The sequence below is a fragment of the Nyctereutes procyonoides genome, unplaced genomic scaffold (assembly GCF_905146905.1).
Source record: "Nyctereutes procyonoides isolate TBG_1078 unplaced genomic scaffold, NYPRO_anot_genome, whole genome shotgun sequence".
Taxonomy (NCBI): domain Eukaryota; kingdom Metazoa; phylum Chordata; class Mammalia; order Carnivora; family Canidae; genus Nyctereutes; species Nyctereutes procyonoides.
This window is the reverse complement of record NW_026575034.1, coordinates 16,657,750-16,729,838: the sequence shown is the minus strand read 5'-3', so window position 1 is coordinate 16,729,838 and position 72,089 is coordinate 16,657,750. Positions and strand designations below refer to the sequence as shown.

General features: G+C 41.2%; 2 protein-coding genes and 1 long non-coding RNA gene across 8 annotated transcripts; 1 reads left to right on the top strand and 2 right to left on the bottom strand.

The window, feature by feature from the left end:
* Positions 1-3,919: 3,919 nt before the first annotated feature.
* Positions 3,920-9,120, bottom strand: ZBED5 (zinc finger BED-type containing 5). 5 transcript variants are annotated; one of them, XM_055318009.1, is made up of 3 exons: positions 8,987-9,120; positions 7,243-7,357; positions 3,920-6,208 (listed from the first exon to the last, which is right to left on the bottom strand). In XM_055318009.1, the coding sequence occupies exon 3, from the start codon at positions 6,065-6,067 to the stop codon at positions 3,992-3,994; it is 2,076 nt and encodes a 691-aa protein (XP_055173984.1). In that variant the 5' UTR covers positions 6,068-6,208; positions 7,243-7,357; positions 8,987-9,120; the 3' UTR covers positions 3,920-3,991. The 5 variants fall into 5 exon arrangements, with proteins under 5 accessions (XP_055173984.1, XP_055173983.1, XP_055173982.1 ...); XM_055318008.1 differs by lacking the exon at positions 8,987-9,120 and adding an exon at positions 8,567-8,688; XM_055318007.1 differs by lacking the exon at positions 8,987-9,120 and adding an exon at positions 8,655-8,756 and having other exon boundaries at positions 3,920-7,357.
* Positions 9,121-37,113: 27,993 nt separating this feature from the next.
* LOC129505009 (ribose-phosphate pyrophosphokinase 2-like) lies at positions 37,114-38,071 on the bottom strand. Its single transcript, XM_055317937.1, is given in 2 exon segments — positions 37,114-37,831; positions 37,833-38,071. Coding segments are annotated over 2 exon segments (954 nt in total). The 5' UTR covers positions 38,069-38,071.
* Positions 38,072-43,570: 5,499 nt separating this feature from the next.
* Positions 43,571-58,317, top strand: LOC129504948 (uncharacterized). Of its 2 annotated transcripts, none has more exons than XR_008663448.1 (4): positions 43,571-43,614; positions 45,051-45,201; positions 53,788-53,887; positions 57,812-58,317. It is a non-coding gene; the product is annotated as an uncharacterized LOC129504948 (long non-coding RNA). The 2 variants fall into 2 exon arrangements; XR_008663449.1 differs by lacking the exon at positions 57,812-58,317 and adding an exon at positions 55,339-55,562.
* The last annotated feature ends 13,772 nt before the right edge of the window (positions 58,318-72,089 follow it).

The window sequence follows — 72,089 nt, the reverse complement described above, 5'->3', positions numbered from 1 at the left end:
GGCTCAGTGGTTGAGCATCTACCTTCAGCTCAGGTCATGATACCAGGGTGCTGGGATTGAGTCCTAGGTCAGGCTTCCCACAAAATAAATAAAGCTTGGCTTCTAGGATAAAACCTCTCGTATTTCAAATAACTGAGTACATCTTTATCATCACCCTGATCTTTAGTTAGGTTTAAATTTGGATCTTACTTGACAAGAACTTTAGAGCTCATTTTAGTTTAAGTCAAGAAACTAAAGCCTATAGAAGATGAAAGGCAGTTAATTAGTTGCAGAACATGTCTCTTGACACCTGCTTCAGAACTCTTTCCATTGTACTAATTAAGTGCAGTTATACCAACTTTAAAAGATGAAAGCAAGTACTAAACATGAGTATGTTCCAGAGGTACCTAGATTTATACTGCTGATGGATTCTTCCAAGAGTTGTAGGTAAATTTTATTTTGGGGAGTAAAACTGCATTTTTAAGGCAACATGGGAGGTGACTTACAAAATGCCACTTCTGAAGTCTTTGCGAGGCAAAGAATAGTCATTGCTTTATATGTTTAAGGCAGGCTAAGAAATTAAAGCCAATTTTTATAATGTTACAATATAAGTTGTATTTCACCTTAATATTTTTTTATCTTTTAAGGTAGGGAATTCAATCCACTGAGCACTTTTTGTTATGATTAGAAACTAAGTTCTATGAGCCTAAGGAAGTCTTAGATACAAGAAATTACAATCAGTATATTTATGTGTGATACTAGGAAACAATCTTCATTAAGCAATCAAGGCAATTTCAATTAATTATTTTTTATTACTATTATTTTTAAAGTAAACTCTGCCCAATGTGGGTCTCGAACTCATGACCCTGAGATCAAGAGTCACATGCTCTACCAACTGAGCCAGCCAGGCACTGCAATTTCAATTACTTTAAATATCTAGAATCAAAGTGGAAATCTCCTTTTGGGTTAGATACATTAGGCGAGCTATGTTTCGTGCACAGAGAGAGAAGCTGTCATTTGAAGAGGTCATAGAGTATTTTTTTTAGCCCCCAAATCTCTTCCATTGAAAGAATGCTACCCAGTTCTTTAAGACTTGTTTCTTCTTTTATGTGAGAGGGTTTATGAGAGGCTTCCCTCTAGCTCCAGATATAACTTCTAGTATCTGGAGCCTTAGGGAGTACTGACAGAAGAGTAACCAAAGGGCTTTAGAGTATAAAGGAAAGGGAGTTTGACAGTGCTCAAGACTTTGTTTGCTTTGCTTTTATTCAGGAAAGGCAAAGTCTGAAGGGTAGGTAGGATTTAAACATAAAGGAAAAGAATCTTCTGTTTTGGGATTCACTCATGGTACCTACAGTAGGTTAGGGTAAGAGAGATGTTATGTCTGGAACTAGATTTGCATATCATTCAGCAGGTCCCAGGCCCTGGGACCTTCAGGAGCTAAAAGTCCACTGTCCCTAACCATACATGGTATCCACAGGTTAGTCCTCATAGGTTACAGAATAGGTGAGAAGTTAGCATCAAGAACCAAGTTGGGTAGTGTTGGCATTAAAGTGGGTCTATTATCAAACGGTAGGATCCAAGTCAACAGATTTGGGTTTAATGCAAAGATCTAGACTCAGAGAAGGTTACAGGTAAAGAACTGGAAAGAAAGAGAGGTCTTTTATCTCAAGAGGATGATATCCTGAACAGATAACTTAATCAAGGGCCCAGGTTCAGTAATCACATGAGTTTCATTAGACTTGAAGTATCAGCCAGACATGGACGTTATAGCATTGTACATGCCTCTCAAATTAGGGTAGATTTAATTCTAGGAAGTTGACAAAAAGTACCGCATATACGAGCGATTATGATGAATCTTTTTAGTGAATTAATTTTCCTTGGTGGCAATTTAATCTCTATTTTTAGATAGTTTTATATTAAAGCAGTCATATTTTGAAGTAGCCAGCTAATCTAGAAAAAAAATACAGAATTTGAAAGAAATGTTCAGATTTTAGTAGGGAGTTTTAGCTATACTCCCAAGTCACTGTTTGATGCTCTTAATGAAGATGTAAAAAGTAACGATCACAAAAAGTACCAACCATGGGAAAGACCTGTTCTTTGTTTTGTTTAAGTAAGCTCTACACCCAATGTGGGGCTTGAATTCATGAACCCTGAGATCAGGAGTTGCACGCTCTGCTGAGCCAGTCAGGCACTCCAAGGTTTTAAATTACATTCTGCTACGTATTTTTTTTTTTTAAGATTTTATTTATTCATGAGAGACACAGAAAGAGAGGCAGAAACATAGGCAGAGGGAGAAGCAGGCTTCATGCTGGGAGCCCAACGTGGGACTCGATCCCAGGTCTTCAGTATCACACCCTGGGCCAAAGGCGGCGCTAAACCGCTGAGCCACCCGGGCTGCCACATTGTGCTACTTAATGTGTGATCTTAGGCAAATTTAAAAGTTACTTGATCCCATAGGATTGCTGTAAAGATTGATAGCATACAAGAATCTAGTAAGATAAAATAGATGCTTAATAATGTGACAAAACCTGGGCCAGAAATGCTTAATCTTGCTGCCTTAGATTGGGTCAGATCCTATGGACTGGAGGGCTGCTAAGCCTCCAGAGAACAAAAACCTAGACTAGAAGTTAGTGTGGATGTAAAGTTTAAATGGGACTTTGGATATGGAAGATAACTAATATTTATTGTATATTTTTTCCTATCACCTACTGTTAGGAATTTTAGATAGGTACTCATCTGATCTTATTAATAACCCTCAAGGTATAATTTTACACATGAGAAAACTGAGGTATAGGAGGGCTCAAAATGCCCAACGGTAAATAGGTCATTAAGCAGTGGAGCAAGTCCCCCAACATAATCATGCTACTACATTCTGCCTTAGTGAGGGGAGGTCCTTCTACTCCCCAAAACGGGAACTAGATTTGAATATGTGAGATTAAATAAATAATGGCTACCTCTACAGGAGTAATACAAAATATTTGACACTGAACTGGTGACCTGTGAAATGATGTAACGTGGGAAGAGGGACAGGAAATTCTGACCTCTTTCAAAGAATTCTAAAGATAAATTGGTAAGAGTTTCAAGTCTAATCATCTTCAAGTATAGTAAAACCTTAGTCTACAGTATATGGCATGTACAATATTCTAGATAGGAACTGAGAAACAACAAAAATATCTGATAATATTTTTCATACTTCCCTTTCCCCTAATAGTTCAGCTTTGATCAAAGCTGTGACATTATTTAGGGACTTCTACTTAATGACCACACTGAATTCTAGGTAAAAGAATAATTGAGCCCAAACCATAAAGGGTAACTGACATTCTGTACACATGCAGATATACAAATATAAGCTACCATACCCCATTCCATTTCTCGTTGATTCACCAAAATATTTTTTACTGAGAATTTTATTTTAGAAGGCCTTTTGCTAGGCAATGGAGATACAGAGCTGAATAAGACCTCCTAAGAGCTCAGTCCAGTAACACTGGGAATCACAAGGCTACCAAGCAGTTCACACTTGAGACAGGCACAAAAAAAATAGGGCCAAAACAGAAAGGTATATAGAATCAAAATACCAACGATAAATTAGGTCAAACTATTGAAAAGCAAATAGGAGTTTGTTGGGAAGCAAGGGGAAGGAATATTTTTTGAGATCTGAAAGCATGAAAGTGTGACGTGTTTAGGGAATGGCAAGGTGTTCCATGTGATTGGAGAGCTGTGGGGTAGGCAGGACTAGAAAGATTCACAGATCCCAAGGAACTGAGATTTTATCTTGTAGACCAACACTTCCCACAGTTATGACCATGGAACTCTTTGAAATTATAATGTGAAGAAGAAATACCAATAATACATGCTTAAAACCGAAAACTTCTGATTCTTTTAGCTTTCTTATAAAATCTAAGTATAAAAAATATGAATCATTTTATTTAAAACCCCAAAATACTGGAGATGAAATCATCTTTTATTTTCATCTTATATTTGGTTATCAAGAGACATGCAAAACCCTCTAATTTCAATGAGAACAGTGTTTTTGTGTCTTTTTATCACATATCCGCTTAATATTAGGTGTAATATTACTAAGTCGAATCCGCATATGTGGTGCAGCATCAAGTCTTTTCCTGTATTTTGTTTTTGTTGCGGCATAATATGAAAATCCTGTTTCACACAGGTGCATCGTAGCAAAAGGAAGAAGTACACGAACTGCACGCCTTGCAATGCTTGGGTACTCTTGAATTAGGCTACTCCAAAAATCATTTAGTGAAAGTTCACTAAAATTTTGTTTCACTTGAGAATCAGATGTTAAATCAATCAGGCTCTCATAGTCCCGTGCTACTAATGAGGCAGGTTTAACAGTTACTGTAAACGGATTTCTAACCCAAGTGTTACTGTCATTTGTTACAGGAAAATATTTTAACAGAGTAGAGCGCAAACCCCTTAGGTGCTGCACAATGGCACTACAAATATCTTTATCAACTGTAGAATTGATTTCAGTCAAAAAGTCACTGAGTGTAGGAAAACAATCAAAGTTTTCTTCTTCTACAGATGAAGCCCAAAATTCCAATTTTCTTAACAATGATGACATTTTATCAAATACTGTGAAAACGGTTACATTTTTTCCTTGCATTGATAGATTAACCTCATTTAATTTAGTAAAAATATCTGCAAGATATGCAAGTCTTAGCAGCCAAGATGAATTTGTTAAACAGTCAGACAGTCGAAAAGCTGAATCCATGAAAACCAACAGCTCACGACGAAGCTCAAAAAGTCTTACAAGAACTTTACCTCGGGAAAGCCACCTCACCTCTGTATTCAGAAGAAGTGCTGTGTGCTGGGCACCCATTTCCTCACATAAAATTTTTAGTAGCCTGGACTGATGTGGCCGAGCTTTAATGTAATTGATGATTTGTACTGCCTGATCTAGCACATTTTTCAGAGATGTAGGCATTATTTTAACTGCTAGTGCATGTCTATATAATAGGCAGTGACTACTGGTGCTTTCGGGAGCCACATATTTTATCAAGGTGACCGCCTCAGCAATTTTCCCGTCCATTGCCCTAGAAGCATCACTACAAACATCAACACATTTTTCCCATTCAATTTCATGTTTCTGCATAAAACTGTTGATGCAGTTGAAAATTTCTTCACCAGTAGCATTACTTTGCAAAGACTCACATAAGAGTAGGTCTTCCTCAATAGATTTATTAAACCTGTAACGAACAAACACAAGCAGCACTGCAAGTCCTGAAACATCAGCTGATTCATCTAGTTGCAGTGAAAACCCATCGCAAATTTTCAGTCTACATACAAGCTCTTCTTCAATGTCAGCAGCAAGATCCTTAATCCGACGTGCAACAGTACTATTTGATAGTTGTACTGCATCTATTTTTTTGCTATACTGTTCGTCAAACATCCGCATCACAACGTCTTTTGCACAAGGCTTGATAAGTAATTCTCCAATAGTATGAGCCTCTCCACTCAGGGCTATATGGTAACTTACATTGTATGATGCCTCTGTAGCACTTTCATTATCTGTATTGACAATTTTAGGTGTTGGAGGTTTATTATTTTCAGGTGAATCAAGATGTTGCTTGAAAAAGCTTATGTCTTTGTCTTTATAGGCAGCATGTTTAGTTTCCAAATGTCTTCGAAGCTTACTAGGGGCCAAAGAACTATTTGATAAAATTTTCTTACATAACACACACTGAGCATGAGGCGCATCTCTATTCCCAAAGTAAGTAAATCCAAAAGACAGATAACTTTCATCATATTTTCTTCTTTTTGGTTTCTTACTAAATGTTGTGGAACTGGACATAAATTTGACCCTGGAAAGCTCACCTTCTGATTTTTTAGACACTGAAGGTTGCAACTGTTCATTCTCGCTTTGTAATATTCCAACCTTTTGATCGTTTGATTCAGACACAATTTGATAACAAAAAGATTCTACTTCCTGTTTAAGACTTCCTTGTTTCAGCAACAGATCCATAGGCAATGTGTTTGTGGTACAAAACATGGTTAATTTAGAATAAACATTGAGTATCACAGATGTATTGAAATTATATGACAGGATACACAGAAGATGAGCAATCATCAAAGAGATGATATAGAGCAACACATCAGTTAATTTGTAAATGCTGCCTATGCATCAATGCGTAGATGGAACATCACACGTTCGTGTATCAGGTGATCTCTCATGCGACTTCCTGGTGCTCTCAGGTATGGCACACTTTTTCTTAAAGGTAGATTATCACATAAAAATAAAGCTATAGAAATGAGTTTAGTAGTCTTAAACTTATATTTTAAAATAAACTATAAAGAAAACTGCTGTTAATATTGATCTTTTTCTCAGAATACTTATGAACTTAGAGAATACTAACAATCTACAAAACACAGTTTGGGAACTGTTAAGCTAAGAAATAATGAAGAGTTGATAAGTGTATTTTTAAGGAAGGGACCTTGAGGAATATGTCCCATGCCAGGGGTTGGCAAACTTTTTCTGTACAGAGCAAAACAGTAAATATTTTTGAGTTTATGGGCCATATGGACTCTCTTGCAACTATTCAACTCTGTAGTTGCAGCATGGTAGCAGGCATAGATACACATAAAAAAACAGACACGGTTGTTCCAGTAAATATTTACAAAAACAGGCAGAATAGGCCATATTTTACCAACCCCTTCTCATGGCATATAGTATCTTGGAATCTCTTTTAGCTTTCTGATGCTTACTGCAGTAGATAGATTCACTGTTGATATACTATACATCTGAAGCCTCCTACCAGGACTAGCGACTACTTTGATCAACTATATTAAAAACACAAAAACACAAAGTTTTGCAAAACACAGAATTCTGTATCCTAAATACTGTGCTGATATGAAAAATAAGCTGTAGACCAAAAGTTAGCTACTATTTCTCTTGGAATTAAAATAACATAAATACTTTTCCAAATTAAGACCCATTGAAAGTAATGTATATTTTACTAATTACTCTGCATTCCATTAACCAGGACCTAAAAGAAAACATAAACTCTTATTTTAATGGCTTCGTTCCTCATATAATTTTAAAAGCATAAATGGAAGGGTCATGCAAATGTTAAGACCTTTCAGGATTACCAACTTTGCAAGTTAAGGCGTACATATTTAGTGCCTACTCAGATAGATGTGCTTTTGATTTAAACTTTATGATTTGGCTACAGAGTAAGCTCTGAATTCTCACGTTATATCCTAAAGCAAAATGGCTTTCCTCCCAATAGCTTGATAGTAAGATACCTGAAATGAAGAGTACTCCCTTCTGCAATCACACTCTCCACCTTGGCAGCTTGAAATGAAGACTCTTCAAAAGAATAAAATTAGGGTATGGGGTGGAAAGGGAGTAACCAAAATCCTAGAATGAGAAAAATCAAAATTAGACACTGCAAAAGCAGAACTAACTACAAACCCCTAAGATGACCCTTCATTACATTTTAGACCTAGGCAGTGCAAGTGATTCTTCACCGCAATGCAGGTGGACTAAAACAGAAGATGCCCAGTAGTAAAAATGATCATATTTTTGTGCCATTTAATACCCTGGTTAGCCCACTGTTTTTCAAACATTCTACCAACCGTTGACTTGACAGAAACACCTGTAAAACTTTCAAAAACTAAACCTAACTTTTAAAAGCTACAGCCACATCTTAAGGTCTGTAAAACTAAGCATTAAAAGTAATCTAAAATAGAATTCTACAGGGCAGTGTTACGTGAGATACGCGTTCTTGCTATGACCATTTTTGTCCCCTCGGCCAATTTCCTAAGTTAGCTTCCTAATGCTTATTGAACGACGGTGGTTTACTAATGCTCGTAACTACTAGATCCCTCATAGAGATTATCTCATTTAATCCTCAAAACAAACGTGAGAGTCAGCGCCTATTAATAACTGCACTTTAGAGGTGAACTAATAGACGCAGGGGAGTTAAGCCATCCGCTAACCTAACACATCGTGTAAGTGAAGAACTAAGAACAGAACCCAAAAAGTTGGGGCTGCGGAGCCCACGCACCCAGCCGTTCCTTGTGTGTTCCTGAGTACCCTAAACTTCCCAAGCGCTCAAGGGCGGCACTGAGAGAGGCATTACAATGGGTGACGGATGCCAGAGAGGTAACGGGTCGCCAACAGGCAGCAGCAGACAGCCCCACCTACGCCGGCATTACTGGGGGCAACAGCGCCGTACATTTTCGTTTCCACAATCCCGATTTTAATTTAGCAACAGAGAACTTGGTGGAGCTGCTGGCTAGGATGGGGATCCCTCCTCTCCCTGGCTACCTGAGGACGACACAACCGGGCAGGAGGCTTTGTTTTCCTGACGGCAGGCCTCATCCCCACCTCCTCTGAGGTGCCTTCCCGAATCTCTCGAGGACAAAGACTCTGGACTCCCCGGAGAGTCAAGTTTCTATTCCATTACCCGAAAGGCTGGGGGATGGGAGGGGGCGGGGTGGGGGCGGGGTGGGGGCGGGGGTGTGGAGAGAAACCCTGCTCTTTTGTCTCTTCTGTGGGTTCAACTGCCAGGTAACACCATCCATTCACCCCCCACCTTCCGGCGGTGGCAGCCGTGAACAATACCCTGAGGGGCAGGAGGGCCGGGTTAAGGAGTGCAGTCCAGTCAGCAGGCCTGGGCAAAGGTGGGTGCGGCTGCCCTTCCAGCACCTACATGCTTCTTTAAACGGTCACTTCGACGTGCTGCGGGGCCGGCCATCCCTCCAGGTCGCAGGTGCGCGCTGCCGGCGGACCGCCGCATCCGGGGGGCTCGCCCACCCTCGCCTCCAGAACTCCTGTCTCGCGTCCCCGGGCAGTCTCCTCGGCACCCAACACTATCTCTCTACGTCACCTCCCTCAGGGACGGAGGCCGGTCTTCTCTGCGGCTGGGCTGCAGGGCAGCGCCGCGGTCCCCGGCTGAGCCTGCGGCCGCCATTTTACACAGCCCAAGGCAGCGGCCATTTCGGAGCGCACCGCTCGGCCGCCGAGGCGGCTCTGGGTCCTCACCTTCACCGAGGCCTGAACGGGGTCAAGAGCCAGTCGTCGCGGACTGGAAGGGGGAGCGGGGGGGAGGGGGATGAAAAGCAAAACAAAGGGAAAGGAGGATGCGGGGACAGGGTGATGCTCTCGGCTCAGGGACACCGCCTATGCCGCCTCCATAGAGATCCGGTTCGCGGCTGGCGCGGCCGCTCCTCTGAAGATAAATTTAGCCCCCCGGAGCAGCCGAACTCCGAGGCTCCGCGAGCGGCTCCGCTGCCGCCCAATCAGCTCCGGAGCTGCCCTCCGCCACCAATCCGCGCTGAGCAGTGGGGCGGGACTAAACGGGAGGCCCAAGCTCGGTTGAGGCGCGCGGCCGGCGGCGGCGGCGGCGGCGGCGGCCGCGGGGCTGCGTGCCGGGCGGCTCGGCGGGCGCTGGGCGTGCGGCGGTGGGCCCGGATGCCTGTTTAGGGTGCGGGTCACCGGCCCCGTGGGGCCGACTGGACCCCGGGAGCCTGCACGCTCACCGCCCTGGCTGGCGTTCTGCCCGCGCGGCGGGGATGCGTGTGGGTTCGCAGTTACCCCCCGAGGAGGCTGCTCGCGCGACCTCTTTGTTTCCCGAGCCGGACCCCGGGCTCGGGTTGCGCAACCGCCTCCTTCTCCCCTCGGTTTCCCTCCGACGTGTGGGGGGGGGTGGTGCGGGCAGGAGGAAAGGGGCCTTCTCCTTTCCACGCCCCTCCCGACGCGGCTGTGCGTGTGTCGAGGGCCCGGCCGAGAGCTCCGGGGGTGACCCCAGGTCGGTGAGGCGCCGCGCAGGAGGGTGCAGGGGCAGCGGCGTCTGCGCCGCGGCCGCGTGCTGCGTCCGGGCACCTCCCGCCAGGGCCCCCCTCGGTGCAGGCGCGGGCCCGCCCTCCGGACCACCCGGTTCGCCAGCTGCAGCGTCCGGGCGCTGTAGGCCCGGCCCGCCCCGTGCCCCTCCCGCCCCTCCCCTCTTAGGGAAAAAACCGCACGGCAGAGGTGGTGGGCTGCGTGCGATCCGTCGTGGAGACTGGAGTCGGGTTTTCCAAGCTGGCTCCTTGAGACATATACACGTCTAGGGGCAATTTGTGAAAGTACGAGTCGCATCAAACAGTAGGTCCCATTGTTTGCAGTCTGTTAGCCTTTCAAGGCCCCGTGGAAATAGCTAAATGAACATCAAGTCGTGTTTCCAGACGCTCCACCCAATGACAAAATCCCCAGCTTGTGGTCAAAAGCCAAGGGCGCCTTCTGTTTTTCTTAACTACGCTTCTTCCATATGTGAACAAATGTCTTAGGCATAGAGAGAAGTCTACCCCTTAACACAAGTTTCAGGAGGATGGCATAGATGATTTTCTTGGACTGACAATAGAAGACACCATTTGGTCCTAAATATTTTTAAGCCAATTCGACATCTTCAGATTTTTGCCCTATAGTAGGCCATCGGTGTGTCTTTTTTTTTTGTTTTTTAATTATTCCTGTGAAATCAAATAATCAAAATTTCAAGTCTCATTTGAACTTTAACCACGAAAGTGGGAATCATTTTTGGGAAGGGAGGGTGCAGGTCTACTTGAAGAGCAAAAGAATTTCCTTTTGTCATTGTAGGAGTTGTCTAGCTTGATAGCAACGTTGGAATAATATCCCATATCTTCATAGGTTTCATATTTTGGAGTGAACTTTTACATGTAAACTCTCAATCTTCACACATCTGGTTTGCATCTTTAAAAACTGAGAAAATCTGAAACGTTCAGTTGATGGGGAAAAATAGTGTTTAAGCAAATTCAAGTAATGTCCAGGACTTAACCTAGGTCTTAAACATCTGAAGAGTCTGATTATTAAGGACTTGAAACATAAGAACTTTTTCTGTAACTGTTTAGTCAATAAATTATGATGTAATGTTGGCCAGTGAGACAGATTAGAATACATATATATAGACAATGTAGTGCTCGGACCAATAATGATAATAGCTAGTATTTACTGAGTACGTAGTACAAGCCAGGGGCTATTCTACACACTTTTTAAGTTATTAACTCATTTACTCTTCACATACAACAATACTATCAGATGATTGTTCCTATTTTACAGATAAGGAAATTGAGCAGATTGATAATAACTTGCTCAAATTCCCAAAGCTAATTGGTGGCAGAGCTTAGGTTAAGTGCAGTTCTGGTTGTGGGAGCTATAGCCCCGTGGGACTAGATGGTGTGTGTCTGTGTGTGTGTGTGTGTGTGTGTGCACATGCACTTGCAAACTCATATTAGAAAACTATTGTGAATAAGACTATAGAAAAACATTGGGTAAGTAGATAGAGCCTTATCATTAAAAAGGGCTCAAGTAAAATCATCACTGGGAGCAAAGAGGAGAATTTCAACTGGCTATCCCAAATTTGCAGCCTCGGTTGCTGTCAAAGGTCTGAGATGGCAATTCTGTTCACTTTGGCTGCTTGTGTTAATTTGCTTTGCAGTTAGGTTTACCAGAAGCATGTGATGAGACAGGGAGCTCTAGAGCCAGTATTATAGGTCAGAGTGTCCCGCCACCTGCACTTTACACACCTCCATCCTTCAGTGTACGTGGGCTTGTACGCGGGCTGCCCTGGGCAGGAAAGACTGCAGCCGAGGCAGGCCCTGAGGGAGCTGACAGCTGGGGGGCCATCTGCTGATCTTGCACCTGCTCCTGAGCAGGGCAGAAAGTCCTTATTTGAAAAAGGGTCTGAATGACACATCTCCATGTCTGGCACTATGTGTAACCTTTAATAGAAAGGTGGTCAATTAGTACAGTTTTCATTATTTTTGTGAAAGTTGTCATTATTACGGTGTTGTGCATTTTGTCAACTTTTAAGATGTATGAAACACTTAAGAGAATTGTGTGACCACGTGTAGTTGATTGATTTATTGGTATTAAATTTGCAAGAGTTACATAAGTGCTTATAAAAATTTCACTGGTTAGCTATTAGGTATATTTCTAATTGTGGTTTAAAATAGCTAAGAAAATTTGACTACTTGGATATGAGAATTATGTTAAATATTTAGGAAGTATTTAGTCTGTTAAGCTTGTGAATTAATTAAATCATAGAGAAAAGTGAAAGTGTCCATATTTTTATGCTAATATGAGATTTATAAATAGACTAACATTTATAAATATATTAAGCCTTTAAGCTTAAGAAATAAATTTACAATTTTAATATATTTTGCCTATTAATAAACAAACCATGCCAATTATCAACGTTTATTGTAGCTTTTATTATTTTGTAGGGCTTTCTCTATTCCTTCTATGTTCAATGATTCTCAAAACATAACACCTACATAACTGACTTCCCACTTGAACTTCAATTCCAGATTTTCAAGTCTGTAGAATATATGCTAAGAGCTCAGATTAAGCATGTTTATTTTATTTTATTTTAAATTCTTTTTTTTTAAATTTTTTTTATTTATTTATGATAGTCACACACAGAGAGAGAGAGAGAGAGAGAGAGGCAGAGACACAGGCAGAGGGAGAAGCAGGCTCCATGCACCGGGAGCCCGATGTGGGATTCGATCCCGGGTCTCCAGGATCGCGCCTTGGGCCAAAGGCAGGCGCCAAACCGCTGCGCCACCCAAGGATCCCCGATTAAGCATGTTTAAAACATAACTAATTCTCACTAATACTTTCCCAACAACCTCATTTATTTTAAAGATTTTATTGTTCTTTTAATATTCGAAGCAAACTTGGAATCAATAGTAGTCACTCTTGAGTCACCCTCTTATTCCATAAATACAGGCATCAAATTGTTACTTTGAGTATTGCTTCATCCCCTTCCTTCCATCACTCTTGCCTGTTTTCTACACCAAGATCCAGAAACGTTCCTTCAGAATTATCACTATAGTCTTGCTGGCTTCCAATCTCTTTCTGTTTAATTGGTTGTGTATACCAATCTTCCATATTTTAGTATCTTCAGTGATTCACTAATTCTCTTCTATTATAGTATAGAATAGCATAGTTTAGAGCTGAAGAAAATCTTTAGAAAATAACACAGTGCAATAAAACCCCCTTTCCCTCAGTTTTGTAAAAGAGAAGAATGAATCCCACATCTATTACATGACTTTGATGTCATATTAATAATTGATGACAAAACTGAAATAAGACCTTCAGTTGTATAGGGCATGTTTTAGAATTCCTTTTTTACCTCCCACTGTACTGGATCTGAAACCGTTCATTTAGCAGATACACTGTAAATATTGTCAATTAAGCCATTTTTAATTCCCTGTTAAAAGTCCTCTTTCTGTTGCAAATAATAGAAAATCCAACTCATAAGCAAATAAGTTAATTTTTTGGCTCACATTACTAAAAAGTCCATTCATACAAGTGTGGATGGGTTCAATGCCCTGACAAACTATGTTGTCAGAGCTCTGTTGGATTCCTTGTCTTGATAGGACCTCTCTGAAAGGCAGGTGTAAGAGATCCTGGTATCCCAAAAGTTATGGTGAAAGAGACCGTCTTCCCTAATAACACTGGGAGAAATGTTCCCAGAAAAGTCTTTCATTCTGTTTGGGCTATGCCTGTGAACCAAACACTCTCAAGGGAAGGAGTACTCTAAGTGGTCAACTTGGGACACTTACCTCCTTGAGTTTTGAGAACATGAGTTTACTCTGATTCACCACCTGAATCTCAAGGAATGATTCAGAAGTAGTCCTTAGAAGGAAGAGATTCTGAAAAAGTAGATACCCACTAAATTTACTCTCTTTGCCTCTCATATCTTATCAGCTACCAAGAAGCCCTCCACTGTTATATCTCTTTGTCCAAACTATTCTCTCCAGTTCCACTGCCATCAATTTAGTTCAAGATCATATTATTGTTTGTTTGCTTTTTTACACTTTTATTTTTAAAATTTCATTTAAATTCAACTAATTAACATATAATGTATTATTGGTTTCAGAGGTAGAGGTCAGTGATGCATCAGTGTTATATAATACCCAGTGCTCATTACATCATGTGTCCCTCTTAATGCCCATCACCCAGTTACCCCATTCACCCACCCACCTCTCCTCCAGCAACCCTCAGTTTGTTTCCTGTGATTAAGAGTCTCTTACGGTATATATCTCTGATTTAATCTTGTTTTATTTTTTCCTCTCTTCCCCTATGATCCTCTGTTTTGTTTCTTAAATTTCACATATGAGTGAGATCATATGATAGTTGTCTTTCTCTGATTGACTTAACTTCGCTTAGCATAATGTCCTCTAGTTCCATCTATGTCATTGCACATGGCAAGATTTCATTTTCTGGTGGCTGAGTAGTATTCCACTGTGTGTGCGTGTGCATGCGTGTGTGTGTGTGTGTCTGTGTGTATACACACCACATCTTCTACATTAATAAAAAAAGAATAAAATATGATCCTCTCAATAGATGTAGAAAAGGCATTTGACAAAGTACGGCATCCTTTCTTGATTAAAACTCTCCACAGTGTAGGGATAGAGGGAACATACCCCATTACTATAAAACCATCTATGAAAAGCCCACAACAAATATATTCTTAATGGAGGAAAAACTGAGAACTTTTCCCCTAAGGTCAGGAACAATGCAGGGATGTCCACTATTACCACTGCTGTTTAACATAGTACTAGAAGTCCTACCCTTTGCAATCAGACAATCAAAAGAAAAAAAAAGGCATCCAAATCAGCAAAGAAGAAGTCAACCTCTCAATTTTTGCAGATGACATGATACTCTATATGGAAAAAGTCCACCCCAAATTGCTAGAACTCATATAGGAACGCAGCAAAGTGGTAGGATATAAAATCAATGTACAGAAATCAGTTGCAATCCTATACACAAACAACGAGATAGAAGAAAGAGAAATTAAGTAGTCAATCCCATTTACAATTGCACCCAAAACCATAAGATACCTAGGAATAAACCTAACCAAAGAGGCAAGGCATCTGTACTCAGAAAACTATAGAACACTCATGAAATAAATTGAGAAAGACACAAAAAAATGGAAAAACATTTCATGCTCATGGATTGGAAGAATAAATATTGTTAAAATGTCTATGCTACCTAGACCAATCTATATATTCAATGCAAGTCCTATCAAAATACTATCAACTTATTTCACAGAGTTGTAACAAATAATCCTAAAATTTGTATGGAACCAGAAAAGACCCAGAATAGTATTCAAGAATGTTGAGAAAGAAAGCCAAAACTGGTGGCAACACAATTCCAGATTTCCAGCGTTATGACAGGGACAATATAGTACCGGCCCAAAACCACACATAGATCAATGGAACAGAATAGAGAACGCAGAAATGGACTCTCAATTCTATAGTCAACTAATCTTTGACAAGACAGGAAAGAATATCCAGTGGAAAAAAAGAGTCTTTTCAACAAATGGTGTTGGGAAAGTTGGATAGCCACATGCAGAAGAATGAAACTGGACCAATTCCTCACATCATACACAAAAATAGATTCAAAATGGATTAAAGACCCAAATTTGAGACAGGAATCTCAAAATCCTAGAGGAGAACACAGGCAGCAACCTTTGGGATCTTGGCCACAGCAACTTCTTACTAGACACATCTCCAAAGGCAAGGGAGACAAAGGCAAAAATGAACTATTGGAACTTCATGAAGATAAAAAGCTTTTGCACAGCAAGGGAAACCATTGACAAAACCAAAAGACAACCTACAGAATGAGAGAAGATATTTGCAAATGACATGTCAGATAAAGGGCCAATATCCAAAATCTATAAAGAACTTATCAAACTGAGCATCCAAGGAACAATAATCCAATCAAGAAATGGACAGAAGAGATGAGCAGACATTTTTCCAAAGAAGACATACAAATGGCCAACGGACACATGAAACATCACTCAGCATTAGGGAAATACAAATCAAAACCACAATGAGATACCACTTCACACCAGTCACAATGACTAAAATTAACACGTCAGGAAATGACAGTTATTGTCAAGGATGCAGAGAAAGGGGAACCCTTTTACAAGGGAATGCAAACTCGTGCAGTAGGTTCCTTAAAAAATTGAAAATAGACCCTATTACCCAGCAATTGCTCTACTGGGTATTTACTCCAAAGATACAAATGTAGTGATCCAAAGGGGCACCTGCACTTCAATGTTTATAGCAGCAATGCTATAACAACAGCCACAACAGCCAAACTATGGAAAGAACCCAGATGTCCATTAATGGATGAATGGATCAGGATATTATTAATCTCCTAACCAATCTCCTGGCTATCATCAGTCTCTAAAAAATTTATCAAATTTATCTTGCACAGAGCTAAGCACTCTATTTACGCACATTAAGGTCATTCCCTTATTCAAAGCTATCCCTGTTGCTGGGGTGATAAACTCCTTGGCTTGGCATTCAAGGTTCTCACTAAACTGGTTTCAGTTTTTCAACTTTTAAGACATTTTACAGCAGCAGAGTGCTAGGTGGGAAGTGAGGCAAGTAAGGACTGGATTGCCTGGAGCTCCCTTTCTTTGGCCAGTGATCATGTAATATGTAGGTTAGTTGTTCTGGTTTAAAGGCCAACGTTTCAGATACTCGTTTTGTTGTTTTATTTTTAATTTTAATTTTTATTTCAAGCATAGAGTTTAAAGATTCAAATAGCACTAAAAGGATTATAAATGGTAACAACAGCAACAATTTCTTAGCCCCTTCTTAGATGCAGCCACTTGTGACATTTTATGCCATATCTTTTGGTAAATGCCTCCATATTTCTCAATGAATATGTATATAAATATTGCTATTTGCTCACACATGGCCCATCATCATTCTGACTCTGAATCCGCTTAACCTAAAATCACTGAAGCCCTCAGCCCATTGGCTTAATCTTTCAATGTCCCAAAATTCTGATAGTGGAATCTGGTCCCAAGTTATATTTTTTCCATTAAGTCATCTTCCACTATCCAGAATCTGGGTGGGCTGCCCTTAAGTCAAGCCCCTACTCTACACTGTTGCCAGGGATGGAACAAGATAGGTGAGTGCTCTAGGCTGGCTTTGATAATTTGGCATCTGATTGTAGCAGCCATCACAAATTGATGCGCTCAACTCAATTACAACTCCTTTCCAGCAAGTATTATTGCTTGGACTGGAAACCTAGAGACCATATTTTCCAGAAGTCCTTACAGGTTGGGCTGAAATCTAGTCTTCCTAGATCATGAAACCTAGTTTCTGTAAAACAGAGATACTTTAATGAGATATGCAAGTTATAAGTGAACATTCTGAGGTGGAGACTGTATTTCTCCCGCTTCTGTTATTTATACTGGCAGATGTTGGTTTTTCTGAGCCAGCTTTAGCAGAAGGGTATCCATTTTGCTGATTCAGATTATGTTGGAGTCTATAGCTATGGAGGTTGCTTCTGATTTCCCAACTCCATGAGTGTGTTAGAAGCATGCTGCCTGTGTTGGGGCAGTTCTATAATGGTGTTCTGGAAGTTCCTGAAAGCATAGCTTCAACTCTGTTCTCCTAGTCCTTCCATTGATTTTATAGATCTCTAATTCCTCCTGGAAAATCACTTTCTGTGTAAGTTAGCTATAGTGAAATCTGTTATTTACAATTGAATTCTAAGTGATGCACCTTTCAAAAGTATTCTTTAAATATTTGTTCAACCCTTATTTGATGGGGCAATGAAAAATTCATTTTCAATCAATTGAAATTAAAAACAGGTCCTTAAGCAGTGTCAATATTTTGAAGCAATTTGACAATATATTTAATGTTTTTTCATAGTTTCTATTCTCTTCTCACTTTTGCAATTTTTCTGAACCAGACACATTCTTTGAGGACATTTTAAAAGGGTTGGAATTTGTATTCTAAAATCTATCACTGATTCCTGGCCCACAGCATTATCCATGAACTATTTGGTTTCAGATTTAGCCTGCCTGATTAATATAATCGAATTATTTCTTCTTAAATGCAAGACACAAAAGCATATGACAGACTTAGCTAGACTCGGTGGAGGGGTGTGCTGTGAGGCATAGTGAGTATAGGTCCAAGAGTAAGATTGGTTTCATATCGCACCTCTACTGTCTACTACTTGTGCAGTCTTGGGCACATCTCAATTTCCTCATCTGAGAAATATGTTTAAAAACAATAACATATAAACAAATAATTGCTGGGTTTATTTTTTTATTATTTTTAATTTTTAATTTTTATTTATTTTATGATAGTCACACACAGAGAGAGAGAGAGGCAGAGACATAGGCAGAGGGAGAAGAAGGCTCCATGCACCGGGAGCCCGACGTGGGATTCAATTTGGGGTCTCCAGAATCTAATTGCTGGGTTTAAAGGAAATCATATGTGTAAAGCACTTGACAATATGCCTGGTATATAATAGACATTCAATAAATGTTAGATAATACTATTGTTTTTAGTTCCCTCTTTCTTGTACTATATTTCAAGCAGGGGCAAACTTCTCTTCTTCATTTTTTTTAAAGATTTTATTTTTTTATTCATGAGAGACACAGAGAAAGAGGCAGAGACATAGGCAGAGGGCAAAGCAGGCTCTCCGTGGGGAGCACCATGCGGTAACTCGATCCCAGGACCTCGGGATCATGCCCTGAGCCAAAGGCAGAGGCAACCACTGAACCACCCAGGCGTCCCAAGGGGATAATTTCTATTCCTCCACCTGTGTGAGAATTTGTGAAATCCTTTGTCGTTTCTATAGTTACTAATTATTCCAGTGATTTTTCAGTGCCCCTTATAGAATAATGATTTGGGCGACTGCCCAACCACCCACCTTTCAATCTGGCTCTGGCTGTGGTTGAGGGAGCATTGTGTGAGCAGCAGAAGCTGAAGGAGAAGGCAGCTCACTTAGAAAAGGAATAATGGCAGCAGCATCTCTAGTATAATACAATTTAATTTACTTTAAAAGGCTTAAGTCCTTTTGTCTCTTTCAGTTGTGACATACCGTACAAATAAACACTAAACACTCCTTTTGTAGACACTGCAGTGGAGACCTGTTGGCCTAGAAAGAACAAATTATTCAGTTCAAATCCTCCAAATTGAGAGGATTGGATATGGCAAATCAAGTGTCTTCTCACATTCTGGAATTGAGTGAGGCAGGAAACATACTTATATTGAGAATTCAGGTTTCCTACACTAATAATGGTTTACCTGGAACTTCATACCTTACAGAGCACCTTACAACCTTTCTCTCTTTTTTTATTTTTAAAATTTATTTATTATTTATTTATTTATTTATTTATTTATTTATTTATTTATTGGGGATCCCTGGGTGGCGCAGCAGTTTGGTGCCTGCCTTTGGCCTGGGGCGCGATCCTGGAGACCCGGGACCGAATCCCATGTCGGGCTCCCGGTGCATGGAGCCTGCTTCTCCCTCTGCCTATGTCTCTGCATCTCTCTCTCTCTCTGTAACTATCATAAATAAATAAATAAAAAAATCAAAGAGTGTATTTATTTATTTATTTATGAAAAAGCACAAGCAAGGACAGAAGGAGAGGGAGAAGCAGACTCCCCACTGAGTGGGGAGCCCAACACAGGGCTCCATCGCAGGACCCTGAGATCAAGACCTGAACTGAAGGCAGATGCTTAACTGACTGAGCCACCCCTTATAAAGCATACCATTATAAAGGCACCCCTTTATAATGTCTCTTATTTGAGCCTCAAAACAACCCGTATAGTTAAGGAGGAAGATATTCTTATTCCCATTTTACAAATGAGGAATCTGAAGTTTAGAGAAGTTAGTGGAGTTGTACAAGGTCATACGTAGGGTTATTGGCAGATGCAGTGCTTAGATCAGTCTTCCTGATTCAGATCAGTGTCTTTTATGCTTCCTTTTCTTTAGAAAGTTTTCAGAATTAAGATAATGCAGTTACTCCTGCTAAGTTATTGATCTTAGTCTAAATAATATGATCAGAGCTGTCATTTGAAAAAACACTATGTTCTTCCAGGGTTGTCCTCTTATAAAGGTGAAAACTAATCTTACTCTCCTACTTTCTTTGGAAGGTTGATGTTAAACTGTTAAAAGCCAACCCTTTAAAAAGAATGCCAGACATAGGCAATTTTTAAAGCCAAAGTGAAGGTTTGCAAGTCATTTAAACACTCAATTACTTGGGGAGACACTGAAATGCCAGGGGATGGGGTTATTTATGGTGCTGTGCTGAGAGCCAGTATATATATTTATTCGTACATGAGTGGAATTCTGGCTCTGGATCATTTCCTGACTTGTTTGAAAATCTAGGCAAGTCATTTCTTATGTCTGTATTTTGGAATTATAGCCTTGCTTCAAAGGTGTGCTCTGTGAATAAATGAACCTCTATTTGTAAATCTCATTTAAATTTCTCTGACAAAAGTCATATCAGTGTTGATAGTTGTGAAGGGTAAGGACACTGATAATAACAATGATGCTAATCAGTGTCTCGGGTTCATGCAGTACAATTCTCTGAGAAGCTTTGAGTGCTTCTCATGTTGCATGTATTTTCTAAAAAGCTGTAATTACAACATTTTACAAGAAATTATTATTATTTTAAGAGATTTTTAAGTAATCTCTACACTCAATGTGGGGTTTGAACTTTCAATCCCAAGATCAAGAGTTGCATGTTCCACTGACTAAGCCAGCCAGGCGCCCCCAAATTATTCTTATTATAATTTTTAAGTGCAGAATTAATTTAAAAAGATGCAAATATGATTTTATCTCCTTCTAGACCCTCCAATCCCCTCACTCACCAAAGATAATCACTGTCAAAAATTTGTTATACACAGATACATATGTATAATACTGATATGTAACTGATACAGATATTTTATAAATCACTCTGCAACATGTTTTGGCCTTATCAATATGCCTTGAAGACATTTTCATGTCAGCATATAAAACTCTATTTCTTTATTTTTAACATTGAAGAGTATTCTACTACTTTATTTGATTGTATCCTTATAGAATGTACCCTTATGGAAAGATTTATGCTGAAGGATTAGAAACAATGCGGCAATAGATTTCCTTGTTTATACATCTTTGCCCATCTACATGTTTACTTCTGTGGGTTAGATTCCTGATGTAGAATCATTAACTTAAACTTTAAGCCTTGAAAGGTATGTACCTATTACATTGTGCTCCCAAAAGCCTAAGTCATTTTTTACTTCTACAAATAGCACATGAGTGTACCTGTCTCCCACCTTGTGCCAACATTGTTTTGTATATTATCAATCTTTCTAAAATCTGCAGCTTGATAGATTAAAAACTGACTTTTTATTTGCTTTTACTTGTTTATTAATGAGGTTAAGCATCTTTTTATAAGTTTGTCAACCATATTTATTCTTCTGTGAATGGCTGTTCAGAAGCTTTCCTATTTTCCCTATTGGGTGGTTATCTCTTACTGATACGTAAAATCTATTAGAATACTATAATTATGAATTCCATATTAACACATGTTTTTTCCCAGCTTACTGTTTATCTTTTAAGACATTGTTAATTGTTTTTTGCTGAGGAGAAGTTTTCAATTTTTATGAAATCAGTTTTTTGTTGATGGCTTCTGGGACTTGTGTCTTAGTTAAGATGAGAATTCTTCCACCACATCAAATCAAGATTATAAAAATTTTTTCTATTATTTTTTAAAGCACCAAATGCTCTTTAATTCCTATGGAAGTTATTCTGAATAGCTGTGAGAAAGGGATTTACTCCAATATTTTTCCAAATGTTTAGCCGATTGTTTCAAGTCATACACTAGCTAGTTCATTTTCATCCCAATGATCTGAGATGCCATCTTTCAGAATGATCAAGCATTTACAATTCTTGATTCTCTTTCTAGATAAGTTATTTGCTTATTTCTGCATCAATATCATATTATTTTATTTTTATTATTTACACAACTTTATAGTCTATCTTGATATCTAGTATAGAAAGTTTCCCCTCACTATCCCCCCCCCAATTGTAGGGCTATATCTTGTGCATTTTTTTCAATAGTAACATTGGAATAAGCTTTTCAGATTCAATAAGCAATAATGTTAGGATTAGACTTAATTTATAGGTTAAATGTAGGAGAGTTAGCATTTTTATATCACTTAGTCTTCACATTCTGGAACACTTTGTATTTTTGCATTTTTTTAAGAACCATTATTTAGGTCTTCATTTAGGATTTTCAGTGGACAGTAGTCCCCTTTTATTTATAGTTTTGTTTTCCCTGGTATCAGTTATCGGTGCTCAACTGGGGTCCAGAAGCAGATGATCCATCTTCCGATGTATCATCAGAAGATCAGTAGCAGCCTATCACTAAGTCACAGTGCCCATATCCTTCACCTCACTTCATCTCACCATGTAAGCCTTTTATTATCTCACATCATCATACAAAGAAGGGTGAGTACCATACAGTAAGATATTTAGAAAGAGACACACGCAGAGAAATCACATTCACATTAACTTTTCTTATAGTATATTGGTATAATTGTTCTATTTTATTATTATTATTGTTGTGAATCTCTTACTGTGCCTAATTTATAAGTTAAATTTTATCATAGGTTTGTATGTAGAGGGAAAACTGTATATGTAGGGTTGGGTAATATGTATGGTTTCAGGCATCTACTCAGGGTCTTGGAATGTTTGTAGATTCCTTGGCTTCAAATGAAGTGTTTAGTTCCTTGTCAATAGAAAACAGGATTCTGATCATCTGTCATGTGCAGTAGAATCATGATTAATTAAAGGATCACCTGTGGTTGCTTGGGAAGAAGTACCTCTTGAAGTAGTTGCCTTCCAGATCAAGTAGATGTTGTACTTAACCATCATGATAGTAATGATGACAATAAGGAGTATGAGGTGGGATGATAGCTTATGACTACACTAGAATAATGACAGAAAAAACAAATTCAAGGCTTTAAATTTGCATTCAAGCAATCAGAGAACTTTTATGGCAATCCTAAAAGAGTCTATTTCTTATAAGACCAACTTTATTAAAAATGTGACCTGATGGTTTGCAGAGTTATAGAGGAAATTAAATTTACTGATCCACCAAATTGTTGATGTGACAATCAGAGCATTGGGAACAAGTGGGATTCTAAGACTTGGATTGAACCTGGTTGAAGTTAAATGCTCAAATCTCTCTGAGCAAGCACCTGCAGCTCCTCTTCTTATGACTGAGAACACTGCCCTTTCCTTCCTGGACTCTAAAATCACCTTATTTGAGGCAGTTGCCTTGCCAGGGGATGCTTATTTTCCTCAAGGCCCATCCTCATTATCCATTATTTTCTACTCGAGACCTAAACTAGAGTCAGATCTCAGAATGCTCAAGCAGAACAAATGAAGATTCTGACTTGGAAAGAAATTGCTTACGTACAAAATAAATGTAGGAGTTTGATAATTCATATTGGCAGAAACCCAAGAAATACATGTGAGAATAGATTCTAAGGACGTTAGGCCCAAAAGAACAGAATATAGTTTTGTATCAGGATTAATATATTGATATAGGTAAATTTACCAGATATTCTGGATTTAAAGTGGGTTAGGTATGGGTTAGATAAAGCTGGAAATGGCTTTAATAGCTTGCTTGGATGATTAGATTTTAGACTCAGTGATGGCACATGTTTCAATGAAGTCTGGTGACAGAACTTCCCTGCTGTGATATTGTGACTTATAATAAGCAATATATATTTGGTTTTCGCCCCTGTTTCTGGCACAGAGCTCCTAAAACTCTTGGAATTTTCTAGGTGATAAGAGCAATAAAGGTGTCTAGATATCTATAACAAACTCCTTTCAACCACCCCTGTAGCCAAGGGAAACAACTGTGTGATTAGAGATGTGATTAGAGAGTAGAGACTTTCAGTTTCTTCCCTGAATGGAGAGGGGCTGGAGAATGAGTTCCATCACCAATGGTCAATGATTTAATCAGTCATGCCTATGTAATAAAGCCTCCATAAAAAACACAAAAGGAGGGGCGCCTGGGTGACTCATTCAGTTGAGTGGCTCTAGATTTCAGCATAGGTCATGATCTCAGGGTCCTGGTATTGAGCCCCGCATTGGGCTCCATGCTCAGTGTAGAGTCTGTTTGAGGATTCTCTCTTCCTCTGCCTCTCCTGTTCACACGTGAGTGCTCTCTCTAACAAATAAATCTTAAAAAAAAAAAAAGAGAGAGAGAGAGAGAAAGAAAAAAGAAAAAGCAAATGGAAGGGGTTCAGAGAGCTTCCAGGTTGGCAAACACATCTATGTACTGTGAAGGTAATCCAAGGGTAATCCAAGGACAAGGACAGATGCTCCTGTGCTCGAGACCCTCTCAGACCCTGCCCTATGTGCCTCTTCCTCTGACTGTTCATCTGTATCCTTTATCATATTCTTTATTATACAATAAAGCAGTAAACATGTTTTCCTGAGTTCTGTAAGCTGTTCTAGTAATAATTGAATCCAAAGGGGAGGAATTCATGGGAACATATGGTTTCTAGTCAAGTTAGAAGTTGCTCAAAACTTGGGGACCCACTGCTTATGATTGTCATATGAAGAGGGGGGGACAGTTGTGTGGAACTGACCCCTTAACCTGTGGGATCTGATGTTATGTCCAGGTAGATAGTGTCAGAATTGAGTTAATTTATAGGACACCTAGTTAGTGTCACAGACTTGCTTGGTGTGGGAATAACCCTTCACTTCTGGCGTCACAAGTATTGTGAAGGTGGTAGTGGTATAAGAGTGAAGGAGACACACAAAAGTGAGTTTTCCCTACTTAGTTGGTATTATCTTTTTGTTGGTGTCCCAACAAGTCCCAGAGGAGACTTCTGCCCCTAAAGAAATGCATTAGTGAGGATATTAAGATCTGTGATATGCTCTATGGTATCTGACCTCTATAGATAGTGGAAGATGTTGGCATTGAGATGGACATAATATCACTCCCCATTCACCTTCGAATCATGTCCCTCTGCCTCTTTTTCTCTCATAAACACACGTGGAATCTTACTTTGCTGGAATTATAGGAAGTGAGAAGCATTTCCATTCCAGATCGCTACTATTCTTACCACTGGCTGCTGTATAATTGGCAAATCACTTTAGGGAAGTGGGAATTTCAAAGATTGCAGACTAGGGACAAGTGTTCTCAAACCCTAACTCCTAGTTACCAAAAGTGAAAATGAGAAATGGGAGAAGTTGTGCAAGAAACTAAGATAGTGTGTTATCAGTTAGGACCATTAGCCATTTTTCTAGTTCTCCTAGGATTTATAACTTTATCAATAATGTGCTTTTTAAAATTTCAAATTAAGTCACCAGAAATGGAGAAAATAGTTAATTTTGTTACTTATCAAAGAAACTACGTTGGATATTTGGAGTGGAGTAATTTCACTGAAAATTTGAGTAGAATGATTTATGTGTTTTGGGAATTATTGAAACATTATTAATTTACTGGAGTGCTTTATCACTGACTTAGTGATGATTTGTTTACTAGACTGAGAATAACAAGTCACTTCTAAAAGGAAAAGAAAATTTGCAGTAGATGAAGGACAATGTATCCTTTTTTTAATTTAATTTTATTTTTTTTAATAAATTAATCTTTATTGGTGTTCGATTTACCAACATACAGAATAACACCCAGGACAATGTATCTTATAGCAGATCCAATATATTTAAACTTTTTAAAAAAATTCAATACCAACCCTTTCCTGGTACACAATTTCAGGAAGCCTTGGTTAATGCACTTAACTCTTACTGAATAGATGACTAAATGCTTAACCAAAATCGTCTGTGAGAATCTGAGTGCTTGTCCTGAGGTTTTGTCCATGCCTTCAAATCCCACATATCAGGGCAGCCCGGTGGCTCAGCGGTTTTAGCACCTGCCTTTGGCCCAGGGCGTGATCCTAGAGTCCCCGGATCAAGTCCCACATCGGGCTTCCTGCATGGAGCCTGCTTCTCCCTCTGCCTATGTCTCTGCCTCTCTGTGTCTTTCATAAATAAATAAAATCTTAAAAAAAATCCTGCATATCATGGCTCCTCATCTTTACAGCCAGTCCTGACCTTATAATTTCTAAAGGAAGAAAGTGACTGGCACAGTGTACAAACTCCTAGTATGTTTGCTTAAGGATGGAGAGTCATAAACTGAAATCAGGTGATTTTTTTCCCCCTTTTCCTTGTAGGTTATTTATTTACCTCCTCCCACCACCACCTTTTTCTCAAATTTGTTTGGGGCCAGGCCAGCAGTTCCATGTTTGAGTAGATTGTATGGAAACCTTTCCATTTGCTTCCCCAAGCCTATTCTCAAACTGTGACTTTTCCAGAATCTACTGATGGATCACAGGGTGTCCATGTTCCTCAGGACTTTAGACTCATGAAAGATACGAGGAGATAAAGTTAAGGAACGTCACTGCTATGATGTGTTGTCCTCCCTTTCACTTTGGTGGCAGCTAGAACACTATCGACGTTCACTTTCCTACTCCTCCAACTTTTTTTTTTTTAACCCCAGCAGATAGAAACTGATGGTGGGGTGCCTGGCTGGCTCAGTCAGTAGAGCATGCAACTCTTGATCTTGGGATTGTGAGTTTAAGCCCCACACTGGGTGTAGAGAGCTTAAAAATAAGCTCTTAAAAAAAAATAAAAGAGAGAGAGAGAGAAGAAAGAAAGAAAGAAAGAAAGAAAGAAAGAAAGAAAGAAAGAAAGAAAGAAAGAGAAAGAAAGAAAGAAACTGATGGCAAACAGGAGAGAGAACATCACATTGATCCTCCAAAATTTTGGTGTCCAAACCACTTTACACCTTTAAAAATTACTGAGGATCCCAAAGAACGTTTATGTGTGAGGGTTATATCTATTGATAGTTCCTCTGTTAGAAATTAAAATTAGAGAAATTTAAAAAATATTTATTTTAAAATAAAACAATAAGCTCATTATATGTTTTTTGGTTCTTGGTTTTTAAAAAAGACTTTAAGTAATCTCTATACCCAACATGGGGCTTGAACTCACAAACTCAAGATCAGAAGTCATATGCTCTACTGAGTGAGCCAGCCAGGTGTCCCTAAGTGCATTATATGTTAATGTAATAACATTTTATGAAAAATTATTCTGTTTTTCAAAACAAAAAAACAAAGAGCAGAATTGTTTTACATTTTTACAAATTTTCTTAATAGATACATAATAGAAGATAGTTGGATTTCCACATCTGCTTCTGTAGTCAATCTATTACAATATGTTGTTTTAGTTGAGGTATATGAAGAAAATCCAGTATCATTCACACAGATATGTATTGAAAGAGGGAGAAGCATTTTAAGAACTTTTTCGGATAAATGTGGATAATCTTTGATATTATACCAAAACTTGACAAGTATAAGTTTCTTAAAGAATGATTCAAATGTGGAATCTGAAACTGTAGCAGTGAATGTTTTGTATTCTATTACATTAAAATCAAGTGGTCTATTTTGTACCTTGAACTTTTCAATTACCTATGCATGATTTTATAACATCATTCATTGGTCATTTGGAAAATATTGGCTTGCTGAATTATGCAGATCTTTCAAATGTTGATGCATTTAATTATATAACAAAAAAAAGCATTCCATAGTAGTACCACTTATCTCATCAAAAAATCTTAAAGTTATATGAGGATGACGTCAAGCTTATGATGTTGTATACAAGTTTTCCAAAATTCGAAAGTTCTCTTGAAAGCTAGAACGTTATCATTGGCAACACGTACTGTCAGCTGGTTTTCTTGTACTAACGTACTCATTTCATTCATTTTTGAGAAAATGTCTGCCAGGTAACCAAGTCTGAATTACTATAGTTTGTCTGTTGTTTCAAGAAATAATGGTGTTCCACAAAAAAAGCAGCTAAGTCAGCTTGCAACTCAAATGATTGTACAAGGGCTTTTTCTGGGGATAGCCATTATATTTTAGTATTCAACAGAAGTGCTTTATATATATTTTCCATTTTGTCAAACAGAATATTAGAAAGACCCAAAGGTTGATATTTTCATAGCATTAATAATTTCTGCTGCTTCATCAAAAGCATTATGTGAGATGGGCTTTTATTTTTTTTTCCTGTGAATATCTGGTGATGAAGAATACAATGCAACTAATACCAGCTAGGTACCTAAGGAATCAGCAGTTTACTCACAATTATTTTTGTTTCATCAGTGTATATGTAAACACAGTGAGATAGGCAAATAACATTTTAATGTTTTTTTTTTTTTTTTTTTTTTTTATCCTACAGGCTTCACACAATGAGAACTGTGGCTCTAGGACCAGCATATGAGACAGTGACAAAATTCTAATTTTTTTTTTTTTTTAAGATTTTATTTGTTTGAGAGTGAGAGAGAGAAAACAAGCAGTGTGGGGAGGGGCAGAGGGAGAGGGAGGAGCTCTCTGCTGAGCAGGGAGCCTGATAACAGAGCTATATCCCAGGATCCTGGGATCATGACCTGAGCTGAAGGCAGACTTAATCAACTGAGCCACCCAGGTGGCCCCCAAATTTAAGTCTTTTAATGTAATTATCTTGAGTTTTCCCCAGGCTCCTCTTCTTTATGTCCTTGCTGTGCTGATTTTTTTTCTACGATTCTTTTGGGGGAAGTCTGTCCCTATCCTTTTCTGCTTGTGTTGGGCACTTAACTCTGACATTAATTGCTTTTTTTTTTTTATCAGTTTGATCAGTAAGTTAAATATTTATATCAAGACATGATTTAAAAAGTATACACTGAGTTATATTTACCCTATCTGCTTCGTATCTTTCAGAAATTCATCAAGGTTTCTTTGGTGGTGATAGCATTCCGCTCAGTTTTTCTAGTACTGCTTTGTTTTTCTTTTTATATCTTTGTTATTTCAATGGCATTTGGAAGAAGTGGAAAAAAACTTTGATTCTGTTTGTCAAGATTTTAAACCCAGAAGTATTCCTTATATTTGGAAATAATGGGAATTCTGACTTTTCACTAATTTAGATGGATCTTCCCCCCAACAAGACTGACTTGCCCAGTGAGGTTTTGGATACTTTAGGACTTGGAGGAGCACTCTTCACCTCATTGCTGACTTTGGCAATCCTGCCTCCCTCCAGAGTTCATTTCAAGGGCAGGGAGGTTATACATGCCAGAGATGTCATAGTGTATCAGCCTTTCTAGTTGGCTCAACCCCAGAGCAATGTTCTGTTCTTACTCCAAACAATTCTTCATTGAATTTGGCAACAGGCTTTGGGCCTGGCTCTTAAGAACCCATTTAAAAAATGTCTATCCTTTTCAGTATGTTTTCATGACTTCATATTTTCTGGCATGAAATTAATATAAAAATATCTTTCTTTCCACCAAGTTCTAAATCAAACAGATAAAATGAAAATCTTGTGGGAGAGATGTTTATTGGGAGGGAGGTTATAGCATAAATGGAAGCTGTGTATCATCAATTGAACAATGCAGAATTGAGGATAATGTCATCATTCACCATCAGCTTCATTTTTTTTTTTCATATGAAACTATTAGCAGCATATCAAGGTCTTCAAGGCCAGGGAAGGTTAGACTCTATATTGTATTTACACTGAATATTTTTTACTTTAATAGAGATAAAGTTCATTAAGATTCCTCCAGAAAGTCGACATTTTTCCACAAGTCAAAGGGATTTTTCTTTTAGGAGTATTTTCAAAAAAGGTATATTAATTCTCATCCTGGTGGTATCAGATTCACTTTTAGTGCTTTGATATATCACATGGAACATCTCAAAAAGTTCTCATTCTGGGCTGGAAAAGACATTATGTTGAAGTACAAGTTATTGAGGTGATAACACTGCTCAGCTAAGAATAAATTAGTAAAGTCAACATGTGTTGCCTGAATGTGGATAAAGTGGCCTTGAAGAATTTAACAATTCTATATGGCTTTTATCAGTAGCAAATACAACAAGAATATGAGTATTAATCATTCATTCATAATACAACCAATATGGTTAGTAAGGAGATATTGTTCAATATAAGTAATAACAACACCACTGTTTAAAGCTCTTTTCCAAGGGGAACTGAGGAAAAGTAAATTATTGTTCAGTGAATCTTCATTTCCTCCCCTCCAACCCGTATGGTAGGGGTAAGTATTGTTCTCTTTTTCACTGATGTTGGACTTGGCTGTATGAGTTGCTTTGGCTAAAACAAATGGCATGTGGGCAGAAGTAATATCATACAACATGCAAGCCTAGACCTTAAATGGATTTGTGTGCATCATTGCTCATTGCTCTGGCAGCTTTTGTCCTTTGCCGTGAGAAGAAAATGTCCCCAGGTAGCTGTTGCTCCTTCAACCTGACTGTCTCAGCTTCTCTGCACATATATAGCCTAAAGCAGCCTGTCTCAGTCAATCTGAAGACCTGTGAACTTGAGAATAAATGCTTATTGTTGCATGACAGTTTTGTGGTGCTTTGTTACATAGCAAAAGCTGCTTTGCATAGGAATTCGTAGTATTTCCTTGACATCATACAATTACTTCTTCTAGGATATTAAGGTAGTAGGTAGGTGCTGTAATTACTGGGTTGCTAGGTGAAGCAGAATTTTCTAAATTTTGCCAGGAACTTCTTTGGCTTATTGACTGTTAGACTATGTTTAATTTCCATGTATTTGTGAGTTTTTCAGACTAGCTTCTGTTATTTCTAGTTTCATTCCACTGTGGTTGGAGAAGATACTTTATGATTTAAATTATTTTAAATTTATTGAAACTTGTTTTGTGGCCTACCATATGGTCTATCCTGGATACTGTTCCCTGTGTATTTGAGAAAATGTGTTTTCTGCTGTTGCTGGGTGGAGTGTTCTATATATGTCTGTTAGGTCTATTGGATTTATGGTGTTCAAGTGCTCTATTTCCTTGCTGGTCTTCTAATTGTTCTAATTGTTCTATGCATTATTGAAAGTGGGGTATGAAGTCTCCAACTAGTATTGTAGAACCATCTACTTCTGTCAGTTTTGCTTCATATATTTTGGATTTTTGTTGTTAGGTATGTATGTGTTTATATCTATTATATCTTCTTGATGGATTGCCTCCTTTATCAATACATAATATCCTTCTTTGTCTTTCTAATCAGAGGCTCTTTCTTTTTTTTTTTAAAAAAAGATAGATAGATTTATTTATTTATTTATTTATTTATTTATTTATTTATTATAGACAGAGAGACAGAGAGAGAGAGAGAGAGAGAGAGAGAGAGAGAGAGAGAGAGAGACAGGCAGAGACACAGGAGGAGGGAGAAGCAGGCTCCATGCTGGGAGCCGACGAGGGACTCAATCCTGGGACTCCAGGATCGTGCCCTGGGCCAAAGGCAGGCGCTAAACCGCTGAGCCACCCAGGGATCCCCCCAAAGGCTCTTTCTGATCTAGGGTGGTAAAGTAGATATACAACCTATGTCACTCCTAACTAATATCTGCTCTAAGTGTAATTGAATTATACGATAACTCCTTAGCATTTGCTGCTCAAAAAAGTATGAATGAGATAGAAATTTCAAGGATGGAAATAAGGCCAGTGTGGTTTACATGTTAGTATTAGGTGGAATTGGAAAGCTAGTCAAGGATCAGATCACATAGGGCTTTTTTTTTTTTTTTTTAATTTATTTATGATAGTCAGAGAGAGAGAGAGAGGCAGAGACACAGGCAGAGGGAGAAGCAGGCTCCATGCACCGGGAGCCCGATGTGGGATTCGATCCCGGGTCTCCAGGATCGCGCCCTGGGCCAAAGGCAAGCGCTAAACCGCTGCGCCACCCAGGGATCCCACATAGGGCTTTGTAAAATAGGATAAGGAATGTAGAATTTATTCTTAATGAAATGAAGTTTTAGTGGAGTGTTTCGAGCATGGGAGTTTTATTTTTATTTTTTTTAAAGGTTTTATTAATTTATTCATGAGAGACACACACACAGAGAGAGGCAGAGACACAGGCAGAGGTAGAAGCAGGCTCCATGCAGGGAGCCCGATGTGGGACTCGATCCCGGAGTGGGATTACGCCCTGGGCTGAAAGCAGGCGTTAAAACACTGAGCCACCCAGGGATCCCCCGAGCATGGGAGTTTTATTTTTAAAAGTTCACTCTGTGAGCTGAATGAAGAATGGATCATAGACAGGTATAAGTAGAGGGCAGAGAGAGGGGGCTTGTTGATGGCTTAGGCCAGTAGGGCAATAGTGGTAGAAAGAAACATAGACTTTGGAGGTATATCTTAGACATAGAATGGATAGGACTCACTGGTGGATTTATGTAGGGAATAGTAGAGAGGACTCAAAAATAGTTTAGTGTGTTGTTTTGTTTTGCTTTTGTTTTTTGGCTTGAATATCTTTGCCTTTCCTGAGACAAAAGGAAGCATAGTAGCAGGTCTTTTTTTATTTTGTTGACTGATGGTTTGTTTGGGGTGAAGAATAAATCAAGAGTATTGTGTTTGGTTTTGTTAGTTCGAGATACCCATTTTAGACAACCTTTCAAGGAGGAAGGAGTAGTTAGTTGGATCAGTGACATCAAATAAGATGAGGACCAAGCAGTGATCCCTGTATTGGCAATGTGGGGAATCACTGATAATTCTGATAAGAGCAGTCTCTGGGAAGTGGTGGGGCCAGAAATGTGATTGGAGTGGATGGCCAAAGATTGTGAGATGAAGAAGTGGAGACAACGTACAGAGAAAACTCTATCAAGAAGTTCTTCTTTGGAGAGTTTGAGAAGTAGTTGGTAATAGTTAGTGGAAGTTGCGAGGTTTAAGGGAGAGTTCCTTTTTAAATAAGATAGAACACAGCATCCCTGGCCCCCGTTAAATGCCACTAGGGCTCCCAGCTCATTGTGACAACCAAAACGCATTCTCATTCATTTCTAGATTCTTCTTGGAAGAGAAAATTCTCCCTTTTCCCTTTTCCACCTTCAACGTGTTTGTGTAACAATGCAAATGATACAGTAGGGAGGTAGGACGCAAGAGAGAAAAAGCATAACTGCAGGAGTGAAGACCAAATGCAAGAGAGATGGGACTGAGTTTGGGCAGGGAGCCCATCATAAGAAAACGGAAGCAAAGAGAATGTGTATTCAGTGGGTATGTTGGTATTTTGTGGTGGAAAGATTAGGGGGAACTGTTAATTGCTTTTTCTTTTTTTTTTTTTTAAATGAGGTATAATGGGTGGTTATGTACTGTATGTAGGGGCAGAGGTATTGGGAATAATGAATTTGAAGAGGGAGCACATGGGAAGGAGTTTTTTTTTTGTTTTGTTTTTTTTGTTTTTGTTTTTGGGAAGGAGTTGTTTTGAATGATAGAAAGTGAATACCCTGGGGAAGTGTTATCAGATTGAAGGAAGCTTGAGTATCCACTTGAGATTTGATTTTGCTCATTTCTTTTCTTTTTTTTTTTAAAGATTTTATTTTATTTTTTTAAAGTAATCTCTATACCCAATATGGGGCCCGAATCTACAATGCTGAGATAAAGAGTCACATGTGCTACTGACTGAGCCAGCCTGGCTCCCCTGATTGTTGCGCTTTTCTACCATTCAACTCTGAGCTCTGTGAGTGCAGAAATGGTGTTTCTTTTGTTGTGCACCAGTGTACTTGCAGTACCTGGCATGGTACCCACTGCCTAGTAGGTACTTGATAAATATTCAATGATTTAATAATGCCTGACTCCCTGTGGAAACTGCTATCTTAGAAGACACCTGTACTTTTTTTTTTTTTACAGTGTTCTATAGCTCTTGCCTTTCAGTCATCTTTAACATTCATTCATCACTTTATCTCCATCTTCTGATACCTCTGTGCCTTCGGCAGGTCTTAATCTGATCAGCTTATCCAAATGGACACCACTTCACTTGCTATCTACTTGCTGTTGGTGCTTTTCTTCCCTTGTGGATCTACTTGTTATGTACTTAGTTCCCTTACTATCTCTTCCTATAAACTCATATATTCTCTGAAGAGCTCCCAGCTTTGTGCATTTCCCCCCTTCTCCTACTTCCATTAGCATAGGCACCCTCCTCTCTCTAGATATCAACTTGCTCCCTCCTAAGAGAATCCCAATATTCAAAAGACACACTAGCATTTTGCAAAATTTAAAAAATAAAAATTTTTTTTTAAGTTTTAAAAAGTTAAAAAAATTACACATATATTACATGTGTATTGTAGAAAATAAATAAGAAAAAAAAAGATACAGCATCTTCATACTGTCTTTCTCAAACACTGTCTGGTAAATTGCATTGATTGCTATTTCTCACTATTTCCTTGCCAGTGAGATTATATATCCCTTCCCCATTGACTTGGAGTTTGGCCATATGGCTTGCTTTGGCCAATGAAATGTGAATAATATGACTTATGTCTGAAGTTTTAAATGTGATTTTCTGATTTGGCTTGGCCATTTAACTTTCTGTTTTGCCATGAGCACAGCACATCCCAAATGAGGGCTGCTCCTTCTGCCTGGGTCCTGGAATAAGAAGAAATGTGGAGCAGAACTAATCCAACCCATAGACTTGTGCTCTTTATAGTGAGAAATAAGTGTTTATGTTTTTAACCTACTGAAATTGTGTTTTTTTTTAAATTGATATTGAAGGAAGAACTAATACACATTACTTCTTCCAAGAATTGACTTTCAAGCTCAATGTTCTCAATCACCAAAACAAGGATGTCATGCATGGGGCCATACTCTCCTCTTGTACCCATTGATCAGGATATTCTTTCTCACTGACCCCAGATATGACCTCAGAATCCTTGTGAATATGGCATTCTAGGGAGCTACTATGAATCAAGCAGAGATGGCTGGTGAGAGGAAACCTTTATGCCATGGTTCCCCTACTCTATTCTGTCCTCTAAGTTTATTTTTTTTTTATTTTTGTTTTTTTGATAGAAAGAAGTAGCATGATTTTATTGAAATGTTTTAGTACAGTGGTGGATGATCTTAAAATCATATATTCTAAACCAATACAAGCACTGCAAATGATACATTCCTGAATCTAAGGGACATCTAAACAAAGGCAAGTTCTAGTATGAATTATCTGCAGGTTGATTAATATCATTTAAGTTGGAGGAAGAGCAGCTTTGGTATGCGTGTACTTCTCTGGCTCCCCTTTTCGGCTAGATATCCATGAGTCTAGCCCCATTCGGCAGAGATGGACATAACCGATACACTTGGTGGTTTCCCTGAATGCTTGCATACCAGGGGCAAGGGATACGCAAGCTCTGGGATCGGGCTGCTCCTGAGGCCACTCCCATCATCTTTCTGGAGCTGAAACCATCAAATGGTTGAGGTCTACATCGCCCCCATGTATGGCCAAGTCTAGTCGAATTAGTGAATATAGCAGAACTACTTGAAAACAAAAAGTGAGGCCAAAAGAGAGAAAAAGTCAGTTAATTCAATAATGACAATGCAGATTTTTATCTGAGGATTATTTTAAAACTAGCTCTGTATCTTAGACTCAATCTGAAGACGAAATGATCACGTTTAAATCACCTCTCGTCAGTCATGTCAGCATGTCTACGCTTATATGCTAAGGCCGTCTACCTGTGTGTGTCTGTAACTACATTTTCCTCTGTCTTTGCATAGAAATTCCAAGAAATAGATATCACTCATTTATCAAAACTAAAAATTACATACATCTAAGGAGGCTCTTTACATTATCAAGTCAACTCTTCCTAGGTAGAGCCAATCGGTATCGCATAGCTGACTCTACCAGGCTAGAATGCCTTTGTTTTTCTCAAAAACCATTTTAAGGTACAGCAAAATGCTGGTCTCCGCAATGACCAACACGATACTTGCTAAACTTCAACCTCTGCTGGACTGAAGGTTGAAATCTTAAAAATTGCTGTTCAAGTGACTTAAAGATTTGGTTTTGCCACCTTCAAAACTTAGATCAGGCAATTTCCTCTCTTCAAGTTTTAAGATTCAGCAGAAGGGAGGGATTGTTATTATTCTCAGCCTTTGTCTACGCAGGCAAATTCTCTTCTTTCCGGGCTGAAGAATTTAGTTGGTTGTGCACCAGTGCACATCTACCAAGACTCATGGGGAGTCAATGCTCTCCTTAGGGATACACCCCACTGAGGAAGATGCTGTCAAGCGCCATCTGTGGATAAAGCAATCTTTGCCTCCATGATCACTCTTGGGCCACCACTTGAACCTTATCTCAATGAAGCAGTTAATGCTTACTTATTTGTACTTTCTTTGTAGACCTTTCTTACCCACATTTTTCATGTAACAGTTTTAGTTAAAACAATCAGTTGTCTAGGAGACCTGCTACTTCTGATTACAAAAGGCAAAAGACTATTAAACCAAAACGAAGGAGGTGATGTTTAAATATGCATTTGGTGGTACTCACAAAAATTCGCCTTTTTATGATGTCAGAAACAAATAACGAACAGACACTAGTAAGCCTGAGGGAACTTAGGGGAGTCTTGGTTTTGGTGGAAACCCACAACGTGAGATTATTGGAAAGAAGGCGAAGTAAAAGCTAGAGCTAAAAAGAGGCCATAAAACAAGATGGTAGGACGGAGTTGCCTCTTGCAGAGCTGTCCGCCTCGGATGGCCAGAGCGCAACGTGAGTGGCACCAGCGAGCCTGTAGGGTCTATCTTGACACTTTCTCAATCAGATCCATTGCTGAACATAATTTTGGAATTTCAGAACACAACATTTCAGGTAAGTGGCAGTTTCTCAGCAGTGGCAACAACAACCAAAGAAATACTGAATTGCTTGTGATAATGTCTAATGTTTATCAGAAAGTAAATGTGTCAGCAGCCCTCTGAAGCTACCTAAAATTTAGTCAAATTGAGCATGGTAACAAAGGTTTATTTGAAACCTGGTTACTAAAAAGAAAAAAAAAAAAAACCCAACCGAATTCAGGCTATTATAAATTTTCTAAGGTGCCCCCGGAAGGAAAAGGCTAATTCTGTATACAGGGTTTGACCCAAATGTCCATAGGCATTATCAGTATTTACACAGAAGGCTTTAATCTGAAGTCACCTTTGGCGACCTTGAAACAGACAGACTATGACCTTCCGCAGTGGAATTACATACTTGAAAGTTGTGGCCTCAGAGCACCGGTAAAACAAAAGAAAGGTCACCTGTCAGAATGAGCCAGGATAACCTTAAGGACAGTTCACGTAAAAAGATCAGATAACCATCACCCTCCTCCTCCCCCTCCCAAACCAGAAATAAATGGTCTTGAGCTTGAGAGGGGGGGGAAACAATGGATCTTGCAGGGTACAAAGATCGGATGCTTTTGCATTATCCTAGAATTGCTGGGTCCTAAAACTAAAGTCAGGCAAACGCACACAAGGCAGCGGCCGAGCAGGCCTGCTCCACACCTCACGTCCGGGCCTATAGCGGGACGTGGCTGAACAGGTAGAACACGGATTCACCGTTGTGCGTTCTTCGGGTCGCCTCTGCCAAGATCATCGAGATATCAATGACCTGAATCTTGGGACGGTGTTTCATTTTGTCCTCTTGTGGAATGGTGTTTGTGACGACAACAGCCTCAAAGGCGACGTTGTTTATTCTGGAAATAGCTGGCCCAGAGAAGACCCTGTGTGTAAGGATAGCATGAACCTTGGTGGCTCCGGCGGAGAGCAGCTTGTCCACGGCGTGGCAGATGGTACCACAGGTGTCAGCCTTGTTGTCCACGAGGATAGCCACGCGGTCCTCCATGTCGCCCACCAGAACCATCCAGTCCACTTCATTTGCTTTCTTCCTCTCTTTGTGAATCAAGGCGAATTCCACATCCAACCTGTCTGCAATTGATGTGACCCTCTTGGCTCCCCCGGCGTCGGGCGAGACAATGATACAGTTCCTCCACTCAGCAATGTTGTCTCGGATCCACTGCAGGACGGCGGGCTCCACGTACAGGTTATCCACCGGGATGTCAAAGAAGCCCTGGATCTGAGAAGCATGCAGGTCCATGGTGATGATGTGATCGGCCCCAGCGACCGAGAGCATGTTGGCCCCAAGTTTTGCAGAAATCGGAGCTCGGCTCTTGTCCTTCTTATCCTGTTGGGCGTATGGAAAACACAGGATTATGGCAGTCACCCTAGATGATGACGATCTTGCAGGCGTTGATCATGATGAGGAGCTCCATCAGGTTGTCATTGATTTCTCCACAGCCACTCTGGATGATGTAGACATCTTCGCCCCTCACACTTTCACCGATCTCGACGCTGATCTCCTGGTTGCTGAATTTCTTAGTGACCACCTTGCCCAGTTCCAGGCCCAGCCGGTCGGCCACGCGCTGGGACAGGTCCTGGTGCGAGCTACCGCTGAAGAGCACGATGTTGGGCATGGCCGAGGCGGCGGTGGCACCGGAGGCTGCGACGCGAGCGGGAAAGCACCTGTCCTCTAGGTTTATTGATAACTTTTGTTTCAATGGATTCTTCAAAGCAGTAATGTCCTTGGAAATACCAATCAGATCTGCCTTGGCTCAAAGAACTCAACTTTTTTGTTTGTTTGTAATGATTATCATCATTAGTGTCTGGGAAACGATACTACTAGATGAGAAGGAAAAACTCATAAAGGTGTGTCTTGCTCAAGGTTACATACTAGGACTCAAACCTGGTCTGTTTGCCTCTAATGCCATGATCTTTCGGTTATAGCCCCAGGGCCTGAGTGTAGCTAAGGGATTCCACTCGCTAGAGCCTTGGATTCCTTCTCTTTCTGGTCCCCAAACTCTTCATTCCAGAGGCACTGAAGAGGCACTGAAGCAAATCAATTCATTAGATCCCTTCTCCCCCAGAGAGCTGATATGCAGGTGTCCTTATGGGTGAAGAGACCTGCTATGGGATTGTATCACAAAGGACTTATTAGTGGGACTAGGAGAGGCACACAACTGGTTCAGGTAGTGTGTCTTCTGGGCAAATGCATCTTCCTGAACTCCAACCAGAGCAGCATCTGGGGCTTTATTGAGAAAACTGACCAGGAAAGCCAGATATCCTTCACATGTCATTAAATGTCAACCTGTCCATTAAAAAGGCACAGTGGGGTCTCCATCAAAACATGGAGCTGGGGGATGAGGTAACTAACATCTGTACTACTAGTTTGTTGGGTTATGGTACAGGACTGAAATTTCCCGGAGTAGTGGGCCATGGTTTTACCTGCAAGGTGACTCATCCATGGCAGAGCCAATCATTATAACGGGGGTTACCAATATGAAAAGAATTCCCTGCTAAGATATAGGGGTTTCATGGGTTATCGGGCTAAATGTTCATCTAAGCACTTAGAGCTCTGTGATGAGGTTGCATTTATCCTGTTTTATATTTATCCTTCAACTGATGTCATTTTTTTTCAAAGTGGTTATGATTTTGGCCTTGTCACTTCTGTCACTAGGCAGCTTCCAAATTGCCAATTCTTGGCAATGTTTAATGCCTTGTCCCCTGTTCTGCTGTCAGGGGCAGCTCATTTAAGCTGCCAAGAAGACCTGCTTTATTGCTTAGCCAGCCAAGGCCTAAGCTGTTTCATGACATTTCAACGTGAATCAATGATAGAAATTTCAATTTGTTTCAGAAGAGAGTTGTCAACAGCCCAGAGCTCAGAAAATGAGTGGCCAGTTATTTTGGAGGCATTGCTTTGCATGTACGTGGATGAAAGGCATGCTCATTGCTGTTTCAGCATACATTTATTCTCTGAAACTCATCCTTACTTATATGTGGGTACTGCTTCTGAAGAAACTTGAGTATTCCTGCTACTTGCTAATAAGTAGAATTCTTTTTTATCTACTTTGCTAAACATAGTGATCATAGGTTGTTCTTGCCTGTCCCTATGGGGGACTACCCCTCCTCCTCTCCAGTGATTGGAGCTGATTTCAGACCTGTTTCATGGGTAGGCATGTGACTCAGGCTTGTCAATGAGAAACATGGATTTGATAAGGGCATGTTAGCTGTTATTAGTCAGGATCCTGGAAACAGATGAAACTCTCAAATTGGGTTATCAAATAACCTTCCCCCAGAGGTGTGGGCAGTGTATAAGAAAACCCTAAGTGAAAGTGCAGTTCCTGGGGTTACTCATAGTGGGGTGTTTGTAGCACACATAGGTTGTAGAGGTGAGCTTGAAGAACCATTACTTGAACTCAGAGAGACAAGGATGAGTAGAGAGAGCTGAGGCAGGATCTGTATTATTGACCATGAGACATAGCTAATCCGTGTAGACTCTTGCTGAGGGAACTGAGAGGAATGAACATCTTCATCTTATTCTTTTCTCTTTCTCCAGTCTCTTGCTGGCCTTCCTACGACAATACCCAAAAGAAACCATAGGGAAAAAAAGGTACTGATACATCCACACAGGCCAGCCTCTCAGTTTAGAGAAGAGAGAAGGTGGAGAGTGGATGTGAAGGTCAAGCTGAAATGTTCAGCACATGAGCCAATTCAGGCCAATTGACAGTCAGTCCTGGGACTTTTGATGGAAAAATTAGGAAATAGGTACTCTCCTTCCACTGGGATTTCTGTGGAAAAGAAGCTTGGAGCTGTTGTGCTGGTGGTCCTCTTGTCATCACTCCAGAGAGAGGAAAACAGAGTAAAGAGATGGGGATGCAGTCCCGATGACACCATTTAAGTGATGCATTTCTTTTTAAAAATTTAAGTGATGACACACTTGGATCCAGTTACACTTGACAACTACCCTTAGAATTTTCAGCTAGGGACCAATAAATTTCCCCTCTGCTTCAGCCAGTCAGATTTCCACACTTGCATCTGAAAGAGGCCTGATGAATACATGGTCTGTGCAGTTCAGTATACTGTAAAACTCATCTCCTGGAACCATGGAGATGATCTCCTGCCACACTCAGCAGCAGTTTCTAAACTATTCATTTCATTAAATCTGTTCTCATTGGGCAGGTGGCAGCCCCTGTCTTTCCATAACCCTCTCTGACTGTAGCTTGTGCCTGCATAGTCCTGAGATAGCCAGGGTATTCCTGATTAGATGCATCATGGAACAACATCTGGAATTTTATGAATCCAATGTGTTTGTGACAGTATTCAGTATGGGAAAGACACTATTTCAAAATATGAGGGAAAAATAATGCAAGTCTCCTTTGGTAGAGAAAAAGTCTCTAATGAATATAGACTGGGGTTAGATGATTTATTTTTATTTTTTAAGAGATTTCATTTTTAAGCAATATCTGTACCCAACATGGAGCTCAAACTTACAACCCTGAGATCAAGAGTTGCATGCTCTACCGACTGAGCCAGCTAAGTGCCCCTGAGGTTAGATGATTTAAATGAGATATTGAAATGTGTGCAAAGTTTATAAACGGTGGGCCAAGTCAAATAGTCCCTTGGGAGAACCATTTTAACCCAAGGATAGGCTCAGTCTGTGTGCTCAGGTTCAGAAATACCTGTTCTGAGAGATACTTAGCCTCAAAAGATATTTGATAAGTCAGCATCTTTGATAGGTGTTGTGTCCTTTATTTACAGGCAGCTCTCTCTTTGGAATAATGTGCATGTCCTTTAATACTATGCTTTTCACCAGCAAGAAAGAAAAGGGAAATAGTTTGTGGGCAGAGAGCCCTGAGGATCCATCTTCAAGCGGTCTTGCAGCTTGACCTTTCCCTGTCCCCTTCTCCAGTATCCTCTCCATCCACACAGAGCAGATAATGAAAAATCCCATCTGTAAATACAGGGCTGGGAGGGGGTGTGTGTGGAGGAAGCCTGGAGCACAACGTGGAAGAGCAGACAAAGCATCAACTTGGACCCAGATTCTTCCATTTGTTAGCTGTGCAACCTTGGCTTAATCTCCCTGAGTTCCTGTTTCCTCTTCTGTAAAATGGAGATAATACCTTCCTCAGAGCATGGTTATAAGGATTAAATGAAATCGAACGAACAAAACTTCTAATGTACTGCTTGGCAAATGTCTTCATAAATGGCCACAACATCAGTGATGCTAAGGGTGGGCAGGTCAGGATGGTGGCACATCATTCAGTTTGAAGCCAGCATGATGCCTGGCATTCAACAGCAAATGCTAATTCCTATCTCCTTCCTGCTTTCCCCAGGAGTGTTTCCTCCCTCAAATGGAATTCTCCGCTAACTGAGCAGGGATGCATGAGATGATGGAGGCATTTAGAGTTTTAAGTAGCCTCTTTGACCCCATAACCCCATTTCTGAGAATTAGTTTAGGAAATAATCTAAAAGAAAGAAAAGAGTCGTTTGTGCCAAGACGTGTACTACAGGATTATTTATAATAGTAAAAAAACCCTGCCAATATGCGATAATGAGGTCAGCTCAATTATAGTAATTAACTAAATGGGTTATTCTGCAGTCATTGAAATAACTTCAAAGACTATACAGCAACATTAATATTTTATTTAATATAATTTATTAAATTATAAACCTGGGTAAATCGAAAGAGACGCACAGAATTGTGTTAATACCCTGACACTATGACACAGGCTCATGTCCTTATCACGGCCCCCATGGAATCTCTGTTCTCTGGGTACTTCATTTTTTTTTTTTCATTTTTACACACTGGGTTTGTATTCAAATGGAGAAATTCCCTAAGTTTTAAAAGCTCAGTTTACTTCATTTTACTTTATTTTGAAGATTTTATTTATTTATTTGAAAGACAGTGAGCACGAGCAGGCATGGGGAGGGCAGAGGGAGAGGTAGAAGCAGGCTTCCTGCTAAGCAGGGAGTCTGAAAGATGCAGGGCTCCATCCCAGGACCCTGAGATCATGACCTGAGCCAAGGCAGACACATAATCAACTGAGCCACCCAGGTGCCCCAAACTCAGTTTATTTTTTGACCAGGTGTGAGTATTTATTTTATATAAACCTTATCAAGACCAGTAGAGAGAGCACTAAAAAATAAAAACAATGTAATTCTTTGGGGTAACAGGAATTGTGATGAGTGTTGGCAATGTGTTTTAACTCCTGCTGATGGGCACAATGTTTAATTAACAATATTTTAAATTAATATTAAATAAAATACATTTAATTACTACTACTAATGTTTAATTAGCAATAATGTACATCATAATTATGGAATGATCCTTCTGTTCCTGTTTTACTTTGCTTAGGGAAAATGAGTTATTGGACGTTAAGTATTTAGCATAAGGCCTGACATAGAGTGATCAATAAGAGCTTACAGCGTCACCATTTATTGCATATGCTCCTATAATCCTCATGACAATGCAGTGAGGGAGGGACTATTAGTATCCCAATTTTAGAGGTGGGGAAACAGGCATAGAGAAGTTAATTTGCTTGTGTAGGGTCACATCACATCAATGGCAAAGCAGGAATCCCCCTGGGGGCCAGGGGCCAACATCTTGCTCCTCACCATTTCATCACAGTGCATGTTGGTAAAACAGCTGGCTTAAGGAAAAGAAAATCAAGTGGCCAATTGAGCTTTTAGGGGAATTTGATCTTCGGGTCCCTAAGCCTCTAGGGAAGGGGATGATGAGCGTCTGGAGAGAAGAAAGGGAGGAACATGGGCTGGCTCTGGCCCTTGTTTCTGCACCTTCTGGAGTGGAGGGAATGAGAGGTTGGGAGTAGGAGAACCTGGACTCATATGTTCATTGGTAGAGAATGTCCATGACAGACGTTTCGCTAAAGTCACACCTGGAGTCTGACAGATGAAGGAAACGGTCTGAGCCATATGGGGCCACTCTTAACTTCCAAGGACTTGGAACTGGATGATTATTTGAGATATCAGGAACAACATGCCCTCCCCCAGCCCATACACACAATTTTGAGAGTAGGAAACAAGGGCCCGAGATGGCAAGTGCCTTGCCTTCTGAGGCTTCATTACGTTTCCCTTCCGAAGTAACCTTAAACCTTAGACAGAAACGTTTGCAGACAGATGCGAGACTCCCCAGCCTCTGTGCTCTCTCCGGGCTCTGCATGAGGTAGGGTTGCCCTCTTCTCTAAGATCTCTGCTCCCCGAGAGGCCTGAGTGCCTCGCTCCATCACTGTGAGACAGTGGGGGCAGTGGTGGGGTGGGTGGTGGCGGTGGTGGGGTGGGGTGGGTGGGTGAAGTCCAGGCAAGGCCAGCATGAAATCAGGAGCTGAGCCCAGGGCAGAGCTTTTCCCTGTGAGGGAGGGATTTTAGGAAATAGGCAGGGTCCAGGTTTCCTGATGAAGCCCCCTCAGCAGCCAAGGGCTTGAGAAGGGAACCCCCAGCTGCTGGAATTGGGGGGCAAAGTAAGGCTGAGGGTCCGAAGCAGGCAGGGACCATAGGAACAGATCCTCACCCTCTGCCTGTCCTGGGAATGATCCGCGCTGAAGGCATACCCAGGGGCTGGGGGGCTGATTCATGGGGTCCTCACCTGAGATGAGGAGGGAAGCCAGCCTTGCAGAGCAAGTTGAGTCAGAAACATGCGAGAGGCTGTGATCTAAAAGGGGAAGTCCAAAGGGTCACCAACGTGAAGGGGCCAGAAGCAGCTATGGCAGCTGAGATACGGAGCCAGGAATCTGAGAACGGGGAGGTGAGAGCAAAAATAGTAGGTCCAGGGTAAACAGGATTGGCCTAGAACAGGTGCTGCTTTGTGGCTCACTCTGGTGGGCCAGCTGGCCATGGGGGGGTGGGGGTGGGGGCATGGGTCTGCTGAATTTAAAGGGCCAGGACTCAGCCCGGGAGCCTCTTACAACAGCGCGGGCTGGCTCTGGGGTGGTCTGGGCAGTTTGCCCTGGACCTGAGCTGGCGGACCAGGCCGAGTCTTCAGGGCAGCGGGGGGCAAGCATTGGAGATAAGGACAAATCCTGATAGGCCCTGGGTGGAGGAACGAGTCTGGGCACTGGGGCCTCGGCTCGGTGGGGCCTGCACGCTGAGGCCTGCACGCTGAGGCCTGCCTGAGAACGCAAGGCTGTGGGAGAGGGCGGCTGATGAGTCACAAGCCCCAGATGTGGAGCAGATGCTGGCGGCAGCTTTGGGCTTTCTCGTCAGCAGATCTGACCACGCCTGGGCCAGCTGTCAGGCTCAGGCCACTGGCCCTGGCCCTGGCACAGAGAAAGCCTAAGAACTTTCTTCTCTGTGAGCGTTCCCTCTTGGAAATGTCTTGTAGCCGCACAGAACCACATTTGGGTGAGCAAACATATCTGGGGTGCCAGGCTTTACAAGCTGACTCGATGACGCTTCTAGGCAGAAGGTTGAACCGCCCCAGTCATTAACTCACTTCCCCTTGTGGGTGAATTCCGCAACGAGTCGTTCATCTGAGCTGTGCAACTAGCTCCTCCAGCACACACAGACCTGTCTGTCAGCGTACACTTGGCTGCTCAGATAAACCCTTGGCACCTCGGAGGCTGTCCCTGGTTCACCTCTGAGACCACGTGCTTTCTCTTGCAGGCGACTTGAGCCGCTTCCCGGAACAGGCCAGGACACAGGGATGATGTTCTGCGGGTGAGGCTGCGCTGTGCCAGGCGAGGCCCTGGACACATCTGGATGCTTAACCCCTGGCATACCACGGTAGCCGGATGGCTTCATCCGTCCTTTGCGTGTATCTGTCCTTTTATTTTTATTTTTTAAAAAGACATTATTTATTTATTTATTCATGAGAGACACAGAGGGAGAGGCAGAGACACAGTCAGGGGAGCCTGATGCGGGACTCACCCCCTGAGCAGAAGGCAGATGCTCAGCCACTGAGCCACCCAGGTGCCCCATGTCTGTCCTTTTAAATTCTGGCTTAACGGCCTCATGTTTTAGGGCCACTTTTATCATCCCAAAATAGCACTCTGACCATGACTCCAAAGAAGGGCGTTTGCCCCTGAAGCAAACGCAGTGGGCTGGCTGCCAAGGCTGGCAAAATGAGACACAGTACTTGAAATAAATGCAGGGTGTTTGCTTACAGAGTCTTCTCCACCGCATCATGGATGAATCAGATGACTTCTCACCCCAGATTCTGTTTTTACCCACTTTCCTACTCAGAGGCGGGGGTGGGAGGATTTTATAAAGCTTAAAATATATCTCCAAATTATATCCTGTTTTCTCTCGAGTTCTAATGTTGGCTAGGGATTCTTTCATTCTTTGACACAGTTAGTTAGAAATTATGTTTTTTTTGTTTTTGTTTTACTTTTGCAGTTTCATTGTGTTTTAATTCATGCTTGTGGGAAGAACGCTAGGTAGTAAGTCAAGAGATGGGGTCAAGTCTCTGCTCGGTAGTAATGGATTTGAGGCAAGTCAGTTCACTTGTCTGAGCTTCAGTTTCCTCGTTGGCAAATGGGGTGTCATTTCCCTGAGGAAGCTGAGAGCATCCATGGGGCAGGGTGCCTTCCCCCTTTGTAGACCTGGAGTCTGAACCCCATCCTTTCACTTCCCAGGCTTGTTATGACAGCAAGTTAGATCACTTGTGGAAATGCTTTGAAAGCTGAAATGCTGCATTTCTGAGAGGGGTCATCATTACTATACACCATGCCAAAATAAATAAATAAAAACAGTGTTTCTTCTCTTCAGCCTTCTTCATACTCAACTTAGCCTTGCCAGGGGTAGTGATTCTTCAGCATCCCAGGCAAATCATTTCACCCTGGACCCAAAACTGGAACAATTCCTTAACCCCATTCACAGTGCCTTTGCAGTTGCCTGTTTTTTTGTTTTTGGTTTTGTTTTTTAAGATTTTATTTTTTTATTTGACACAGAGAGAGTTGAGAGAGAGAGAGAGCGCCATAGAGCACAAGCAGAGGGAATAGCAGAGGGAGAGGGAGAAGCAGGCTCCCTGCTAAGCAGGATGCCCAATGCAGGACTCGATCCCAGGACCCTAAGATCATGACCTGAGCTGAGTCAGACATTAACTTTTTAATTTTAAAAATTTTTTTTAAAAAGCTTTTATTTATTTATTCATGAGAAACACACACACACACACACACACACACACACACACACACACAGAGAGAGAGAGAGAGAGAGGGGGGCAGAGACACAAGGCAGAGGGAGAAGCAGGCTCCATGCCTGTCCAGTCCTGGGACTCCAGGATCACACCTTGGGCTGAAGGCGGCGCTAAACCACTGAGCCACCCGGGCTGCCCCAGACACTAACTTTTTAAAAGAGTGCTCGATAAGTTCCTTTATTTTTTATTATGATAAAATAGACATAACATAAAAATTACATTTTAACCATTTTTAGGAGTATAGTCTAGTGGCATTAAGTTGTGAAACCACCACCACCATCCACCTCCAGAACTTCTTTCATCTTTCCAAGCTGAAACTCTACTTGAGAAGCAGTATTTCCCCATTCGCCTTCCTCCAACTCCTAACAACCACCATTCTATTTTCTGCCCCTATGAATTTGACGACTCCAGGTACTTTATGTAAGTGGATTAACACAATATTTGTCCTTTTTTGTTTGGCTTCTTTCACTTAACATCCCTTCAAGGATCATCCATGTCTGGTTCTTTTCAGAGATAAAATTCCCAGAAACTTTGAAACAATAGATTTAAAAAAAAAAAAAAAGCTAACTCTGTTCCCAGAAACTATGATAAATTAGGGAGGAAAATCTGAATGGACATATCTGCTTTTGTGTTTGTGCTATTGTAGCTCCACAGTTAGAGTTTGTAGGTGCTGTGTATAGCTGTAAAGTCACTTGTGTAAATAAGAAATGAAATACATTGTGTATCTGTATCTGAATCTCAGCTGGCCAGGAGCTGAGGGAGTGTGCAACATTTGGTATGTGTTGTTGGGCAACACTCTTCCTTCCAACTGTTTATTTGTAACTGATGACTTACCTGGGAACCAGAGATGTCCTGAGGAAGGAGACTTAAACCATGCCCACAATTGCGGGTCAAGCATTCAGTTTCATAGTTGATGGTTTGGGGTTCTGACCGAAGCCAGTTTTCAGGATGGCATTTTGGACTCTTGGGGTGGGGGTGGAAATTCACTGAAAGGGAAAATGTAAGGTGGCAGGGTGGGCCACAACCAGCGTTCGGGGAGAGCAGCATGGAGACCCCTTAGCACCCCAGGAGGAAGGGCCAGGTATAAAAATTAGAAAATCATTAAACTCTGTAATGTTTTGGGACCCAATGCAAACCTGTCAAAGAAGTCACAGCAGGATGATCGGGGCTATTCTCCTCTTCCCTGTGGCAGTGACTGGGGAGTGGAGTAGCACCATCATAAGCACCAGTGTCTCAGCAATCTGGTGTCAGAGAGAGGGTCTCCATCTAGCTTAGCAGAGTCGGTGTGGTGACAGTGGTGGGCTTTTTGGTCACTGAGATGATGTGAGGCAGGCAGGTATCCCACATCTCAGGGCTGGCGGAGGGCACATCAGCAGCTCGGTTTGCACAGACAGGCCAGCAGCACTGGGAGGCCTGAGCTGATTCACGTTCATATGTCAAGCTCCTTATAGACTCCTGGAGAGTCCTGGAGCAAAACTTTTTAAGAGACTGTAATTCTTCACCAGCTGTACTGGGGGCCGGGCTGCTGAGATTCAGACATTAATGTGACCGTGACACTCATTGTACCTATTGGCTGGTACAGGTCAGCAACCTTCAGGTTACTTATGTTTTGATTTGTAAATAACACAATTATAGTGTGGTTTATTCTGATGATTGGTAACTTGTTAATGTTGTTTAGCATAAAATATTTCAAGCAGAACTTACAAATTGCCATTATGTTGGGACTGTCTACCTCATGCTTTTGGCTTATTTATAAAATGCAGGGACTTGGAGAAGAGATGAAATCATTAGGACTATAGTCTGTTCTTTGGATTTAGTCACATTTTCAAAAAAACAAGACATTAGGAAAACAGGAGGCAAGAGAGGTTCAGAATCTATGGAATATAATGTTTCTGTGTGGAAGTGTGCTAAATCGCTCTCCACTTCTGAGTGGCTGAACTAACAGTGAATTGTTTCTTCCGGTGCTTCATTTATCACTGTCCCGGACGGCTGGGAACTGAAGGGGTGTCTACTTGGAAAAGACAAGTTTTTGGGTTTGTTTGTTTATTTGAGCCATTCTTTGTTAGTTTCCTTCAGGATCATGTTTGGGTATTTCTACGTGTCACATGGCAGGGGGGTTATTAACCACTCTTGTTTGAAATGGTTCCATTCAATCCTACCCCAGTACAGGCAGTGGAGGGTAGGACCTACTAAGATCCTCTTCTTCCCTTTGGCAGGGCTTTTGAGTACCCTGAGCCATTGCAAATAGGATTTTTCTCATTAGGTAGATCTCTTGGGCAAATAAAAATGTTGAGACATGGGTGGGCACTGTTGCTGCTGGACCAGGCATGGCTACACAGAGGCAACTGTTGGTGGGATGCCTTCACTTGATAATGAGTGCAGCAGAAGGGGCTCATCAGAAAGGCAAACATTGGCTAAATTCTGGGTTGAGCTCCCATGTGGCACCCTGGCCCTACCCACTGACAGTGCTCACTTGGGCTCAGGTGGGACAGTCTCTTGATGCTGACTCTCATCTTCTTGTGATCCCTTTAAGTCCTGGAGTCTTTACTGACTTCCCTTCTCAGGTGCCTGAACTCCCACCCATGGTAAATCCAATGTTCAATGGATCTGTGATCTTCATCTCTTCTCTTTTCAAGAGAAAAGATCTCTTGAAAGAGAGATCAAGATCTCTTCTCTTTTAGCTGCTTATTGTGGAATTCTTCAAGCAAACAAAAATTGAAAGAACAGAACCGTGACACTTGCATGCACTTGATCTTGAATTAAAGCAATTGCAACATTTTGTCATATTTACTTTAACAGAAAATCTTATATGTGAAACACTTCAAAGTAAATTGTAGACTTTTCCCTCCTAAATACTTCACTATTTTGCATCTTCTAAGAATAAAGATATTCTTCTACCTAATAATACCATTATAACATCTAATTATTGTTTTTTTTTTTTAAAGATTGTATTTATTCATGAGAGCCAGAGAGAGAGGCAGAGACACAGGCAGAGGGAGAAGCAGGCTCCATGCAGGAGCTGGACGTGGGACTTGATCCCAGGACTCCAGGATCATGCCTGAGCCTAAGGCAGATGCTCCACTGCTGAGCCACCCAGGCATCCCCATCTAATTATTGTTAATAATAATTTGCTAATATCATTTAATATGAATAATCAATTTTCCCCATTGTCCCCAATATGAACTTTTTAATTAATGCTTTAGAAGCAGGACTCAGTCAGAGTTCATGAATTTAGTTGTTATGGATTTTAATCTCTCTTATTCTAAAGCAATCCTTCTCCCCTCATATTTGAAAAATCACATTGGCACTTGGGGGCCAGGCTAGTTGTCATGAGGTATAGTTCACCTTCTGATTTATCTGATCACTTCCAGGTGGTATCACTTAATTTCTTTTTTTCTTTTTTTATAAAGATTTATTTATTTATTTGAGAGAGAGAGAGCATATGTGAGGTGGGGAGGAGTGGAGGGAAAGAGAAACTTCGGCAGACTCTGCACTCAGCATGGGGCCCAATGCAGGGCTCAATCACACCACCCCATGATCACAACCTGAGCTGACACCAAGAGTCAGACACTTAACTGGCTGTACCACCCAGATGTCCCTCATTTAATTTCTTTTAACAGAGCCCTGACACTTTCTGTAAACTGGGAAATAATTTTAAGGGCCTCATTATATTTGGTGAACAATTTTGGTAGGGTGGTCAATTTTCTTTAATTTTTTTTTAAAGATTTTATTTATTTGTTCAGGAGAGACACAGTGAGAGAGAGAGAGAGGCAGAAACACAGGCAGAGGGAGAAGCAGGCTCCATGTAGGGAGACCGATGTGGGACTCGATCCTGGGTCTCCAGGATCAGGCCCTGGGTCGAAGGCAGGTGCCAAACCGCTGAGCCACCCAGGGATCCCAATTTTTTTTTTTAAATGGACAAACATCATACCCTATTCCCTTTAAGGGTTTGCTCTCTGAATTCCAGTCATTTCTCTCCCTTTTTCTGTTAGAATCTTAGCTTTGGAAAATTACTGGTTTTTTTTCCTAGCCATTACTCCTGAAATATTTCATCAACCCATTTTGGAGTCTCTTTGGAGACTGGAGATTTGGAGATTATGTTTGAAGGCTTACTGCATCATGCCTTCAAAGAACATTGCCACCTGCTGTGTAAGGTGATGCTTTTGCAGCAGGTGAAAAGTCAAAGGAAGCAGAAATCATGCCTCCAAAGGTCTTGCTTCACAGAGCCAGAGGAACACACATCCCAGACTCCATTCCTGGATCTCTGTATCATGTGAAAATATACGATTTGGGTCCTTTTTCAAAATCAGGTCTTAAGGATAAGGCTTATTTTGCAGCCACTCACATTTATTAGCAGTGCTATCATCCTTAGCATATTTTTCTGTTGATTCAGATCTTAGAGATTAGTAGGAAGATAAATTATCTAACTATGAAATTCATCTTGATTCTGAATAGACTCTCATAATAGTCTCTATCCTGTGGCGACTTTTTCAGTAGTCTCAGGAAATTCGTAGGGGATGGACCATTTGTTTCTGTTTTGTAGGAAAAAAAATCAATCTTGAATTTTCTTTCTTTCTTTCTTTCTTTCTTTCTTTCTTTCTTTCTTTCTTTCTTTCTTTCTTTCTTTTTCTTCTTTCTTTCTTTTTTCTTTCTTTCTTTTTTCTTTCTTTCTTTCTTTCTTTCTTTCTTTCTTTCTTTCTTTCTTTCTTTCTTTCTTTCTTTTTCTTTCTTTTTCAGCAAATGTTTATTGAAATCCATATTGTGTACCAGGAGCTGTATATCAGGGAGCACAAAGTTAGCTTGAGCCCATATGTTGCTTATAGTGGGGAAGAAGACACATAAACAGATACTTTCTCTATAAAATTGCAAAGATAAGTAGTAGGTATCAAGAGGTCAGAAATGAAGGGCATATCTTAGCCTTCCTGGGATCTGAGGCCTGAGCTAAGCCTTGAAGGGTGAGCAGAAGCCAAATGCCAAATGGTAAGAACCCTCTCAGCTTGTTCAGTGTGGTTTTTCCAGCATCTAGCACATGGTAGACATTCAGTAGAGTGAACTTATAAAAGAAGTTTTATAAAAGACTTCTCTTCTTATAAAAGAAGAGAGAGAGAGAGAGATCTCAGCAGAGGATGTGGTATAAGCACCAAAATAGGTGTGGGGAAATATAAATAGTTCAAATAGGTACAAGAAGATTAATGCTTACCCTTTATGGGGTCACAGCCTCCTTTGAAAAACGGAAGCTGTGGCAGACACATGGTAGGGCAAAAACACACAGTACTGTGGGAGACTCGGGGTAGACAAGCATCCAATGAAATCTTTCTGCTTGTTGCTATTGGGTCGGTTACCCCTTATTGACAGTAGTTTGCTGAAGGGTCACTTACTCTTAGCAGGTTCTTAGGGTTTTTTCCACTATGATTGAATTTTCCTAAAAGCTCCCAATATCACAGTTTGGTTCTTTTAATGATTTTCCTTTTGGTGCTTCTGGCAGGCAGGAAGCAGTTATAGTCTGAGAGTCACTTCTGTGCTCATAACTTTGTCATTTTCTTTGGAATATGGAGGTTTCTTCTACTCCCAAAAACCCGAAAGTAAATTCAATGAATAAATCTTATTGTTCGCAAAAACTTTATTTACTCCTTTCTTACTGTCCTTATAAATTCCAAAACAACAGGGTTCAGGGTAAAGATATAAAGTCAAAAGGCTGTTGTGATATTGCAAAAACATTTTGGGTATGGATCTGTATTGTGTGTCCTTCTAGAAAATTCTATTCTTTATGTAAGAGGAAAAAATAACTAATACTTTGGTTACTGCTCTGTGTTTTCCTTGCTTGGACTCTTTATTAAATAATTTCTTAATGATAACTCTAGCTGCTTTGTATCATATTGGATCCATTTTCATGAAGGATTATACAAATATTCTCTAATGTAGTTTCATAAAAATAAGCCTCTACCCAGGTGCACAAGCTTAAATACTAGCGTAGGAAGAAGTATTCACTGAGTGTTGCTGGGTGTCAGCGAGAGAGCCTGTGCATCTGTTGAGCAGAGTGGTGAGTGGCATGGCACAGATCTGGAGCTCTTTGTTATTGTAAAAATTATGGTTTGTTAACTGTGAAAACGGATACACATTTTTCTATGGAGCTATTGTCAGAAAAACACATAAGAAGGGATGATTATACAAATGTGTATTGCTGCAGCGCCAGGGTGGCTCAGATGGTTAAGTAACTGCCTTTGACTCAGGTCATGATCTCTTGGTCCTGGGATCAAGCCCCAAGTCAGTCTCCTGGCTCAGCGGGGAGTCTGCTTCTACCTCTCCTTCTCCCTCTGCTTCTCCACCCTGCTTGTGCTCCTGCTTTCTCTCAAATGAATAAATCTTTAAAAACAAAACAAAACAAAAAAATTTCAAATGTGTGTTGGAGATCAGACTGGTGATTTAGGGAGGCTGACTGCCACGTAGAGCAGTGCTTTCTCAAACTTTAATATGCATACAAAGTACTTGGGTGCTACTCAATGTTGATGGCTCCCCAAAATCCATATGTTGATATTCTAAGCCACAATGTGATGGCATTAGGAAATGGGGCCTTTGGGAGATGCTTAGGTCATGAGGGTGGAACCCTCATGAATGGGATTAATGACTTTACTCTAGAGATCCTCTGCAGAGCTCCTTAACCTTTTTTTGGCAGTGAGACACTGAAAAGACTATGAGGCAGGAAGCTGGCCCTTACCAGACACCTGATTTGCAGACATCTTCATCTTAGACTTCCCAGCCTCTAGGACTGTGAGAAATAAATTTCTGTTGTTTAAGTTGCTCAGTCGATGATATTTTGTGATAGCAGCCTGAACAGATTAAGACATCTCTTTAAAATGCAAATTTTGATTCAATATGTCTGAGCTGGGGCCTAAGAAACAGCATTTCAGACAATCTCCCAGGTAACATTGATGCCACTGGTCCAAAGACCTAGGGAATGTTTGTAGGAAGAGCCTTGATACCGTCACAGTCTGGTCTCAACTTTGTAAGCCTAGAGTAGTGCAATCTAAATCTATCATCTGCTATTTTGAAATCCAGAAGCTCTGAAAAACAACAACATTTTCATAGTTCCTTTAGAGGCAAAATCTGGTTTGAACTCATGTGAGGCTATCCATGATCCCCATTTCTTATTTTGTATGAATATTCATGTTTTCACTGTAAAAATATTGATGTATTTGATTACAGGAAGCTGCTTTTTGACTCCTCTGGGGATGCAGTATGTGAAGTACACAACCATATTCTAGAATATAAAAACCCCAAATTCTGAAACACTTCTGAATCTCAGGTATGTAGACCTGTGGTAATTTGGGGACATGCTTGCCTCCTCCATAATCTTCCTTCTCCTTCTGAAAATGGTTTTCAATTTCATGGAGCTGGGCCTATCCTCCTGCTCCCAGTGCTCCCCAAGCCCCAAGCATAGAAAATTTGGTCAGGGTGGATACCCGACCCAAACTGGGCCAATCAGATTCTTCTTGTGGGAATTTAGACTCGGGATTCACAGCTGTTTGTCTGTCTTGGCTGCTGGCACTGAGGCAGGTGAGAAGTAGCTTTCTTCAGCTGCATGTCTGAGAAGCAAAGACAGAGGGAAATGAAGCGGGTGTGAAGAGGGAAATAGAAATGAGAGTCCATGCAGCTGCAGAGTGTGAGAAAGAAAGGGAACAGCAGCAGGAGTGTGAGATGTAGACCCAGGGTGAGGGCAGGAGCATTAGTCCTGATTGCTTTCTGGTCCTGGTCCTAATTGTCCTTTCTGCCCTTGAGTTCTGTGACACACCACTACCATCTTTTTTTTTTTTTTTTTTTAAAGATTTTACTTATTTATTCATGAGAGACAGAGAGTCAGAGACATGGGCAGAGGGAGAAGCAGGCTCCCTGCAGGGAGCCTGATGTGAAACTGGATCCCAGGACCCCAGGATCACGACCTGAGCCAAAGGCAGACATTCAACCACTGAGCCATGCTGGCGCCCCACACCACTACCATCTTATAATAAATCCTCACATTGTGCTGGTGCTAGGTAAAGTGGGTTTCATTGAATTGCAACCTAAAAGGCTTTAACTAAGACATGAATATAAAACTCTTTTTCAGTGCAGTAAAATTTTTTAGACTCTGAAGAACAGATATGTCCGTCAAATTCCCAGGATAATGCTGATTTATTAATTTCCATGCAGAGTAACTACCAGTGGGACCAGGGTACTCACACTTACAGGTCAGCCTGTTCTCTCTCAGTTGGAAAGCCTACATGGGAAGCCAAATTATAATGAGAAGGCTGTCTGATGAGTGCAGACAAAACCAGATAAGTAGGGGACCTGAGCAGACTGTCTCCACACTATGATGGCCGGAGGCACTTTTCTCCTCTTTCAGGATATGCTGAAACTTCCGTGTGCTATACCTATGTGAGTGGTGCTAGGGCATGCTTGGAAAATAGGCCAACTCACTAAAACCAGTTTGCCAAGACAGCTAATGAGCCATTTACCTAAAATTTGTATTTGTCAAAACACTTCATGTATGGTGGAATAGTTTTCAAGCTTTCTGAATATTTTCCCCCTAAAGTGACTGGTGACTGTCTTAGATTGTACAGTTCTGTCCCTTCTTTTTCCTTTTTTCTCTCCTTTGTCTCCCTTCCCCTTCTCCTCCCCCTTATCCTACTTCCTCCTTCCTTCTCTCCTTCCCTCGTTCTCTTCTACTTTTCCTTCTTTCTTTTTTTTTTTTTTAAGATTATTTATTTATTTATTTGACAGAAAGAGAGCGAGCGAGCACAGGCAGGAGGAGCAGCAGAGGGAGAGGGAGAAGCAGGCTCCCCACTGAGCAGGGAGCCCGACGCAACACTCGATCCTAGGATCCCAGGATCATGAGCTGAAGGCAGGTGCTTAATTGAGCCATCCAGGTGCCCCTACCTTTATTTCAAAGGTATTTTTGCCCACTGGCCTAAGGTTATTCACCTCCTCACCTTCATCACATCAGAGGATTGGAGGCTAGGTCTTCAGAGGTGAGCTAGTTAAGACCAGAAATTGTACCCAATGGAGAAATTGTACCCAATGGTAGAGCAAATCTAGAGTGTTGGGGAGAGAGGACGTTGGAGGGATTGCTGAGGGCCAGGAGCCAGACAGTTAGTCGGGTGATTAAAACACCAAGACCAAAGCAGCAGGAGCAGGGTTGTGTCAACCTGAAGTCAAATCAGGAGTCAGGAAAGAGATAAGAGTTTGGATAAAAGGAAAACAGGCTGAAAACAAGTGATGAGATAATACTATTCTGTATTTCCATTGCTCATGCACTATCTTTTCTATTTCTTTAAAATTGTAGTATGTGCCTTTTGGAAAATTTTGTGCCATGTTGAATTTGCATAAATCTGGAGTTGCTCAACTCAGGGGGTGTTTTATTTATGATTCATCAGCCTTATCCCTTTTTTAGCTTCTCTTTCCTACTGCTTGTTGTCTGCTTCTCAGACATTTGCGTACTAGATTTCATTATTGAGCAAATTACCCCAAATCCAATGTTTATTGCTCTGTAGTGAGGCATTTCTGTGTTGACAGGGAGAATGAAGAGATGAGACACATTCATCAGAAACCTATTAAGCTCTCTTGCTTTTTATATTTTGCAACATCTACGTGATGAAGTCATACTAAACTACAAATATTAACCCACACATTATTTTTAAAGCTTTTTGTAACCAAATAGTTTGTTTCCTCTACAAAAATGGTATATATTTGTATTCATTTCCTGTTGCGGCTGTAACTAATGACCACAACTTAAGACAACACAGATCTATTATTCTACATTTCTGGAGATCAGAAGTCCTAAAATCAAGGTGTTAACAGCTATATGTTTCTTCTGGAAGCTCTAAGGAAAAATCGGTTTCTTTGTCTCTTCCAGTATCTAGAGGCTGCCTGCGTTCCTTGACTCATAGTCCCTTCTGTTGTCTTCAAAGGCAGAGGTTGTAGCCTCTTCAAATCTCTCCCTCTGACCACAACCCCTGCTTCTGTCATCACATTGGCCTCTTCCTCTGACCCTCCCACCTTCCTCTCAGAAGGACCCTTGTGATTACAGTGGGCCAGATCATCTAGGATAATCCGTGTGTTTTGAGATCCTTAATCACATGTGCGAAGTCTCCTTTATCATTTGAGGTACCTGTTCACAGGTTCTGGGGATCCGGACATGGACATCTTTGGGGCGTCTTTAATACTTATTTTTACTGTTCAGCCTAATAATGCTCATTCATAAGGCATTAATAAAATACAGGAAAAAACCAAAACAAAACAGAAAGGAGGGACACCTGGGCGGTTCAGTGGTTGAAAGTCTGCCTTTGTCTCGGGTTGTGATCCTGGGGTCCTGGGATCAAGTCCCGCATCAGGCTCCTCGCAGGGAGCCTGCTTCTCCCTCTGCCTGTGTCTCTGCCTCTCTTTTTGTTTCTCTCATGAATAAATAAATAAAATCTTAAAAAAAAAACAGAAAGGAGAAAAATAAAACTTATGGTTTGCTTGCTGAAAGGTAAACACAATGAACATTTCCTTCTTTTTAAAAAATGAACAGTTTTTACAGTTCTAATTATACTGTATATACAATTTGAAATCCTAGTTTTTCACTAAATATATCATAGCCTATTTTCCATGTTAGCAAACATTTTTATTGACTACATAATATTTTATTGAGTGATTATCCCATATTTTACATAAACCTTTGCCTATTTTTTGGAAACTGAGGTTTGTTTTTTTTTAAATGTTACAAATAATTCTATGACAAGTGTTTTTGTTCTTGGAATATAGTCCTAGATGTGGGATTACTCTATCAGTCTTTTTACAGCAGATATTTTTCAAAGAATTTACACAAATTTTCAGAACCATTAGATATATGTTAGTAGCCAGGTCACTACATCTCACCAGCCTCAAATAAAACAATCATGATTGTATTTTTGGCAATCAGGTGAAATAGATAATTTACTTTCAATTTTCATTTGTTTGCAGAAGAGAGTGAATGTTTTTTTCCATGGGCTTGCCTGCTGGTTATAATTCTTTGTGATGAATTATGATTCAGGCTTTTAAATTTTAGGGTTCCAAGTATTTTTAAGCCAATTTGTCTAAGATCTATATGTTTAATAAGTTTAATGTTTAAAAAAAATAAAAAAAATAAGTTTAATGTTTATGTTGTTTGTTCTAAATACTTTGTCTCTTATTTTTTTAAAGTCTTTTAAAAAATATTTTTTTATTTATTTGACAGAGAAAGAGCACAAGCAGGGGGAGCAGCAGGCAAAGGGAGAGGGAGAAGCAGACTCTCCACTGAGCAGGGAGCCCTGATATGGGGCTCAATCCCAGGACCCTAGAATCATGATCTGAGCCAAAGACAAGACACTTAACCAACTGAGCGACCCAGGCACCCCTCTCATCTCTTATTTCTATACTTTTTTAATGTCTAGAAAATTTAAATTTGTACATGGTCTAATCTATTCATTCTTTTCTCCTCTTCTTTTCTTTTTTAAAAATCCTCTTGTCTCAGTGGTTAACTACATAGTACATTTAATATTCTTCTAGTTTTTCTTATAGTTTAAAGAGTGTCTCTTTAATCCATCTGGAATTTATGTTGGTATGAAATCCGTGGAAAGGCTCTGACTACCTGCTTATATTTTACCCAGAGGAGGGCCTGATTTGCACTTCTGAGTTCTCTGCATTAAACCACCTGCTTTTTCTCTCTTCACTGAAAAGAAATAAAAGATGTGACAGAAAGATGTGAAATGCTATGTTGTTTCTCTAGTCACAGGGACTAATTTCTCTTTTTCTGAATACATCTAACTTTCTTCAGTCTCACCTTCTGGGGATGCCTAGGTGGCTCAGCAGTTAAGTGTCTGCTTTCAGCCCAGGGCGTGATCCTGGAGTCCCGGGATCAAGTCCCAGGATTGAGTCCTGCATCGGGCTCCCTGCATGCAGCCTGCTTCTCTCTCTGCCAGTGTCTCTGCCTCTCTCTCTCTCTCTCTCTCTTTCTGTGTTGTCTCTCACGAATAAATAAATTAAATCTTAAAAAAAAAAGAGTCTACCTTCTGATTAGTATTTTAGCTTAAATTTGAGATAGAAGTAGCCTCACATACATTGGCATAAATACACTGAAAGTGCTCAAAATTGGGCAAATAGAAAAAAAAAAGTCCAGCCTTAAGAAAAAAAAGTATTGGAAACTGCTCTATCAGGTGTCAAACACTGTACGTTTGATAAATATGGATTGTAGATGGATTGATGGGTGAATTGAACAAGAGCTGACAATGTTTCCTCTGAATAAAATTGTTTCCTCTGAACAATTATTTAGACCAGCGTAGTGAGAAGAAAATGTGAGCCACTTAAGGAATTTTAAGTTTTCTAGTAGCCACCTTACAACTAAAAAGCAACAATGAAGTTAATAAAATAATCTATTGTATTTGACCCAATATATCTGAAATATTATTTCAACACATAATCTGTGTTAAAATTATTGAGTTTACATTCTTTTTTTCATGCTGAGTCTTTGAAATATTGTTTATATAACACTTATGGTGCATCTCAGTTTAGATCAGTCTCACTTCAGATGCTCAGTAACTACATGTAGCTGTTGGATAGTCTGTCCTATGGCACAGAGCAGCTCTAGACATAGTGACACATTTTGGCTGCTTTACTTTTTTTTTTTTTTTTGCTTTACTTTTTTTTTTTTTTTTCTACACTCCATATTGAACAACTTTTACAAATGTCTTTTCTTGGGGCCTAATATAGTTGATCAGCTTTTGGTATCACTTGGTTACAATCATTTTATAAACATATCTCTTCTTGGCAGAACTTGGGTGTTTCCCAGTGTCCTCAGCCATGATTTACACACAACCTCCGCCTTATGGAGGGTTGATTAGTCTCTCAGTCCCCCCCCTCCTTTCTGCCTCTACCTCTTACTTCCCACTCAATTTCCTCCATTTTTAGAATAAACGGCTTCATTAGTTTTTCTGAGTACAAAAATAATCACATATATCTGTAGTGAAAAAAAAAAAAAGAATCAGGCACTCAGAAGGGAAAAAGAAAGTGCAAATCAGCTGTAGCCTATTACAGAAAGATAGTCACTAGTCACACTTAGGTAGCTTGTTCAGTATTGCAAATACATATTTTTGAAAACAGAATCATAGATGATACGCTATTTTACTCTTTTACAAATAACACATCATGGATGTATTTGTATTAAAAAAATGTGGATTGACCTCACTATTCTTCATGGGTGTGCAGCAGTCCATATAAGAATTTATCATGTTCTATATAATTAGCTTCCTATATTGTTAGACATTTAGGTCATTTCCGGTTTTTTGCCCTTATAACTAGTACATCAGTGAACATCCTTATACATACTTCCTTGCATAAGTATCTCCTAATTTTCTAAGAAGAAATTCCTAAAGTAGGCCAATTTTTTTTAAAGATTTTATTTATTTATTCATGAGAGAGAGAGAGAGAGAGAGAGAGAGATGGACAGAGGCAGAAGCAGGCTCCATGCAGGGAGCACGACGCGGGACTCAGTCCCGGGTCTCCAGGAACATACCCTGGGCTGAAGGCAGCGCTAAACTGCTGAGTCACCCGGGCTGCCCCAGTAGGCCAAATTTCAATCAGAGTGGGATTGTCCTTCAGAAAGCTTATGCAATTTACATTATTTATACTGGGACACGAAAAGTTTGCCATAGATAGTATCCAATACTCTCTAATCATGTTGATTTTGTTTAAAATGTTTAATTTATTTGAGAGGGAGAGAGTGAGAGCGAGCACAAGTAGGTGGAGGGCAGAGGGAGAGGGAGAAGCAGGTTCTCCAGGTGTAAGAAGCCCAACTTGGGCTTGATCCCAGGACAGTGGGATCATGACCTGAGCCGAAGGTAGATGCTTAATCAACTGAGCTACTCAGGTGCCCCTCATGTTGATTTTTTATTTCAAATCTTCCTAAACTTGCTTTTAAAGTTCTAGAAGTACCTAAAGTTCTAGAAGTACCTTAACATTGAGTTAAGATATGGAAAGGTTCCAAATTTTGAGTGCATTGAATTGTCCCACTGTATACCTTGAAATGACTTCATGTATGTGAAAGGGTCTAACATGGTGGATCAGATAGGATGGACTTGGTTATGCTGAAATAAGAAAGAAGTAAAAATCTATTTCTCACTCATGATCCATATCCAGGGCAGTTCAAACCACAAGAACGCACCCAGGTTCCAAGTGAATAGGGCAGATCTACCATAAATCTGGCATGAGAACAGGACTATCTGTGCGCTTCTGTAATGACTGGCACACCTTGGAGGGAAGGAGCTCCTACAAGGTACATATCATTACTCAGATGTCACAGATACGAAAACCAAGACTTAGAGAGTTTAAGAAACAGCTCAAAGTCACTTAGCCAGTAAAGTAGCAGTGCTGGGATTATAATTTAGGCCCATGTAATTTATTTTATTTTATTATTATTTTTTTTTAGGCCCATGTAATTTAAAAGCCATGCTCACTGTGCTGTATGATCCTCTTGGGAGCATCTGCAACATTTCCAAAGAGAAGTCCAGGTTTTGGGAGATACAGCTTCTTGTAGTCATGTGTTGACAGGGCCCTCAGATTCTCTAGAACTAATTTGACGCTCCTTGTGTTTTTGATCAGCACATCAAATACATCACTGTGCGTAGTCCTTAGTAGGCCTTCCTGCTTTCTGTGTGATAAACTCTGTCCAGAGTCAGTTTTCTTGTTGCTGCAATTGTCCTGCAAAAATACCCACTATGAGGTCCTTCTTATAAAGTGCGCACTTTGGTCTGTCATTTGTAAATATAGCAGTATCATTGTTTTGGGGGATGTTTTCTTGCAAATATCATATCCTATGTTATGATCATGTTTCAATTCAAAAGAAGCCCAGAGAACATTATTTTGGATAACTGTAGAGGTTTTGATAATTTATAGGCATCTCATCTGCATGCATTTTGTTTTTTGACAATAACATTGGAAAGAAACTAAAATTTGTTGGGAACCTCTCTGGGTGCCAAGTCTGGTTCTAACCATTTTAATATGTTTTTATCCTCATTTATTTTTTTATAAGGACACTCTGAGGGAGGGGTTTTTATTTAGGAGTATAATTATCCAGTCAAAGAGGATGATTAAAGTAAAAAAAAAAAAAAAAGACAAGACTTCTAGTCTGAGATTTATGTATAGGAGTAATACCACTTTCTTTATCATGGCTTCCCTTAATTACTCTCATGGGGTGTTTTTCAGCCTCTGCAAGGTATTTATAATTTCTAAAAAGTGTGTTTGACCATCCCTGTGAGGTTTGAAACTTGAGAGCGTATCATTTAGAACTCTTCTGGATGCAATTAACAGAAAACTAAACCCACCCTGGGTTAAAAAAAAAAAGGGCAGGGGGAAATTATTGACTTATGCAACAAAAAAGTACAGGGATTGACTGAACTTCAGGTATAGTTTGATCGAGAGGCTAAGTCTCACTCTATTTCTGGGCACTCATTCTCCCTATGGTGGCTTCATTTTCAGATTCTAAGTTGTGGAAAGAAGGCTCTGGCAGTGTCAGCTTTTTGTCTTCTCAGATTTAAATCCAGTAGAAAGGATCATGTGTTTTTCTCTCTCGGCAGTCCCACAAAAATTTTATTTTCGTTGGCTATGATTAGGTTAAAGTCTGTCCCTTAGCAATCACTATGGGCTGGGGGCTGTGATGTTATAATTGATGGGGTCTGAGTTAATGCTCATCTTTGGAATTAGGGATATGTCACCTCACCCCTTATACATGAGAGTGAGGGTGGGGGTGGTTCCAGAGCAGAAAATCAGGTTGTAGGTGCCAGAAGATAAATGTACACTGAGTAGTGAAAACATCAAGAATGCAGTACAAACAGTACTTTCAAATCATTCTCCCCCTTTTTCCCCTTAGAATAGTTTACAAGTATAAAAATGTTTTCATGTTATAGAAGCTTAACTAACAAGCCTACTGTAAGAATAAAGAAGAGTGTTTTTTAGAAGATAAACATTTATCTAATAATTATTATGAAACATGAAAACTTTCCATTTCTTAGCTGTTAGCAAGCTTAAAGCTCTATTAGTGTTCAATTATAGAGACTTTCTTCCCAAGGTCTTACTACCGTTATTTATCTTATCTTTTTAAAAATAGTAATGTTCTTTTCAACTTAAAATGGCAAGAAATACATATTCTGGCAGAAAAATTGGAGAATAAAGAAAAACCCAGAAATATTTTTGCCATCTCTTTTTCCCTTATATATATATGCCACAAAACTCTTTCATGTGCAAAACTGGGACCATGCCATACATATCATGTAACCTCTACATTTAACATATAGTAACTATTTTGCCATATTTTTAGATATCATTGTACATGGTTTTAAAGAACTGCTTGGTATTCCTCCAGTGGATTTTCCATAATTAAGTTACATTTGTTCCCTATATTTTTTTCTGTTACATCAATATAATATAGCCATAGACATCTCTGTGTGCAGCTGCAGTTAATTCTTTAGGATAACTTTTAGAAATGGATTTGTTCCCCCACAAAGTCTGTATCACCATATGCAATTTTCTTTTCATAGCTGTTAGAGAAGTAAAAGAAATATCAGTGGTGTGTTGCTACTTTGTGCAAGAACACAATGGTTTTACACCCCGTAGCTGGAATGGCCCACTTGTTCTGAGTGGGTGAAGACAGAAGTCATTTGCCTGCAGCTCTTGGCCTGAACTGCATCATGTGAGCTCCATCAATCTCTCTGAGTTACCTTCCCTGGGGAAGAAATTGGAGTGATCCTCTGCTTGAGAAGGGCAGTCCCCATGGGCAAGCTTTCTGTAGCCTTAACAAGAATAAAGTACAAGGGAATGTAATTTCTGGACACAGAAAAATTGTTACAGAAATCTTGTGCCCATTTCACATTCCATTTGTTGTAAGAAGTACAATCTTCTGGAAGGGTGCACACAGACTTGGTGTGACCTAAGCTCAAGAGTGAGTCACAATTATCTAATCTTACTGGTTTCCTAGGAGAAGGAAGAAAATATCATTAGCAGTACAGGAGTGTTAGGGGATGGTAAGGCCCATTAAGCAGAACTTATCCAGGGCCTTCTAGCCCTTCTGTGTCAGGTAAAGCCAGTAGCTGAAGAAACACCAAACACTTTGACTTGAATTGTAAGGTCTCCAGAAATATTGCTACTAGCAGGTCATTCAGGGGTGTAGCCGAAAAGCAGTTCCAGACAGGTGGAAAGGAAAGGCTGTAGATGACTCTACTCTTTGAGTTCCCCTGGGATAAAGATCTGCCATGGGATCAGCAGCAGTGACACTTGGCCCTGTGCTCTGCGCTTCATGTGATCCAGGTCTCAAGAACCAAGAACTGGAGGTAAAAGGGAACACACATGGGCCACAGACAGAAGCAACCCAAAGAGATCGTTGTTTGTCTTTGAAGTCCTCATGTTCGGGGCAAGACCTCTGTGCAATTTATCCCTGCTGCAGCCCCTGGCCTGTAGTAGTTACCAACTTCTGCTGGATGGATGAATGGATGGACAGATGAGGCTAGGCTTGGACCCATTCCAGCTGCCTCCCATCCTGCCTGCCTGGTCTTCACGCACGGGTGCACAGTGCTCTACTTCAACAATGACAGACAATGTGACAGAGGCTGCTGTAGAGCCCAGAGGGTACAAGCTTGGGATTTGGACTCAGACACATGTGAGCACTAGTCCTCGGTCTGCCACCTGTTAGTTGCATGACCTCAGGCCTGTTACTTGGTCTTTGAGCTTCCATTTTCCAAACATACAAAAGGGATATAATAAAATCTTCCTCATCCAGCTATCAGGAAGATAAGATAATGTCTACAAAACGGTCAGCTAAGCCCCTGGCACATAGTAAGTGTTCAACGAATGGCCCCAGCTGGGATTCTATGCATCAGTAGAGACAGAGCAATTGACCCAGAGAGTTAGTTTGGGAGGAAGAGCATATATCACGATTTTTAAAGGAGGTGGCATTGTGGATTCTGGACCCAGCTAGGGTAGTGTGCTAACACTCAGGATTAATCTGACAGGTGTGTGGGCCATGAATCATGAGTGACAGGCTCTGAGGTCACATGTGTGAGGATGAGGTCAGGGCTGGGCTTGTGATAAAGTGACAGTGAGCCAGAAGCAGATCTGCTCGATTCTCAGAATGAGTGATGGCTGATTTCGCAGGAGATGAGGGATGGAAGGGAGCTTCTGCTGGGTCTAATCCGGGTCTCAGATTTGATGGGGCTTCATCATCAATCAAGGCAAGCTTCTGCTCAGCAGGATTGGACCTTTCCTGCCAAGCGCCTTAATGGGGACTTCGTGACTGTTAAATTTGATTCAGGCAAGATGCACCACTGAGCAAATTTTATTGCAAGTTCTATGTGCCAGGAACTCCTACAGTGCATCATCTGAGAAGGCCCCAGGACATTCAGACAGGAGCCAAGCCCTGCCCTGTAAGCCAGGTGGGTGACGATTCTGTTTGTGAAATTGTACTTGCTCAGAAATGACTGATGGTGCTGTGGGTAATTATTGAATTCCATCTTGGTAATCAGTCATTCACTCAACAAACATTTCTTTATCTTCTGCTTCCCTCCCAGGCAGAACTGCAGCAGCAAGAGGCCTCCTATCTGGGCCCATGGTGTGCCAGGAGCATGGCCTGCTTCTATGCAGGCCTTCTTGTCCTGTTTGTTTCCATATGCCAAAGTGTCTCTACATATGAATCCCAGGCAGTTTGGGGACTCTTTAATATTCCCCAGAGCTGCCTTTTAAAGCAGTGAGTTTACAGGATAGAGGCCAGATTCAAATGCTGAGCAGGAACACTTGCAAAGAGGTCCATTGTAGAAGTTGCTTAGCATTTTTGTGCATGAACTATTCTATCAGAAAATGGGAAATTTAGATAAGAGTCACTGGAGGAGGTCAAAGGTTTTAACAGCAGAATCGTTTTTCATTTAAAAGCTTCTGAACAAGTCACACTCTTTTACCTGTAGTCTATAATCACAGTCGCTCAGTGGAGCTCATGGGAATAAACACACTTTTGAGATCAAATCCCAGTGTCCGTGGTGATCCCGGAACAGCTCATTCTCCAAGGAATCAGCATGATATGGTGAATGCTGGGCCTGAGCTGGAGGGCGGGATATTGGGATTCAGAATTCTGGCTCTGCCACTCACCTGCCAGGTGACTCTGTGAGGGCCGTGGCTTCCTTATGTGTAGGAGAAGGGTGGGTGGGCTGTCCCCGGAGCAGCTCCCACTTCCAACACTCTAGGAGACTGAGTTAGCTCTACAGGTCATTCAGAAATCTGGAAACAATGTAATGACTGTTCTTTTTTAAAAATTAAAAAAAAAGATTTTATTTATTTGAGAGAGAGAGTGAGAGCATGAGCAGGGGGCAGAGGCAGAGGGAGAGAACCCACCAGTTCTAACAGTCAATACCACTCATTGCTTTGTGCTGCTGTATTACTTGCAGGCATACTCCATCTCCTAGATGGGAAGATCTTAAAATCAAGGACTATATCCTATTTCTCCTCCTGGGCCTTCTGCTCACAGCTGACCCTTCACCATTGTGTGTTGATTATAATGTTGCTGGTCATATGTGACACAAAACACTAGCATTTCTAGCCATAAGAATAGAACATAGATCCCAGAGTCAGACTGAGCCAGATTCAAACCCTAGTGCACCTACTGACTAATGATGTGACCTTGGGAAGTCCTCTGAACCTCTCTGAGCCTTAGTTTCCTCATCTGTAAAATGGGGACAATAAAAGTTATTGGGAGAGTCTAATAAGATAATGCTTAGTGCAATGCAAGAAGTGCTCACTACATAATAAGCACTGAATACATAGTTGCTACTGTTATTTTTTTTGCTATTACTGATAATGAAAAAGAACAGATTGGAGTTTGCAAATAGATCTAAAAGAGCATTAGTTTAATAAAAGTCATAACCTACCAACATTAAAAAATTACCCACGAAAGTATTCCACATTAAAAACTAGTGACAATTGAGTGGTTCTAGGGACATTGCACTCGAGTGGAATTCCATGGTTCTGGGATTTCACGATCCAGGGCCAAATGTCTGTGACCCCTGCTCACAGTTACCGAGGATATACTAACTTTAACAGTCATGCAGTGCCTGGGTGGCCCAGCACCTTGGGCTCAGGTCATGATCTCGGGATCCTGGGATTGAGTCCCACGTTAGGCTCTTTGCTCAGTGGGGAGTCTGTCTCTCCTTCTCATTATTCCTCTCTCTCATTCTCTCATTCTCTCTCTCTCTGTCTCATAAATAAATAAATAAATAAATAAACAAACGAATAAATAAATAGAACTGGTAGGGTTCAGAGGCAGGAAAAATCCCTGAGGATTTGGAAAAAGCTTTACTGACAAAATGGGACTTCATTTGGATCCTGTAGAATCTGAGGAGAGAAGAGGAAAGATACTAGAGGCAGAGGGACAAGGAAGGGCAAAGACCTCGAGATGAGAGCATTCTTGGCATGTTCCAAGAACATTGGGCTGGCATGGCTGCTTGACACTAGCAGAGGTTTGGGGGGCAAAAGATTCATTTGGGAAGGAGGCCCGGGCCTTGGCCACCTGGTAAGGACTCAGCATCCTCTGTGAAGACAGTTCCCCAAAGCAGGTACACATATGTCAGATGTGTCTTCTTTGCCAAGCAAGAAACAAATGATTTCCATAGGGATATTAGATTCTATTCCATAAAAAAAGTGACTCAGAGAAATGTTACCAATGCTAAAACATCCACTTAGAGAACATCTGTAAATCCCATCAAGGACTCTGACATTCACGTGGCCACCCTAATGGGGCAAACTAACAGAATTGCCTTCTGTACCGCAAAGTGTTCGTGCATTTACTGCCAAGAATTGGAAGGAAACAAAAGCAACTAAAAAGCCATGTTACGGTGATTTTTTTATCTTCTTTAAAGTTGACTTTAATATTACTGTTAAATACTAATTGGCACTTTTTTTTTTAGGACCCCAATCATGTTGGGATCCTAAAGGAAATTTCTGAATTAAATATTAACTAAGTTATTTACAATGTTTTTGGTGACCAGAAATTATTTCAAATTTTAAGAATGTCATCAGAGAAAAAAAATGTTCCTTTGTCCTCTGGTTACCAGGGGAGCTCCTATTCATCCTTCAAACACCAAGCAGGCTTCCCCTTCTCTTTGAAGCCTTCCCCTCCGTTTTGCTCACTTGTACCCCAAACCCCTAGAGTTTAGGTGTAGGTGGCTTTACCCATGGCAACTCGTTCAGTAGGAGGCAGTAACTTGGAGTCAATTTGGCGGTTTACCAATCCTAGCTCCACTGTTTGTTAGCTGCGCAGCTAACTGGTCCTTTTTCTTTGTCCATAGAAGGAGGATTGAAATAAGTAAGATGCTTAGACCAGTTTACAGCATTTAATATGTGCTCAATAAACAGCTCCTCCCATAATTATCCATTTCAATGACTGCATTTATCACACTGTATTTGCTGCTTGTTTGTGTTTCTCTCCCACCAGCCCTAGAGGGCAGAGGCAGGGTGCTCTTATCTCTGACACCCAGGTGGTGTCAGTTAAATGAAGGAAGGAACCCAGGGAACTGCTTGAAGATTTCTGGTACTTGCTCTAAAGCCTCTCCTCTTTCCTTGCAGCTGGATCTTTATGCTCACTTGCTAGGCCCCCTTTGGCCCCCCACCATCACCCTAAGCCAGCTTGGAAGCCCCCTGACAGCTTCTATCCCTGGAGGAGAGGCTTTAGGCAGGGAGGAGGTGAGGGCAGCTGAAGATCTGAGCCTTTTGGTGAGCAACTGCAGTGCTCCCAGCCTCCAGGGCCTGCCTCCAACCACAGGGAAGGGGAGGCGGCTGGCAGGAGCAGCAGGAAATCCCCCGGCCTCAATGAGTCAGTTAGGCCCTAGAGGCCCGGGTGAGGCCAAGTGAGGCTGCAGGAAAAAGATTCGGCTGTTTAGGAACCATTCTGCAGCCTATAGCCGGCAGGGTGGGTGCAGGAGGCCCCATCACCTCGCACTTGGGTGCCTTCCAGATGGGACTGGGCCCCTTCGGCTCCCCTCCAGCACTTGTGCAGTATGCCTGAGGGCAGCAGAAGGGGAGGGTGGGGGCCCCTGGCCTGGCCCCGGGAATACTACTTTTTTTTTTCTCTTGGCTGACTGAAGGGAGCTGGGGAGGCAGAGTGTGGGGAGCATGGGGAGGAGATCCCCAGATGGGCAAAAGAGAGGGCCCTCGGGAGTGCAGTGGGGCACAATTTGAGGTGAGAAGGCAGTAATGAGGACTCACAGGAGAAAGGGGCCAGGGGGACGAAGGTTGAAGATGCTGGAGGGAAGGGCCCAGGGCCCCCAGGGGCCTGGAAGCTCTGACGCAGAGAGGTGGGAGCCAGGGCAGCTGATGGACCTCCTTCTGGGAGTGTGGGAGAAGCCATGGAGGAAACTGTGCCCTATGTGGGGGAAGGGGGTGGAAGGGCAGGACAGGGGGAGAGGAGAGGAGAGAGGAGCAGAGAGAAGGAGACAGATCACGGAGTCGGAGAAATAGAGATGGGCAGAGACAGACACACACAGAGATCAGCAGAGAGAGAGGAGCCAGCAAGCAGAGAGAGAGGGAGGGAGGCGGGAGGGGAGGGAGAGAGAGGAGGGAAGGAGGAGGGGTGGGGGAGGAAGAGAAAGTACGAGAAAGAAAAACCTAGGGAGAAGTAGGAAGGAAAAAAGGGAAGGGAAGGTAGAAAGAATGCAGGGAGGGGAGCAAAAAAGGAGACCCGAGAAAGAGCCAGAGCCAGAGGGAGAGCAGCTGCCAGGGAGAGGCTTGGCGCCGAGCCCCGGGGAGGAGGAGACTTGCAGGAGACCAGCCCGGCAGTTGGGAGAGAGCTCCAGCTCCCAGACGACCCAGGAGAAAGTTTCCACAAACAGGGAAAGCACATTCCTTGGTACTCTTGTCACTTAGTCAACAACAGGGCAGGGCTGTGTTCAGGCGCTGCTGAATCCTTCCCCGGGGCCCCAGGACCTGCAGGAAGGGGGTCCCACTCTCTGCTGTGTCCTTTCCCCCAATCCCAAAAAGGAGAGGTGAGGGCAGGGGGAGGAGAGGAAAGAGGGCAGAAGGAGAGGGCAGATCTGGACACTGGCTGAGGGTCACAGATGGAAGGAGGGAGTGTCTGTGGATAGGTGTGTACTAAACAACTGCAGTGTGCTGTGCCCTGTGCCGGGCTCCGAGGCCACAGAGACAGAACTCTGGTGTCATGGGGTCAGCAGTCCAGTGGGGGATACAGACAAAACACACATCCCAGCAGTAGGACCATGGGTCAGTTACTTCACTGTTCGGTGCCTCAGTTTCCTCATCTGTAAAATGGGGCTTATTAGGAGACCTACTAGATAGGATTGTTTGGAAGATTAAATGAAATAACCCATACAGAGTAGTCATTTGGTGCCCGGCACAAAAACGATATCCTTTTCAAGCTTTTACCGATCAGTGCTTGAACTGCTGTTTTTTTTTTTTTTTAAGTATTTTTTTAAATTTTTATTTATTTATGATAGTCAGAGAGAGAGAGAGAGAGGCAGAGACACAGGCAGAGGGAGAGGCAGGCTCCCCATGGGGATCAATCTCAGGACCCCGGGATCACAACCTGAGCCAAAGGCAGACGCTCAACCCCTGAGCTACTCGGGTGCCCCAAGCTTCTGGGTCTTGAAAGAGAAAGCATTTGTCAAATGAGAGCAGAATGGAAAGAACCTTCCAGGCAGAGGCCAGAGCAGCCACAGGAGGGATGACTAGGATGGGGTTAATGAGCTTGGTAGGTATGTGGATTATCTGTCCTAACATCACCCCCAGGGAGGGACTTGCAAACTCTTCAGATTCTCAGGCCACTTAGACCTACTAAGATCTGGGTCTCAAGGCAGGGTCTGGGAATCTGAATTTTAACTTGCTCTCCCAGACTTTTCTGACGCACCCCTTCCCTCCCCTCTAGCCCAGCGCCCCATCCTAGTTCAGCTTTGTGGTGTTCAGCAGGCTAAACAGCTTTCTCATGGATTCAGCCCTGTGTTAGCCTCTCCACCTATAATCTGACCCTCCTTTAAAGGACATCTCCTCCGTGAAGCCTCCCTTGACTGGTCAGGGCAGAATGGATGACTCGCTTCCCCATTCCCGTCGTACTCGAACATCACTGCGTGCCAGCACTTATGAAACTATCAAGAGTTGTTGGTATAGGGATGCCTGGGTGAGTCTGCTTCTCCCTCCCCCTCTTCTCTCTCTCACTAGCTCTCTCTCAAATAAAGAAAAATCTTAAAAAATCTTATGCCTGTCCTCTACAAAAATAGGAGCTCTTAAGGATGGAGGCAGGGCCTGATGGAGCTTTTACCCCCTGCCTGACACGTGCAGGGGATTTCATGAAGACTTGTTCACCAAGTGGCCATCTCGCTCTCTGGACGATGCCAGTGGGTGAGAATTCTCTTACATACTCTTCTAGGGGACTCTGGGTTTTTCTTCCCTCTGTTTTTTGTTTGTTTTGTTTCTTGGGGGTTAGTTGGAAGCTTGATAATTCCCATAGAAAGAAATGTCTGGGCAGAGTATACAACAGATTGCAGGCAGATACATCAAATTGCCCTTGAACGAATCTTAAGTGCCTTGTAGGGTAATGCATCCTGGAGAGAATCCTAAGCTTGTTTCCGCTTTTCTGAGCACACTGTATTTTAGATGAAGGTCATGGTAGGGAACCCCTTTCTTTCTTTGTAGGTGAGAACCTGGACCAGGGACAGAGTTTGGTAGTGACACTGAGGAATGGGGCAAGAGACACCTGGCCTGGAGTCCTGTTTGCCTGTCCCAAAAGTCCTAGTTGCTAAAGTCTAGGCTGCCTATTTGATGTTTTTTTTCCAGCTATGAGTCAACTTATAGATTTGCAGATTCAGGGATCCCATCCAAGAGAGGTCTTCGGCTGGCGTGAGTTGTGATGGTTCCAATGGTGATGCATTTAAAGCATTAGGGCTGTGGCCAGGCTCCGGGTTAAGTGTCTCCTCACACATTTTTATTCAGTTCTCATAACAACCCTGTATGGTCGGTAATATTCTTCACCTGGTACAGAAGGGGTAAGAAACATGCCCAAGATCACACAGCTGGTAATCAGCAGAGCTGGGTTTTGAACCCTGGTCTGTGTCACCCCAGAAATGGAGCCCTTAACCACATGCCTCCCCCCGAATCAGTGCCTTTTCATCCCATTGCATTGCACTGACATTTGAGGGTCGGCTCTTGATGATCACTGAAGAGCATGATTGCAGAAACCTTGAATGAACACACAAAATGCTGATGATCATACAGGAAGGGAGGCTCATTGGACTGGGTGTTGTGGTTAAAACGGTCAGAAAATATTCAAGGGTGGGAATAAAAATAGTCTCGTTGGCATAATTGCGGGTGAGCTTTAGTTTAATTCTCAAAAATATCCTTATCATTGCCACTGCTTCATAGTTTTGACAAAATACCACCACATCAAGAACAGAACCCCCTGGTTTGATGTGTCATACTGGGCATGGCCACATGGTGTCCCCCCA

Coding starts and splice junctions, on each gene's coding strand:
- ZBED5 (XM_055318009.1), bottom strand. CDS start 6,067: ATGATTGCTCATCTTCTGTGTATCCTGTCATATAATTTCAATACATCT.